Below are 72,089 nucleotides of genomic sequence, written 5' to 3' on the forward strand. Positions count from 1 at the left end.
TTATATGATAAAAATTTGAGAGAGAAAGAGGGATGGTGTGGTGGATTCATGCTCTAATGAGTTGGGGCATGGTGATCTAATTTTAGACATGATCTGATCATGTTTTGATGAGAGAAGAAGAAGAAAAGAAGGTCTTCTCTTAAGGTTTCTTTTAGAACCCTTCTTCTCCATAAATCATAAGATTTTTCTATGAGAAAAATCAGATATCATAAGATCTAAAAATTTAAAAAATATCTAGAGAAGAAGGTCTTCTCATGTCCTAGCATAGAGATATTCTCAGGACATCAATCGTTGATGTACTGAAAGAGAAGATCTATCTTTTCTTAGGACCCTTTTCTTTTACATATTATTTTTGATTTTAGGAAGGTCAAAAGGTTTGACTTCTCCCTTGTTCCTCCTCATATTCTTCATCTCTTAGAATGTCTAAGAGATCCGAAGAATATTTTTTATATTAACCATCCAGAGGGATCTGCAAGAAGCTAGCACTTCGAGTGGATCTTCATTCGACGAACCTCTGATTTTATTGCAGCCTTATGTGGATCACCTGTAGAGGTCGGACGCATGTGCAGCTCTAAAGGCAACAAAGAAAATCAACTGTGGAGTTCTCAATCCATATGAAGGTAAGAGTTCTGATCTCTTCTCTTATCTAAATGTGATCTAGGTTTTAGATCTAAAACTGTTTGAGATCTAGGGTATTGATTTGATCAATACCAAAGCTTTTATTTTCTGATTTATAAATGCAATATGACATGTTATAGGTCCTAATTGTAAGGTTTAGTAATCTGATTACATGTATTTGTATATTAAATTATTTAATTTACATATTTTGTTGTGTTATATTTCAAAATTATTTTAAAATTCATGCATGAAACCCTGCACTCTCTCCAACAGACAACTCCTACTTGACCTCAAGTCGACTTTCTCAAAAAAAGCAAAGAAATATTTCTATAGAATAATCTTAAAGCCAACTCCTATTTCTTTCAAGCTCACTCATACTTTACTCGAGTCGATCCTTACTTGATCTCGAGTTAACTCAACTGTAGTTGACAGCTATAATGGCTAATTTTATAAAAAATTTAAGTTTTTTTTAAATAATTTCTAATGGCTAGTTTTTAGTCCCTAATAGCTAGAAATGACTAGTTTTGACTTTTTTAAAAGATTTAAAAGCTTCCAAACAAAATCAAGAGCCAAGAGAAAAAAAACAAAAAGAGAAAAACTAAGTGAGAATCCAAGAACATTCATTGAGCATTCAAGAGAACTAAAAGCATCCAACCACTCAAAAAGCTTGAAGCATTCAAAGAGCCCTTTAGAGCATTGATTGTAAAGCTTTTGTAACTCGTTCTTCAAAGAGCTTCATCAATTTTTGTTTGCTCTTTTAGGAGCTTTTATTATGTTTATAATTATATGTTTTGTTCTTTGTTGTAAATAAGTTTCAATAGAAATTGAAACTTGAAGAAAGATCTATCCAAGTCTAAAATTGGATTGAATTTATTGTGCAAGCCTAGGATTGGCTTGAGGGTATAGTTTTGATTGATTTTTATGGAGAAAATTAACTGGATTAAGATTGTGAGCCTGAAAAATAATCTTATTATAATCTGTATAGAGATTATAGTAAAATTCTTAAAAGTGCCCTAGAGAATGGATGTAGATGCTAGGTTTGGCACTGAATCATTATAAATTTTTAGTATTTTTATATGATTTCTCATTTCATTATATTATTTTTTATTTACTTAATTATTTAGGTATTTATGATTTAGTATTTTCTCACCACTTTTCATATAGTCTAAAATTATGCATAGTAAATTTAAATTTTTAAAAAATTCAATTCACTCCCCTTTTGGGTTGTCTCTTTGGGTAACACATAATGATGAATTTTATTTTAGGACTAACAAGGATTCTTAGAGGATATGATGCTATTTGGATGATTGTAGACTAGCTGACTAAATCAACTTATTTTTTATCTATCAAAATCAGATGCTCTTCAAAAAAAATAGTCAAGTTGTATATAGATAAAATTTTAAGACTTCATGATACTCTAGTATCTATTGTATCTGATAGGGATACAAAATTTGTTTATCAATTTTGGAAGAGTTTGCATCAAGCCATGAAGACTAAGTTAGAGTTCAATATATCCCTTCACCCTCAAATAGATGGTCAATTTGAAAGAAAAATGCAAATCTTAGAAGATATATTGAGAACATGTGTGTTAGATTTGAAGGGATCTTAAGATGAATATTTATCACTAGTGAAATTTGCATATAATAACAGCTATTAGGCTAGCATTCGGATGGCTCTCTTCATGCTTTGTAGGGAAAAAGTAGGACCCCCTATATGTTGGGATGATGTCAACGAGAGAAGGCTATTAAGATCAGATATTGTTCAACAAATAGTGGATAAGATCCAACTCATTGGAAGTAACTCCATTCAGCTCAAAGTCAACAAAAAAGCTATATTGATAATAGGAGAAGAGAACTTCCAAGTGAGAGATCATGTGTTCCTCGAGGTGTCTCCCATTAAGGGCATCATGAGATTTGGAGTTCAAGGTAAGGTAAGCCCTAAATATGTGGGATCCTTTGAGATCTTAGAGAAATTTGGAGTGGTGGCTTATCATCTTGCTTTACCACCCTCTCTTACTAGAGTTTATAGTATTTTTCATGTATCCATGTTGAGGAAACATGTATCTGATTTTAGCCATGTGGTAGAGTTTGGACCGCTTTAACTTAGAGAAGATTTGTTTTATGAGAAGTGATCAATAAGAGTTGTCGATAGAAAAGATCAAATTTTGAGGTGATGCATCATTCGTCATGTGAAGGTCCAATAGAGCAACTATACATAATGAGAAGCAACTTTAAAACTTGAGGATGAAATGCGAGTCTGGTACCCTTAACTATTTCTTGACTTGGGTATGTCAATTTTAAGAACTAAATTTTTTGAGGAGAGCATGTGAAACCTAGTGCAACTAGGCCTACTCTAGGCTGAAGTCGGCAATGGCAAGGCTTGCCGACTTCAGCTTAAAATCCACCCCCCCCCCCAACAAAAAAAAAGTTTAGAATAGGGGAATCGTGGTCCTCCATTCCGATCTCTCGTTGTGGGAGATAAAGCCCTTAGGTGGCCAATGTAGGCGTCGTGGACTAGTGGAATGGCCAGCAGCTATTAGAGGCCGTTGCATCCGATGAACAACTAGCATTAGGCCGGTCTTATCCCTCCAAACTCTTTTCTATTTAAACCCCGCCCATCCTTTGGCTAAATCCACCATCAACACCTCTCCACCTCCCTGTCCTTTTTTCCTCACCTCCAATAGCCATCGAGTCACTGCAATCAAGTCGTCATCGCCCGAAAATAGGGCTGAAACTGGACTCGGGCCCGTCTAACTTTGGGTCGGGCTTAGGGCTAGGCTCAAAATAGTTTAGACCTCATTTAGGCTTATTATAGAGTCCATTTATATTTCGGACCATACTCGAGTATACGTTTGGCCCGACTTGGATCCGAGCATGAAGTCCAGCCCGATAGGAGTTGGGCCTAGGCATGAAGTCTAGCCTGATTAGGAGCCAAATGATATGGCAAATAACATGCCATGTTACCCCTTGTATTTCACCAATTCCTGATTGGCTGCTATCCACCGTGCATATGCTCTGAGATTTGCCCTGATCCACGTGGACCTGGTGCACTCCTTTTCTTGTGAGTCATGACTCTTCGAGAAGTTTCTCCCTCTAGGCCTCCTCCTCTGCGACTTTTCGTGTGGCGATAGCCTCTAATGGGACTACCAGAGGCAAAAGCTCTCCTACTCCTCGAATGTCTTCCTCTCCCAGTCTCCCTCTTCACGATCTCAGCCTCCTCCTGCTCCCTTTTGCTTCTCTAGCTCTAGATCATTGGACTGTGCCTCCTCCTCGCGCTCTTGGATCACCTTCCCTTTCTCCTTCCTCATCGTGCCACAGCAGTTATCGGCTTCCCCCATTGGCTCTGATGGTGCTCCACCACCAATCAGGTCTTCCATCAGGGATGGAACAATCTGGGACCTAATTGGCCTGAGCAAAGACTCGATGGTGGCCGGTGGCGATTGTCATCATCGTTGAATATCCAGTAGGCCTTAGCGATGTCGTCCATCAAAGAGGAGCACCAAAGCAGGAGCAGTGGCTGGGGATTGGGGCGATAGGGATTAAGATGGTCAGAATGGGCTAGGCTTACCGACTTAGAGGTATTTTTTTTTATATTTTTAAGAGAGGGAAGAAGCTGGTGTGGGCTATGTGGCTGAAAATTGGGCTGGCCCAATTGGGTTCGGATCGGACTCGAGCCTGAGTTTTTCAAAAATTTTTGAACTTAAGCTCGGCCTACAGCTTGAAATATTTTTTCGGACTGGGCTTGGATAGGGGCATGGCCTGGTCTGGCCTGTTCTGGCCCACTTCTAGCCTTACCCAAAAATCTCTCCTCTTCCTCCCCAATATCCTGTCTATCTTCTCTAATCTGAGAGCTTTTGGGTGTTTTTACTATCGAAATTCTTTACCACCAGCAGCAACTTGTTGCCATCGCTACCTTCGATAAGCTCTCCTCTCTCCCTTCCCTTCTTTTCTTTTGGCTTGGGCACCACTGCCATGGTAGCAAGGGGTAATGCCCCTTTTTCCTTCTCTCGGATCCCCTGGTCACGATCAGATTGCCACCTCTAGCTGTCAATACGTCAGTCAAGCCACAATCACCAGCCATCACGGACCTCACTCCTCCTTCTCCCTTTTACCCTCCTTCAGTGATATCCTTGGTTTGGCTTGGGAAGAGAGGAAGAAAGAAAAGAGAGAAAGAAAGAGAAGAGAGAGAAAAAGAGAGAGGAGAGAGAAAGAGAGGGGAATAAAAATAGAGACAAGGAAGGGAGAGGAAAAAGAGAGAGAAAGGAAGAAAGAAAGAGAGAAAAAAAGAGAGGAATAAAGAAAAGAAAAAAGAGAGAGGAGGGAAAGGAGTTCAACATCTCAATGAACCCATCTCATGAATTGGATCTCAATCTAATTAAGTTTAGATCAAGCTGAACCATATAGATATAACTTATAAACCGACCCAAACCTTGATCTAGACCAGGGTCAGACTGAGAACCTCTTTTCTATTTATCTTAATCTACCTCAATTAAAGACTAATAAAACTTGTTAATTGCTTGTATTAGAGCCTTCATCACTGAAAGAGCACCAGATCTAGAGATCGGGTTGTGAAGATCATAAATTTCCAATCCAATCAAATATAAGTTTCATTTATCTCTGAAATTCTATTTAATATATTTCATGTATTTCTAAATTAGAAATTATATAAAAATTATTGAAATATTTAGAAAATTGAAAGTTTGAAAAAGTATGCATAAAATGAAATTCAAAATTATAGATCAAGCACATTATTATCCTGATATGTTCGTAAATTTTAAATATGATGGTTCCTCTGTGTCGCATGGTTTTATGCTTGCATGCGTTTTTGAATGAAACAATATTCCCTTATTTATTGAAAAATATTATGGAAATGAGTATGTTGGTTATGAGAAAACTCTTTGATTAAACTATGATCTAGGCCTAGCCTACGAGACTAATCATTAGCCATACAATTAGAAACTAGTTTCTTCTAGGCCTAGCTAGTCAGGACTGATTGTTGACAAAATTAGTCTTTCTAGGCCTTGTCAGTTAAGACTGATCGCTAGCACACACTGATGCATCGCATATTTTTTTCAGGACTAATCTCTTTATCCTATCATAGGATTAATTGTGGTCATGTGAATTAAAGCTAGTTTTCTTCTGAGTCTAATTAGTAAGGTTGATCACTGGTGCACATTGATGGATCACATATTTCGTATTCTAGAACTGGTCTCTTCTGAGCCTAGTTATGAGGTTGATCATGGTCATAGTCACTAAAGACTGAGAGAAGACTTGATGTTTGATTATTACACATGGAATATTTTGAAAAAGTCATTTATATTGCCATATGCATCTTATTTTTGTTAAATTATCATATTTGAAAAAAGTTAATTTATGCATGATCCTTTAAAAATATTAGTAACTTATTGAGCCTGTAATGCTCATTCCTTTTTTTCTTATTTTTTTAGATCCAAGAGATCATATAAGGACTAGGAACATAGTAGTGAGAAGCAGAAAACCTTAAAGGATATTTGCTTAATTTTTTTTTGAATAAATATTGATCTTGATTTATGTTAATTAACCTTATGAGTCATTAATGAACTATTTTTATTTAAATTAATAAAATTAAAAATTTGCTTTTATTATCACTTCCTAAGTATGGTTTGATATAATATATTTGAATGTGAAGGTAGGCTGTGCATGTCTTAAGGGGTTAAACCCTGGAATGTATAGCTACCTGTCACATGTCTGGCTTAGGCCATCGGATCAGGGCATGACACTAGGAAAGAGTAGGAATTGGGGGCATGTTTGATTGGAGAGTTTTAGATTTTGAAATGGGAATGAGAATGACTAATTTTCATTCCAATCGTTTGGTTGGGAAGAGTTTTATTATAATTCTATGGGAATTAAAAGTGCCCCAATCTTTCAAAATCTAATCTCTACTCTCTCTTAGGGTTCAAATTTCATTCCAATTCCAATCACAAATCAAATACATTAAGAGATATGGTCATTCCAATTTCAATTCCAATCCATTTTGATTCTGATTCTAGTTGCAAACTATATGTTACCTAGGTTTTGGGAAAATTAGGGTATTTTCATTTCCTCTTGAATAAGGAATGGGATTTCTTCTAACCAAATGGTTTATTGATTTACATTTTTATTTTAGAGTCTAACTCTCTCGAATCAAATATGCCCATTTGAATAAGAGAATGTAAGAGTGGTGGTTGCAAACAATGATCAATATTTAAGATCATTTATTGTGGAGAAGCTCACAATCTTTGCAGATAAGAAGAAATTATTGGTTAAAATACTTCTATCATGTATATCTTGCATCATCTAACAATAAATCAGCACACCATCCAGAAAAGTTAAATTTTTTTCCTTCAAAATAATAAAAATTATCAGCTGGCGAATCATAATTAACTATGAAATTATTTTCATTTAAAATTTTTCATTAAGGTTTTTAGATAACGTTGCATCTTTTTCTAACAATTGGTGAAACACTAATTTGTTATTGGATGATGTAAGATATATACGGTAGAATCATCCAACCAATAATTTTTGATAGAGAAGATTGAGTCCATATGTTAATATCCGATTGTCATGTGGATGGGTCTTTAGACAAATATCCTGTAGAATGTGTAAGATTTAAACACTTCTAACTGTGGTGGGTTCCAGCCCTTGCGTTCCCCACCGACCACGAGCGGAGCGTGTTTCTGGGTGCTAAAGAATGGGTGCATTTTCACGTGGAGGGCATTATTTTCCTCCTCCATAAAAGGGCACGGCGGTTGACAAAGCGGTCCATCCCACTCCAGCGTCGCTTGAAGTTGAAGCCTCTCCTCGGACTGCGAAGACTGCTCCATTGAAGGCCACTACGTGTTTTCTCGCACTCCTCAGGGATCTCGCCATGGCTCCCAACCCGAGCTCCCGCTGCGACTCTCCGTCCCTCAAGATCGCCCTCGCCATCGCCCTCCTCCGCTATAAGAATCTTCACCGAATCCCTTCCTCCGATTCCGATGCCCAGCGCTGGAAGCGAAAGGTACGCTTCTTCCCTCCTCCTCCTCCTCCTTTCCCCAGAAGAAAGCGATTCCAAACCCTAATCCCTGGTCTCTCCAGGCCAAGGACCGGAAGCGAGAGATCCTGAGGCTCAGAGAGGAGCTCAAGCAGATCGAAGGTCCCTTCTCGTTTTCCTCCTCATCTATATGGGATTAGTTAATTTATTCACCTGCTGGTTAATTCTTGGATGTTTTAGATGGAATGCGGTGCGATGCTGAGCCCCCGATAGTTTCTTGCCGGTGCCATTTCTTTGATGGCTTTGGTGAGCCCGGAGGAGATGCGGTAAGTGGCGCCGGTGAGCACTGGATCGATGAGGTACTGAGAAGAAGATTCCTAAGATTGGGTATGGTGTTTCTTGTGAATTTTTTTCACATTATATCTTCCTTCCCTCAATTTTGCTTTTGGAATTTGAGTCAAAAATTTTGTTCCGGGATTTTCAGTTCGCTGGAAGGAGAAAAGGAAAAGGGTGGATGGTTCTATCCCAAGAAGACATCTTTTAGGTAGGTTGTTATCTGCTGACTCTTCTCTTGGAGGTAGTGATAGAGGCTTATAGTGAAGCTCATATTATTTGCTAATGTCTTGTGCTTTTTCTCTTTTGTTTTGTAGGTATTATGTGATTAGCATATCGTTTTCCTCTGTGAACCTGTTATGCGTAATGATTTTTGGAAGCATTTTGATGAATCGAGAACTTTATGCTTGTTAACTTCAATCTCTATGCTTTGGATTGGAACTTATGAGTTCTTAATATTTATTCCAGCTGTCTTATTTAGGGGAAAAGCCATTTCTTTTCTTGTTCCAGGAAGTACTACTTTCAAGTCAAGCTCTTTGTTGTTTGGAAAGGATCAGAAATAGTCGTATTCCAGGCATCCATCTGGTCATGATTTGTTGTCAAGATGCCTGGAACAGTGGTAGGAAATGCAGCTCTATGATGTATGGTTGTTGGATACCATGGGTAAGAAATACTTAAATAGAAGGTGAATAATTTGATTTAGGTGAGAAGATGAGAGATGGAAAAGGAGTAGGATGGTTTAGCAACGTTGTGAACTGTACAATCCTAGAGTTTTGGGATATGCTGTAAATCACTGGCAAATTATATTTGCAATATCTTGTATAGCGATGTGATAGGAGTGTCCACATTTAACCTGAATATTATGTTGATACCAACTCCAATGTACTATCTGAGTTGTATCACTCCAACAGATACAAGAGATCCTGTGAATATGATGGCCAGGCATCCAATCAACTTCTTAGCATGAAGTGTCAAAAATTCTTCTTCTAACTTCCATAGGGATTTCCTCAGGTGAAATTCTCCCGCATAGAGTCGTTTTTACAAAATTTAGTTTCTGTCACAGTCAGGGTCACCTTTTGCTTTGGTTGCACATGATCATGCACTTTTAATTGTTACTCTTTAATTTCAATCTTTCTTGATGATGGCTTGTGAAGTCTTTCAACTTTATTCCTCTTCACCTTAACACCCTCACTTCCACTGCAACCATCTTATGTGCATGGTTGCATGCACCTCCTTATATTGTTGGAATTTTAGCTCAGAAAATATTTCCAGTCTTTTCACATTTAGGCATGTAGAGATTAACTGTATAATTGATATTCTGGACATGTTCATTTGCCTATAGTTTTGTAAGACAAGTTGCAAAGAATAGCTTCTGTTGTGTCTGTTGGCTGTCAATCTTCCCTATAATATGTCTTCATTATTAATCCTACGAAATCGAATTCTGTATGTTATGCTGTGGCGCAATTGGTCTTCCTTTTCTGACAGACACATGGACAACCCAAAGAATGCCTTGATGTGGTCTGATAAAGTCGCATTAGATAGTTTAGGTTCACAGTTGTCCTTCCTCCATCTGATTATGAAGAACCATGTTCACTCCTTCCTTTTAATCCAACTAGATATTTCATCCAAATAGGACTGCAGGCTGTCAAGAAGACTATGGCCTATATCGTAAGTTATTTGTTGGTTAAGTTGGCATGCATGGTCTAAAATCCATGAGAAAATGGCAAAGAAAGATGCACATTTGTGATACTGTAATATTCTTTTGCTATGCAACTGTTTTTTTACTGAATACCATCTAAATTGAATAAATGAATTTGGTAATGGAACTTGATGAACTTTGTTTTCTCATTTTTGCATGTACATAAATGCATATATGCATGTGTTCATGGACATATATATCATAAAGGCCATTCCATAGTTTCTAAATTAACTAGTACTATGACTCCTATCACCATATAAGGTGTGTTCACTTTGATTTCTATACGAAAAGTTGTTTTGTTGAATTGAAACTGTTTAGAGTTATAATGCAACATTTGTCGACAGATTCAGATATGATTATTGTTTGTTTACTTTTCTAGAACCAGATATGTTAACCCAACTTAGTTGCTACAATTTTTTCCTGTTAGCCACTTTTGAATTTGTAATCTTTCAGTCGTAACAATTTGTTCCTTCCAAGATTATCTTTTCTTCATTTATTGGACCCAAAAACTTCACCTTTTAACATGTTTATCTGGTTAACTGATAGAGTTTAATAATGAAGATGAGATGGAGCGCCTTGGTACATCAATTGATTTCCTGGTGGAGCTTTCGGACACTCATTTATCAAAAGTAAACAACTTGTTACACAAATATTTTTCTCAGTTAGAGAAGCATTTTTCATTTCTTGTTTCATTTTTAAGCTAAGTGTCTCATTTTTTACAAAGGAGAAGATGGACTCTTCTTTTGCTACATTCTCTCATCAAGCTATAGATTTAATTCTAGGTATGGAAACCTCAGGGGTCTTTTCTTCTGACATTATGCATTTTGGAATCAGTTATCTAGCTCTTTAAGACAAGTTGTTTGCCATGAATTTTCCATAGAGGATGGTAATGTTTTCGTATATTCTTACTGCCACTCTTTCTTATAGATGTATTTTGCATGGGTTCCAATGCTACTTGCAATTGTTCAAGTCATTTATGCACCATAAAACTTGAAAGCTTTATTTGTTTTATAACTTTCAAAAAAAGTGATTAATGACTAACACATATATCTTCTTCTTCTTGTCGATGTTACTCATGTCTGATTTGTGTCCATATTTGTTTGGAGAAAATGTGGACATGCATATTAGTTATTAATTGATATCCATATTGATATCTGGAGTCATCATTAATATCCATATTGATATCTGTATCCCTGAAACGGAAGTGGATTTTAATGCATCATCACCCATATCGTAGCCAATGCATTTTCATCCATGACTCCAAATAAGAAAAAGATTTCTCTATTGGTTCTTCACATTTTAGATGACTTTCTCTTGAAGTTTTCTTGATTTTTTGGTTCCTTAAACTATCTCTTCTTAAATCTTCTCAATTGATATATCTTTGTACATCCTTGAACCTACCAGCACTGTTAACTTCTTGTTGAAACAAGGTTTTCTGATCTTAGTGGAATTGGATTTTTATTCTTTAGTTTTGGCCCAATGAATGTTCAGTTGGTCTCATTATCTTTGCCACATTCAGTTACTCAAATAATCTCCCTGCAGTGACACACTTGACCCAATTTAGACCTAATCTTTAACAATTCTCTTGTACAACCCAATGATAATATGTGAATGAATTTTCCATCGACCCATTTCAGCTTCACTGGATTTTACTTGGATACATAACTTTGTTGACCATATTTCTACCCAAGCATATACACTGATGCAGGCATCAAGTCATGCCTGCTGCCAGTAAGACTGGGTAAACAGAGAACTTGTTTCATTACTTTTTTCTAAATCAGACATCTGATATCAATGTGTAGCTACAGCCGTATAGGTTGCTTGGATTTAACAACCTGATAAATGGAGAACTCATTGCATAACTTTTTCTCGGATTTGATAAGCTGTTTATCATAATTTCCAATTTCAGCTAGCTCACACATGGCTTACATCTTCTTTATGGTACTCCTAGATCCATTCAGACAGTTTTTCATAGTTGCTATGCAAATTTTGGTTTACTTCCTTCTTAACATTTCCTTGTTTTGTGCGAACTGGAAGATATTATGTAAGTTGCAAAGTTGTGGGATCATATTAACTTGTTTCCATATTCTCAAATTTATTTAAGCACCTTTTTTTTCTGCTCCACTTCTATGGCAAATCCTTTCTTTCACAACTCAAGTCTAATAGGACTATTTCATGTCATCCTTTAACTTATCCTGCACTAGAAATTATGCAACAGAGAAATCTCAACATTTTAACTTAGCCTTTATTTTGTTGCCATGGCAGTTTTTTTATGGAATGTCCATATGAACATGCAGTATGAGTCTTTGTAATCATTTTTGCTGCTTCTGGTTTCTGTTCTATCATTCCCAACTACAGGTTTGATGTGACTTGTAATTGCTCAATTTCTTGTTTGTTGAAGCTTCATTGAAGAATTTGCTATCATCACAAGAGGAAAATGAGGTAGCTGAAGATCTTGTCAATGGATTGATTATGCGTTTGACAAGAAGAATGTGTGCCATCCCCAAAAATAATGGTAATTTTTTAGCTGCTAATACGTGGTTGTGATCTGTATTTTTGTTGAGTTTGGTAATTTTGAGATGTATGTAATTGTTATTCTCAGATTTTCTGGCTTTAACATTGGTTGGTAATATATCAGTGCAGTACTTATTAATGAACTATACGGCTTTAGCACATGCACAGAACTCTTGTGTTTCTCATCATAATTGACATATTTATTGATTGTTTACACTACTGAAAATTTATGCTGATCTTGTTGTCTAATTCTAATTGATTAATTTAGTGGTGTGGTGACATCATAGTTACCTGGATGTGGAGAGGGTGTGAGAGAAGAAAAGCAGGAATCCAAAACAATTATAATTAGAAAGGACCAGGAAACAGGTTCAGGATTGAGATTTCCAAAATGAGGAATCCAACCTATGTAGAACTTCTGGCTTTTTTAGGGTTGTGGCTTTAACTGTCAAATATAACATCTCGTTTGTTGTCCTTAATTGCCAAATAAAGAAATCAAACACTGGCTATAATTTCTTAATTCTTAAACAACTGAATACTTGTCAATAGGCCTAGTGGGTAGGGAGAGAGGAGGGAGGAAGGGGGACAGGGTAGAGAGTTTGGCTGGAGAAAAATGTTTTTCTTGATAGTTGTTGGTAAGTATTAACATGCATATATTTCATTTGATATAGTGTTTAATCAGTTTTGTGACTGAATATTAGTTTGAGCAGATATCCATCTTTTGCTAAGTAGCTTAGTATGATGAGTTTTACGTTACCATATTTTGTGAATTAATCAATAATTGGAGAATAACTCCTGACTCTAGTCCTTTGTCTGATTCATATGGTGCCCAAGACTATCTAATCATGGAACATTTTCCCATTCAACTTGGAGGTGGTGCATATATCTACTGATTCAACTTAGACTCTTTCTCTTCATTTGTTATAGTTATAAAAAGTGATTAAACACCAGTGTTGCATGGACACGGAGATGAGAGCGGATTTAGATGCATATCCAAGTGTCTGATTCAGTAAAAGAGAAAAAGGGAGACACAAATACATAAGATCATGGAGTGCTAAACCGCTCTGATCCGAATGGTTCGGAATGTGCCAAACCATACCGGTAGTTAACCGATGTAATTTGGACATTCGATTCAGAATGTCAGTGAACACAGAGCAAGAGAGAAGGAAAGAGAGGAAGAGAGAGAGAGAAGGAGAGGAAAGAAGATGGAAAGGCTAGTGGTGGCCCACTGATGCCGTCGGAGGGTTGCTGAGGCCGTCGGGGCTCCATAGTCCTCTGCGAGAGAGATTAAAGAGAGAGAGCGGAGGGAGAGAAAAGGAGGGAGGGAAAGGTGGTGGAGAGGCTATCGGGTGGCCGTTATGACCGCTAGACAACGGAAATCATCCCATGGATGCCGTGGGTTTGAAACAGTGGTGGGTCATCCTTGTTTCATTGTGTTTTTTTAATATGATTTACAGTGAGGCCAGCATTGGATTTGAACCCGTGAGATGCCCATTGCCAGTTTTACCATGAATCGCGTTAAAAAAAATGCAATGAAACCGCTGGATTCCCCCTATTTGACAGCCATGGTGGGCAGCTAACGGCTCTCCAGCAACCTCCCCACTGCCTTCCCTTCCCTTCGTTTCTTTCCCTCCTCTATCTCTCTCTCTAATCTCTCTCGGAGAGGACCGTAGAGTCCCGAAGGCCCTCTGGTGGCCACCGAAGGCGTCTCCACTGGCCTCCCTCCCTCTCCCCCCCTCTCTCTTTTCCTCTCCAATTCTCCCTTGTTTCTGTGTCGGTTCAGCCCAGTACAGGAACTGACTCATACTGCCGGCCGGTTGGCATGTGGTCCAATTCCAAGTCGGCGAACCTTGCATAAGGTAAATAAAATTTTAACATATTTATACTTTAACATTGTTTCTTTGAACATTAGGAAGATATTTTTTTGTTAAGATCCTTCAATATACATGTTTCTCAATTAAACTTCCCAATTAACTGAAGGATATAAGAAGAATAATAGTGTAAAGTTGTTTTCAATCCTTGCAGCCTTGATCAATCTGTAAAAAAAGTACAAATATTTACTCCTAACATCAAAATAGAGAATCAGTCTTATTGTTGGAAGAATTCAAAACTCTTCCAATATTCAAAAGTGGCTAATAAAAAACTTCATAAGGATCCCATTATCTGATTTGTATCTAACTTAGATATGCATCTGACATGGATTTTTGGAGCTGGATGCAAGTGTCCAATCTGACATGTATTTTTGGAGCTGGATGCGAGTGTCCAAGTAACAAGGTTAAACATGAAGGTGAGAAAGATGTAAGGAGGCTGCATAGGCATATGTTCAGCCCCACACTGGTTGTGTGTTGGGGAGATCTTGGGTGGTTAAGCAAGGCAAACGACCTTAAATAAAAATTTCTAGCTAGCTTTTGTAGGTGAGGTCTTAGATCATTGCCAATGGTATTATAGTGGATTCAACCCATGGCCCATGTGTGGCAAGAATACTATAGCATTTAGGTATGAAAATGGATTGGATACAAATTGAATATCATTATATCTATATCCTTATCCATTTTTATTTGACAAATATGGATACAGATATGGATATTAATTAGATGTTAAAATTCATATCCATAGTTGTTTTAGACATATAGATACGAATTAGATATTTTGATAATATAGATAAGACAATAGATATAAATCAGATAATTTTATGAAACCACCAAATCGAAACTAAAATTGAATGGAAGATAAATTAAGTTCAAATCATGATACTATGATCACTGATTTTCCTTTAAAGTTCAGGAGAGCGGGATAAGACTAGACAAGATTGCAAAGAAAATCAGATATCCGAATACGGATTAGGTAATTACCCATCCATATCCGTATCCCTATTTCTTTTACAGATATGGTATGGATAAGGATAGAGTCGGTTATCTATTGGATTCTTTCCTAGCATGTGTTTGGTCCCACATTAGCTGTCATTGGGATATCTATGGGTACTTAAGCAGGGTCAAGGACCCCAAATAAAAAAATTCTAGCTAGCTTTTTTGGATGAGGTACTGGGTCATTTCAGAGGACGTGGTCTATCTCTTTGTTTTTTTAAGAAAAGTCTTATAAATATTAGAATGGAGATGTTTAGAAAGAATATGTGGTCACCCAATCATATGGGACATGGCATTTTATAGGAATAAATATTGGAAAACAGATCACTTGTGGATTATATGATAAAAATTTTGAGCTTCAGTATAGATATTTATTTCCATGACATTTACTATTATCACATTTCAAGATAGCTGTTAATGTACGTATCTTAAAATCTGTACTTAAACTGCAAAACCATGATTTACATCTCTTCTTCTTCGCTGCTTCCTTTTCTATATATTTAATTTATTTCGCTTCTTATATTAGGTTGCATTAAATTTGTGAACTTGTTTGAGCATCAATAGTGTACTTTGTCTCTTCTTCATAACAAGAATATTACAAGACCAGTTTAACTTTTATGTAGGTGTCAATACATTTTGTTTCAGTCATCAATTTTACAGTGGACTTTTATGTAAAGAAAAAAAAAAAAAGAAAAACTTCCGATAGATATAGCTATTGGCTCAATGCCACTTTCATCTTCTATTAATTACTGGAGCTCATCCTTGTGTTTGGTCCCACATTAGCTGTCACTGGGGGGCGTTTGGTAGCATGTAATCCTTTTAGGATTACATGTAATTTTGCAACAAGTAATCAAATTATATTGTCTGTTTCACCACTGTCACAGGTAGGGTTTTTCGTACCATGTTGAACCGACCGGTACATCCTGTATCGTACCGGACCGGCAAGGAACCGGCACGGTTCGGCCGGTAAATTTGGTACACCGATGGTACCGAGAGGGAAAGAGAGGAAAGTGAGAAAGAGAGAGAGGAGGAGGAGGGAGGCGGGAGCCGTTGGAGGCCGGTGGTGGCCCGCTGCGGTCGTCGGAGGCCTTTTGAGCCCTATATTGCCCGATAGGGCTTTCAAGAGAGTGAGAAAGAGAGAGAGAGAGCACTCGGGGGGGGGGGCGACCTACCGGACGGACGTCGCCTCCATCGCGAGGCCCTTGGTGGCCGGTGAGCCCACGCCGACGGGCTTGAGGGTGGTCGAGCAGGAGGAGGACCTCCGCGGCTCTGCCAGTCCGCCTCCTTTGAAACAAAACAGGGCCCGTGGGTCTTTTTTTTTTGATTTAAAGACGTAAAGTTAGTAACCCAATTGCTGACTTCACAATTTTTTTAAAAAAAAAAAATTAGTGAAGTCGGCAACTGGTTGTCGATTTCACCTGTTTACGGATTTTTTAAAGAAACCCGTGAAACAGGGGCTGATGCCCCTGTTTCACGCCTGCGGCGCTGCCTGCACAGACTGCGCCGTCGGGCGGCCACGGTGGCTAGTCGAACACTGTCCGGCGGCCCCTCCCCCTCCCCCTCCCCCTCCCTCCTTTTCTTTCTTCCTCCCTCTCTCTCTATTTCTCTCTCTTTTTCTTCTTCCGATTCGGCTCCTGTTTTCTTCATCGGTTTGGCATGGTACGAAGCCATATCGAACCGTACCTTCGGCCGATCGATACAGTCGATGGTATCGGTTCAGCAAACTTTAGTCATAGGTAAGCATTACCTCAAAAAGAGGTAATCTGATTGCCTAGAGAGAGGTGGCTATGTGATTACATGTAATCTTGCAATCCTGCAATCTTGTAACAAGATAACTTCAAGACCAAAATACCCCCGTCAAAATAAATTAAAATCTATATTAAATAAATTATGGATAGTCCCAGTTGATGAAAATAAAAAGAAAACATAATGGGTGGTTCTAGGTGGTGATGTCATCGAAAATGGTTGATCCCGAAATTAAGTTGTCTTTTTAGAAAATAGACAATAATCAATAAACAAGGATGGTGGTACTTTGAAAAAATTAGCTTATATTCTATGTAATCTAAATTGTATGCCAAACATTGCAATGTAGGATTTTCTATTATTTTACAACAACATTACTGCACATACCAAACACTGCAATGTAGGATCCCCTGTTATTTTAGTAGGTAATCACATTCCCTTTGCAATCACATTACCATAGTAACATTACCTATGTAATACACCAAACACCTCCTGGGAATATCTTCGGGTACTCGAGCAGGACCAAGGACCCCAAATAACAAACTCTGGCTAGCCTTTTTGGATGAGGTACTTGGTCATTTCAGAGGATGTGGTCTATCTCTTTGTTTCTCTAAGAAAGTTCTTATAAATATCAGAATGGAAATGTTTAGAAAGAATACGTGGTCACCCAACCATATAGGACATGGCATTGGTGGAAAACAGCACACTGTGGATTATATGATAAAAGCTTTTATCTTCAGTATAGATATTTATTTCCATGGCATTTACTATTCTCACATTGCAAGATATCTGTTGATGTACTTATCTCAAAACATGTTCTTAAACAGCAAAAACTTGATTTGCATCTCTTCCTCTTCACTGCTTCCTTCTTTTCCTATATTTAACTTTTTTTGATTCTTATTTTAGGTTGCTTTAAATCTATGAACTTGTTTAAGCATCAACATAGTCTACATTGTCTTTTTCCATAACAAGCAATATAAAAATTCCAATTTGTGTTTTATGTAGGTGTCAATACATTTTGTTTCAGTCATCAATTTTCCAATGAACTTTTACATTAAAGAAAAAAAGAAGAAAAGCTTCCAGCAAATTTAGCTATTGGCTCAATGCCACTTTCATTTTCTTTGAATCAGTGGAACTCATCCTTGTGTAAGTTTGATGGTGGTGAATATCTTAGTATCCTCATTATGCCATCATGGCACAGGGCAATATGAGGAATGCCTCTGTATGATGTAAATTCTTTTGGTACTCCATAGGCTTGCATAATGATTATAGTTATATATAGTTGTCTTATTTGCTGACTTGTTTACTTTTGGCATTTATTTTGTCTTCATCAAATCTTCTCATTTTAAATATCAGGATCAACAGATTCTCATTCGGATTCTCAGTTCTATGTTCAGCACTTAATCCGCAGGCTAGGAAATGAGCCATTTATTGGTCAACGTATAATCCTTGCAGTTTCTCAAGAGATTTCAGTTGTGGCAGAAAGTTTACTTCTCATGGATCCATTTGATGATTCTTTCCCTTCTATCCATGACACCATGTTTATGATGTGAGTATTCCTGCAGGCGTCGCATGCATAGTCTATTTCATTAGAAAACAAGTGAAAAGTTATGCTTCAGTAGATTTTCCTTGTTTTATCTTTATTATGATAGCTCAATGAGATGCTAACCATATAATGCTTATGCAATCTCTCTGCAGAAATTTTCATTATATGTGCAGAAGGTAGATTTCCAATACTGTAATCATTGACTCTTATTAAATAATTGGCCAAAGATGTATGTGAAAAGAAAAAGAAAAATAACAAATTGTGTTTATCATTCATGGTGCATTTGTTTTACTTATTGGTTGAATAGCTTAACAGCTAGCCTTTTTGTTAGAAATCATTGAAACAGAGAAATTATGAGACCTTTTTGATATCTTATCATATGTTCTCTTGGTTAACTTTCTCAGAAAAGTCTGGGCATTCAAACCATTATACTTAAATTCCATGCCAAGTGAAGGTCGGCACACATATTACTTTCCCATCTAATCCATAAATAGAAACTGGAAAATAATATGCTATATTTGGTGCATGGAGTGGAGGCATGTTACACAATCATCTCTCAATCCTTCTTTGGTTGATTTTTGAAGAAAAATAAAAGGAGAGTGGTATCAATTTGGAGTTGCTCCCTCCCTTGCCTTCCATTTATATTAGTGAAATGGCTTTAGTGTTGTGATCTTCTCTCTTTTCGTACCAAAAATGTGGTAACAACCTTTTATTAATTACTGCCCTCCTGATGCCGAAGTAGAATAGAAGAAGAAGGGGTAGAAGATAGAAGGCAGAACAAAGATAAGAGAAGAAATTAGGGACGAACAACCAGAGAAGCTAGGCAGGAAATTCTGTAAATTAATTCAATTATCAATCAATCAAAAAACCAATATTGTCTTACAAGCCTGTATTTACAGGCTGACAACCCCATAGTTGGTAAGTAGTAAAATTAAGCAACATGTCTTAACAAAATAAGGAAATACCCAAAATAAATATAGAATCCTGTAAATAAGGAAAACCAAATCAAATCAAATCAGCAAATTAAGAAAATCCTAATCAAATCAAGATTTCAAATCAAATCAATAAATTAAGGATATCCTACTCAAATCAGGATTTGCGCACACGCCCAGTGTAAACGTGTAAAAGTGGTTAAGGATTTCCATCATTTCTCTCCGACTGAAAAGAACTCGACTTTGGCAAGTTATGATACTGGTATGACTCCAAAAGGTCAGGGTCGAGATGACGAAACTCATCCTCAGTAATCCAAGTAGCATTAGAGATAGGACGTCCCTTCCAGTGCACTAGATAGCACTGGAATCCATCATGTGTCGAACCAACAATCTCATCCTCAATGACACTCAATTTGCTCTCGGGTTAACTGATGAACTGGCTGAACCTTAGGGATAGGCGCAAAAGAAGTTCGACCTCCACCTATAGAAATACCTATAGACACTTTGGGAGGTTTGAAAATACCTCAATAAGGAAACAAATTCTCCACATTGAAAACAGATTTAATAGTTATATCAGAAGGTAAATCAAGCAAATAAGCATTAGGTCTCACTTTACGAATGATACGAAAAGTTCCAAAGGCTTTAGCATGCAATTTCTTGAAAAAATGTTTAGGGTAGCGGTCAAGACATACACGCACCATTACATAATCACTCTTACTAAAATCCTGTTTTCTGTGGCGAACATTAGTTGCAAGTTTATAAGTCTCATTACTCAACGCAATCTTACACCTAGTTTTAGCATGAAGATCTCGAATATGGTGAGCAAGGGACTTTATAGATTCAAAAGGACAAATCATGAGGTAAGGACACAAGGTCAAAGGGCTGGCGAGGGACTAAACCATGAACAATCTGAAAAAAAGACTTACCAATGGACCTATTAATGGAGTTGTTATAGACAAACTTAGTAGTAGGTAACAAGTTTTAGATTTCTAATTTTTCTTCCACGAGGCATCTAAGCAAATCTCCTCGACTACGATTAACAACCTTAGTCTATTCATCAGTCTGGGATGGAATGCAGATGAAAACTTTGGAGTTGTCCCAAACAACTTCCAAAAATAGCAACAAACTTGACATCCCTATGAGATGCTATAGAAGAAAGCAAGCCATGTAGTCGAACAATCTCGTAAAAGAACAACTTAGCCACATATGAGACGTTAGTTGTTTTCGCACAAGGTATGAAATGGGCCATCTTAGAAAATCTATCTACAACAATTAAGATAGAATCATGACCTCTAACAGTCCTAGACAATTCGAGAATAAAGTCCATGCTAAGATCTTGTCAAGGTGTGGTGGAACAGGCAATAGTATGTACAAACTAGTGTTTCTTTTTTTAGTCTTAGCTAATTGACAAGTGCGACATTGGGATACAATCCTAGCAACATCTTTCTTTAAAGAGGATTAATAAAATCAATCCTTTAATATGGCTATAGTCTTATCACGTCCAAAATGATCAGCGAGGCCACCAGCATGCAACTCCCAAACAATAAAATCTCTAAGCAAAGTACGAGGAATGCATAGGCTAAAACCCTTAAACAAGTAATCATCTCTGATGAGAAAATCGATATGGTCATGACGATTACCGTCCATGATCCTCCGATATATAAGTCCAAAATCAAGACAAGTGGTGTACTCATCTTTTAATCTCTCAAATCCTACCACCTAAGCACTCATAGTATGCAAGAGATGTACCACTCAACTAAGGGGCATCAGATGGCTTGTTCTCAACCCCTGAATGATGGTTAAGAACAAATGTATACTTCTGGAAAAACTCAATCCATTGGGCATGTCTGGTACTCAACTTTTTCTATGAGTTCAGGTACTTGAGTGCATGATGGTCGAAGTATAACATAAATTTTTGGGATAACAAATAGTACCGTCAGTGCCCCAAGGATTGCACGACAGTGTAAAACTCCTTGTCATAGGTGGAATACCTCTGCTTAGCTTCATTGAGTTTTCATTGAAATATGCGACTGGATGTCCATCTTGACTTAAAACACCTCCAATACCTAATCCAAATGCATTATATACAACCTTAAAGAGTTTAGAAAAATCAAAATGTCTCAAAATGGGTGCCCTTAGTCATCTTTTGCTTGATCTCCCTAAAGGTTGTGCATGCAGCATCAGTCCATTTGAACTCTCCTTCATGTTATCAGTGATGGGAGCCATAATGGTACTTCAATTCTTAATGAATTGCCTATAAAAGGTGGTCAATCCATAAAAACTATGAATCTTAGGAAGTCTTTGGTTCGGGCCACTCTCTAATAGCTCTCACTTTCTTGGGGTCAGCTAAAATACCGTGCCGTGATGATGAATCTAAAAAAGAGAACCTGAGTTTGTATGAAAGAGCATTTCTTGATATTGACATATAACTTTTCTGCTCTCAATGTCAAGAAAACTTGACGAATGTGACTCAAATGCTCTTTTTGGATCTTACCATAGGCAAGGATGTCATCAAAGTATACTACCAAGAACTTGCTCATGAATGGCTTTAAAACTTGAGTCATAACTCTCATGAAAGTGCCAGGAGCATTATATAATCTCAAGGATATGACTAACCACTCATACAATTCATCTTGAGTTTTGAAGATAGTCTTCCACTCGTGTGTTGATCTAATCCGGATTTGGTGGTATCCCTAGTGCAGATCAATTTTGGCGAACCATTTGGCCTGGACCAAAAAGTCTAGCATGTCTTCCAACCTAGGGATGGGAAACCTATACTTGATGGTGATCTTGTTGATGGTGCAGCTATCAATACACATTCGTCAAGAGCCATCCTTTTTTGAAGTCAATAGAGCAGGAACAGTGTAGGGGCTAAGACTAGGCTGAATAAAGTCTTTCTCCAAAAGTCATCAACTTGTTGATTAATCTCTATCATTTCTTTGGGATTTATCCTATAATAAGGCAAATTGGGCAATCAAGATACTGAGATTAGATCAATGGCATACTGTATGTCTCATAGGTGGTAGCTCACTAGGAAGCTCCTCAGGTGTCACGTCTTCAAATTCATGCAACAACTAGTTGACCTCTGGGGGAGGGCCAACTCGTGATTGAGACGGTCTTTGTGAAACCTCTTTGGCTACCAAAGCTAAAACAATGCTTGACTTTGTCCTTTTTTTCAAATTCCCTACTAGTCAGAAGATGGAGGCATTTTTTTCTAACTTGTTGAGGAGAAGAACTCGAAGCATTTGCATTAGAAGAAGAACTCAAAGCATGCGAAGAGGTACTGGGTGTCGGAGTCTTATGTGCCATCTTCTTATCCATCTCAGAGGGTTTGGCGGGCTGAAGCTGTATAGTTTTACCTTTAAACCTCAACACATAAGTGTTGTCTCGTCAATAACGAGTGACATTTAGATCATATAATCAAGATCAATCTAACAAGACATAGGACACATCTATAAGAAGGACGTCACATCAGATTTTTTTCAAGTAATCATCCATCTATAGAACTAAATATTGCTCAGTAATTGGCAAGGAAGTCTTGTCAACCCATTCCATTCTGAATGGATAAGGATGTGTTCAGGCTACACCTTCAGCTTTCCAAGAGCTGACTTTGAAACCACATTCATGGAACTCCCTCCATCAATGATAACCTTGCACACTGATCCTCATATTTCACAGAAGTGTGAAAAATGCAAGTGCATTTCTATTCATCGGTGCTGATTGAGATAGACAAAATACACCTCACGTCCCCATAAAATTTGTCATCATTGCTTTGTCCTTTCTCATTATCATCCTCGTACGTACTCAGAGACATGCTCCTCAACCTCAAAATCCTGGATGTCATCCTCAGTTGGTAGATTTTCAGTGTCATAATCTAATGTTAGAGTATGATGAGGATATCGGGTTGTGATATGACTCTTACCATGACAGTTATGGCACTCAATGTCAGAGATATTGTGACAGGGGTTGGTAACACTAGCATCTCTATCCTGATATGTTGAGGTCCTCTGAGCAAGACTATTACTTCTCCTAGAAACAACAGGACCAAAGAAAGTACTGTTAGTGACTCTAGATTGAGATGACTCTTCGGCTTGAGAAGTTGTGCACCTTTGAGTGGACATCTTGCGAAACTTCTCAATCTCTAAGGCCTTATGATAGGCCTCCTCAAGAAAATCAGGTAAATAGAGACTAACCTTTCTTTTAATTTCTAGCCTCAATCCAATGATAAATTGAGTGATCAATACCGATGGTTGCTTATCGATATCGCATCTAATGAGCAGCTCCTCAAACTTAAACAAGTATTCAGTCACATTAGAAGATATTTATCTAAGGATGAGCATTTGTTTCACCGATTGAGCCCTATAATACGTGAGGATGCACTTATCTCTCAATCTCTTATTCATTTCAACTCACGAGTCTGTAGGATCTTATCCTAGACACACTATGTTCATCTGCATTCCATGCCATTACCACTTAGTAGGGCCAACGAGCTTCATTTTGGCAAAGTGAGCTCACTGACTATCGATCATATCATACCATTTAAAGAAAACCTCTATGTCTGCTAACCAGTCTAAGATAAGAAGGTATTGGGATTTAGTTTGCCATCAAAATTAAGGGCCTCAACTTTTACCCTCTTAGTAATATAACTTAAATTATCAGGATAATATCCCTACTGGTTGTGGTGGTATCGAGGAGGGGAGTGCCTTTGCGGTCTCTCATGATTTCCATCCTGGTGCCTAGCATGGGAATGTCAAGACTTGGGGCAGACTCCTAGGTCATCCTCTAGATGAGAATCCTCCTTTTCTGTGTCCTAACTCGGGCGAGAGTCCTTTATGATAAGTAACTTGAGGGGGATTTGCAGTAGGGGCAAATCTCCTTCCAATGTGTGGTGCTTTAAACAATAGGAGTCCTAACATTGTGCAATGGAGGAATGGGAGTAGGTAGCAAGCTTGGGTTAGCAAGGGGCAAATCTCCTTCCAATGTGTGGTGCTCTAAGCAATAGGAGTCCTAATATTGTGCAATGGAGGAATGGGAGTAGGTAGCAAGCTTGGGTTAGCATCTGAAGTCTCTATGGGGTTATGCCTATTACTTGTGCTATCAACATGCTCAACATTCGAAACAACTAGAGAGTTACCCTCAAAGTGATGTTTATCTAAAGCAACTTATAATTGGGAAAATTGTTTAATCATTTCATCTGGAAATTGGTCCATGGATGTTTGGAATGTATCAACTTTATGTTCAAGGGTGTCGACCTACTTATCCAATGCATCCTGGGTGTCAGAGAGGTCTCGAATGGTCATAGCGATTTTAATCTCAATAATTTATGGTTTTAGAAGTTTGGGTAAAAAGATGATGCTGGTTTTGGGCTCAAATTGCAGCGAGCAATGATCCTCCAACTCCTATGTTGTTCTTGCAAAAAAATCACAAAATTAATGACTGCAATTATGTGAAGTGATGTGCGAGAAGAAATAATAATAATTAAATTTTTTTTAATGCAAGCAAATAGAATAAAGAAATTCTAAAAATATAAGTGGATATTGTGTAAGCAAGCAGGATTTTGAATAAAAGGAAAGGCAAATAGGCTTTAGTGGTTTACTTGGACCCTTTGCAATTTGCTAGTTTATTGATTAATATGGAATTAGTCACATATTTCAAGTATGGAGAAAGCGTACCTTGTGTCGGAGTTTCCAAGGACCTAAAGTGCATACTTACTTGAAAGAGATTGATGAAGCTGCATAATTTCTAGAATGGACAGCAAATAGATTCTCTGTTTTTTTTGACCGGGTCAAATTCGGATCTGGAGTCCTAAAGTGAGTTGGATTCACATCTAGTTGCGGGTACAGATTTGGACTTGAGTTCAGGTCAACCAAATTATAAGCTGACTCAATTGAGGGTTCATGGCTACTCGAGTGGTTCGAAGGTTAGAGGAGCAGCGGCAGCAGCAGTAGAGAGGGAAGAGAAAGTGGGCCTTCTGGGTGCGGCAAAGATTGAAGAATGGCGATGATGATGATAAATCGATGATCAATGATGGAGGCTTAGATTCTGAAAATCTTGCGAAATTGATGATGGCGATGGTGAGGGCTATCGATGATTTTGGTGGCGGTAAGGATTCTAGAGTTTTGTGGCAGCGATGGTGGCGAGTTGTTTATGTGATGCAAACAACGATTGTGGATTGCAGTTTTGCTTTGATACCAATTGATGCCGAACTAGAACAGAAGAAAAAGAGACAGATGGCAGAACAAAGGTAAGAGAAGAAATTAGGGATGAACAATCAGAGAAGTTAAGCAGGAAATTTTGTGAATTAATTCAATTCAATTAATCGAAAATCAGTGATGTCTTACAAGCCTGTATTTGTAGGCTTACAACTTTATAGTTGGTAAGTAGCAAAATTAAGCAACACGTCTTAGTAAAATAAGAAAATATCCAAAATAAATATAGAATCCTATAAATAAGAAAAATCAAATCAAATTAGCCAATTAAGAAAATTCTAATCAAATCAGGATTTCAAATCAAATCAACCAATTAAGAAAATCCTACTCAAATCAGGATTTGCGCCCACGCCTAGTGTTAACGCATAAAGGTGGCTTAGGATTTCCATCACCTCCCCACACTAGGGATGTGAAGATTGTTTTAATTCGTTGGAGCCACCTTGAACCATACTTGCAAAGGAAACAAGATGAGAAAGAAAGCAAAATGTGAAACTAAAGTATATAAGAAAGAAAATAAAGAAAAAGAGAGATAAGGGCAAACTCTTGTATTTTAAAATGGTTGACCTGAAGCTTTCCACTAGAAAAATAAAGAGATGAAAGGGGAAGAATTTGAGCATATCTCACCACCAAGGTTCGCCGTACAATTACCATCCTATTACAATGTTGGTATGCAGTTCAGTATAATACAAGATGGCATATTGAGTGTCAGTATAGTACGAGACACTGTATCGATATGAGACCGGTACAGTATAGTATGGGGTGCACCAAACCGGTTCATCCCGATACATCGTTCCATGCTCGCCATTATGACTTGTTGTATAAAAATAATTGGGTTATGCATCTTTGCCTATCCATGTAATAAAATATCAAAACGAGAGAGTAAATGAGAATCTTCACCTCTCAGATTTGTAGATCAATTTGAAATCTCCATGCATGTGGATTAACAAGCTCTCACATTTATAAAATGGAGAAAGAGCTAAATAATTAGTGAAAGAACATTTGAAGTAAGGTTTCATAAGCTACCATGGTACTACATGACACCCATGTGGTAGGGGGGTGCCTAGGTATGGGAGACGGGGAAGGAGGAGAGGCAAGGAGGAAACGGCAAGTGCAGGAGAAGGACTACAAGGAAAAGAGAAGGCATGTTTTGGAAGGATGAGGGTGAGGGAAGGAGACTAAGAAAGAGGAGGTATAGCAATGAGGAAAAGAAAAGAATGGGGAGAAAAATAGTCGTACGTTATTGTTGCCAGTTTTTGCTAAAGCTTAGCTACCATTCCACCAAGTTTCATCCTTCATCCATTGCCAATCGTCAAGGTTTTCTCCATTGCTCTCTTGGTTGTGGTTTGTTTCCTCATATCTCATTTAGGGATAGAAGATGAAGGTTTGAAGGCAAAATTATTATCAAAGTTCACTTCCTCACCCCATTCAAACCAAATTAGGACTATCTAACCCATATTTTTTACTCACCTATTGTACTGTGTAAGTAACAAATACAAGCTTCCAAGGCTTGTGCAAATGCTCAGGCAATTACAATGTAGCCTAGACATATGTTGGAGCTGGCCAAGCCTTATGTGGGGCAACCAAGAATCCTGCATGCCAAGGGGTGGCAATGATTCAAGACAGATTGGTCGATGTTTCCTAATAAAGTCATTTAGACTAAGCTGAATGTCGCACAAACCTAACTCAACCTACTAGTGAGCTAGACCTAGCAAACCCAAACTCAAGGGCAAAGCATAGGTTATGTTAGGGGGAACTGTCATGACTTGTATGGAAATGCACCATGAGACCTTGTAAAGCACTTTGTAGGCTCTTCCCTTTTGGTGATCTTTGGTGATTAGAGAAGCTAAAGAGACATGGAGAGTGGATGATGATGGAAATGAGATACATTGAGGGGTAAAAGTCTAGAGCTGGTTATCTGGTTGAGGAGATGTTGTAATAAACATGGCCTTTTTGCATGAGAAGAATCATGGATTGATTGCTACAATTGTCATTTAAAGATTCCTTTTTGTTGTTATGCACCTCAATAGATGTAGTAGGTTTTGATATGTGCACTTCTCTTGTTTCTATTGTTTTGAGGGAGGGGGAGTTTGAACTAGAAAGATGAGGGCATGCATATAAATGGGTGGATGACTGGGAAGGGGGAGAAATAAACGATGGAGATGTAAAGAGTGGATATGCATCCTATACTTTAGGAATTTGTCCTAACGGCAAAAGTAATACTAGAAATAATTTAGGTTATTTATATTTTTTTAATAAAAAGATTATTTAAAAATAGGAATGCATTGGGACGTGGATAAGGAACCGATGAAAGTGAGACTAACTTTGCCACTTTGGGAGGGTGAGATTGGAGAGTAAGACTGCAGAGGGGATTATGGCAACCAATTTGGACAAGGAGAAGCTTGTTTGGTGACCCATGCTTGTGGGAAGATGGGGCAAACTTTTGGATGAATAAGGGGATTGAGAGATTCGAGGTCTTCTCTAGCAAGACTATACATACATGCATACATAGATGAATACATACATACATTTATATGTTTGTGTGTTGGAGGGGGAGAATTGCTATGGCCCCTCTTTCTAACATGTAGTTTTGCCACTATTTGAACCAACTAGCAAGTTAGGCAAGTTGACTCTTGAACCAGCTAACAAGTTAGGTTAGTTGACCTAGACTTTACCTAAATGATAGGAGATAAAAAGGGGAAAAGGAAGATAGGAGAATAGAGAGGGAGGGAGAAGGGGTATTAGAGACCGGGCATCATCGGCAGTAAGGTGAGCTAGCAATGGAGCAGTCCTAGGATTGAGCAATTGATCATATGGGATGTGATGGATGCTAGAGGGCATAAGTTGAGAAGAGATGAGGCCTCCAAGGGGCTTGGTGATGGTTGGGTGAGGAGAAAAGGGGGAGGAGAAGCAAGAGGAGAAGAACAAATGAGCGGGGAGGGGAGGAGAGGTGGAAGAAGGGTGGGGAGACTAGCTATTAGAATCCAGGTTTGTATTTAGGATTCGGGTTGGATTTAGAATTCTATTAATGTGATGTTAATATCCATAAAATATGTTCTGTTGTTAAGCTATCATAAGGCAATAGGTTAGAATCCTATACCTCAGACTCTATTTATCTTGCCAACTAGTTACATGTGGTGCATTTATATCTCATCCATGGATCAGATTGTTTGAGTTAGGTTAAGTAACGAGGCTTTGTTACTTGGACGCTCGCATCTAGCTGCAAAAATCCATGTTGGACATGTATCCAAATCTGATATGTATCGAACACTGGGATGGTGTTACTTGTACACTTGCATCCAAATCCAAAAATTTGTCCAATACATATATAAGTCAGGTATATATCAGATACTTGGATACTCGTGAAGTGTTTCAGTAGCCACTTTAAAGATTAGAAGAGTTGAACTCTTCTAATGGGAGCTGAAGGTTTCCAACAATGAGTTGGTTCCTCTAATTTGATATTAGAAGTGAGTAGATGTTCTTTTTCAAGATTCGTTAAGGCTGTAGGTATTGAAATTTGAAACAACTTTACAAATTATTATTTTGCTAATATCCTTGAGTAAATTAGAAAGTTTGAATGAGAAACATGTATATTGAAAGATCTTAACAAACAATATCTTTTTAATATTTTTAATATTTAAAGAGATTAAAGATATAAATATATAAAAAATCTATATGTTATCTCTACATATCCCTATGTCTGTCTTTTTCTCTCTTGCCAAGTCAGGTAGTTGGATATGTGTCCAAATCTGATTCCCATATCTGAATCCATGCAACACTGCACTTGGACACTGATGAAGTTGTTTGGTAGCCACTTTTTAAGATTAGGGGAGACTTGAACTCTTTCAATAGTGACATTGATTCTTTGTTTTGACCTTAAGAGTGAGTGATTGTTCCTTTCATAGAGATTGAAATAACTTTAAAAACTATTATTTTTCTTATATCCTAAAGTTAATTGGAAAATTTGAATGAGAAATATGTATATTGAAAGATCTTAAACAATATCTATTTAATGGTTTAAATAATATTTAAAAGTATAAATATGTAACTTAGTTAAAATTACATTTTATCCCATGTATTCCATATCTCCCTTTTTCCCTCTGGCCGAGTCACACATTTGGATACACATCCAAATCTAATTCTTGTATTCGTGTCCATGCAACACTGTGAATAGGTCCAAGTCCATATTATGACTCCTGTGTACATTTATTTGGCCATGTAGACTGCTTTTCAAAAATATGTTTGAAATGTTCACTGGTTAGGATCCACAAAGAGAAAGTTGTATGAAAGCTTTTGTTACCCAAGATGATCTTTAGAAAAGAATGCATAGAACTGTCAAGAGAAGGCAAAAACTATTTTTCCATCCTTCTCCATCTTTCTTCTTCTTTGTCATCATAACTCTATCTCCCTATTTCATGTCTTTTGCTCTTCCTCTTTACTTCTCAAACATATTTTGAGGGGAGGTGTTTCAGAGATCATCATTTTTCCCCTTTGTGTATGGCTAAAAGGAAGTCTCTTTATTTTTTTTATCATTTACACCAAGTTCCTTTTTTAATTAAGAAATCAAAAGAAGGGGGCAATGATGTTTCCAACTTCATTGTCTCTTTTTTTCTATTTTTAGCTAAGGTTCATTGAACCGATACTAAAGGACATGGTGGCCAGTGACTTGTGCGGCACAACATAGGTTCCTACTGTGCCATTCTAGGGCATACTAACATAGGGAGAGCCGATGAGAGAGGGTGAGAGGGAGAGGGAGGGAGGGAGGAATGGAGGAAGCCGGAGGATTAAGGAAGAGAGAGAGAGAGAGATAGGGAGGGGGAGGGGGAGGGTGAGGGAAACCCTATCCCCAGCCCGAGTGAAAGAGAGAGAGGGAGGGATTTATCGGACCTTTGAATGCAGGTGCCGAGGATTGTGGACCATCGTGAGTGGTTGGGAGGGTGTCTGCAAGCCAAGAGGGCTCTCGAATATCTCAAGCCCTGAAGAGGGGGGGGGGGGTGGAATCACAAGCAGGCCATCTCAAATTAATAGTCCAAAACATCCCAATTCTTGACTAGTACAGTCGATTTGCCCCAAACTAGCGAATTTGGTATGGTTTGGTGAACCTTAAACTAAACAAAAATAGAGATAAATTAGAGTTATGCTTTTTAACTTCAGCTCTTCTTTTTATCAAATTTTATATGAGAGAAATGCTCCATCTCAATTTTTCTTTCCCTTCCAATCTGTTTAGAGAAAAGGTTGAAGTTCTTTTCACTTCCTTTATAAAATAAAAGTAGTCTATAAACTTTCCTCTTCTTTCCATATATTTCTTTAACACAAATGACAGTATGGACATTGTATTAGTTCTTTTGTTTTAATTAAATTTTCAGTTTACTCTTGTCATTTTGTTTACTATATGTTTGCATTTGTCTGTATGTGTGCTCTATTACTATAGTGTTTAATTGTGTGTGATGTATGATTACATGCATCATGCAATTAAAGCGGAAAATTAGTGTATATCTACACTAATTTGCTGAATATGGGTTAATTTCAACACTACTCAAAAAATCACAGGACAATTGATATTTGTTGAATTTTGGAGGGGAAACAAAAAGTCCATGCCAAGAAAGGTCTACCAAATGGGACCTCTCCTTGGTGCTTGTGCTGGAGAAATTTTGCAAGTTAACACACAAATTTGAGACTTCACTGTTGTTCTCAAAAGAAGGTGCCTTTATGCATCATTATAGCATTTTCTGTTAAATTAGTGAAACTGCATTTTCTCTAATCAAGCGATCTGTTGGCTAGCAAATAATTTTAGATTTTTTGACAATCAGTAAGACAAAAAGGAAACAAGTCAATTGGTATAAAGCATGGCCCTGAAAATAACTTTATCTACTTTAGATGTCATTTGCATTGTCATATTGCTTTTGGAAAGTGTCTGTGTGTTTGTATTATTTTAAACTCGTGCTGCTTGAACCACGGTCCGCTGATCAACATGACGACTATGGCCTGTGCTAATCTGGCAGAGGCCACAGCTCACTTAGTCTTTGCATAGTAGCTGATGCTCAACTTTGTGAATTCTAGATGATTGTATAATATAAAAAGGTTATCAACCGATGCAATTTTTTTTTAAAAAAAAAAAGCTAAAACAAACAACTGATTATAATCATGACATGTTTTACGGTATTTGATCATTATCAACTGATGCACAAAATTTTTTAATATTTTTAATGCACTAGCATAATTTCAATTATCATTAAACATCTCTTATTTTTTATACTTTCAAATATAATGTTGGTCATATGTTTCTTTTGGTGGGAACAGGATTCAAGTTATGGAGTTCCTGATATTGGATTATATGAAAAACTGGTTGAGTGATGAATATTTTGATACAAGTTAGTACCTTCTTTTCAACCTTGGTTGACTGTTCCTTTTGATGTTGTTTGAGCTCCAGATACGTCTACTATCAACTTGTTAGTTGGTTAACGGAAAAACTCACAGAATTTGTAAATGCTGATGTTATTATGAGAATTCACATTCTTTATCATAAATATTTGTATTGCGCTCTCATTATGTTTCCCCTATACATTGCAATCTTTCATGTTGCAAAGTCCATCTAATGTGTATGAATTTAACTGCTTTCTGTTATGTCCATTAGGCTATCAATTTAAAGCTTAGGGAAAATGGATTCTTTTTGACGGTTCTTACTTAAAATATAAGTGAGTTGCAAAATGGAGATGAAACTTGTAGTGAGGACCACCAAGCTCATCGGAACATATTATTATTATTACTATTAAAAAACTGTGGAAGGCTTTTCATTTTGTATACATGACTGTTGAGACTTAAGTCACTCCATATGTAACTGAAATTAGATTTAACCTGCTTCTAGGCCAATACTTTATCACCCTGCAAGCTTTGGGATGATTGTAGTAGCAAGGATGTCCTAAAAGAACATGTGGTACAAAACTGGATGTTGATATATATATATATATGCAAATATTCTTAGTATTTTTCAAAGTTGCTGACATAAAGTTAAAAATGCAGTTAGCATGCTTGCTGAGTCCTGTCCATTCCATCAATAGTTTGATAAAAGATAAAAATAAAGTCAAGACCTCTTGAAGTTATACAAAGTAGTAGTCTTTGGGTCATCAAGTAGGGTTTTAACTTTTGAGAGCACAGGTCCCAAGAGACATTGGCTTCATGCATTTATAGTCATTCAATCTGAAGTTTGTGAAGATCCAAACATGTTGACAGAAGTACACCAGACTTTTAAATGGAGGATAATTGTATGTTCCAATTAAAGTTTAAAACTTGTGGAGAACTTTTGGTTCTTTTAATCAATAGCCTCTCTAATGAGATCTCAAAGTTAGAAGAGTTCTTCATAGATAGAGAACTACTATAGCATCTCTCTAGGAACAGTTAATGCGTACTAGGTTATACTAAAGTTATGTATGTCAATCTCAGTCGCGCTATGAAGCAGTAAGTGGTAACACTCTGCCTGCGTCATATAATATGTGGATTTGAGACTGTTTGCTTGATATGGCCCTACCCTGTCTTGAGTGGTCAGATATTAATTTGTGTGGACCCCATTGCCATGTCTGTGTAACATCTGATACCCTTCAGTCCACAATACCTTTCAATCAAGTAAATACTCTCTTTTTTTCGCTTTGAAATTCATGTAGTTTTGTCCATTTAAAGTGCGTTAAAAAAAGTACACAATCATTTTCCTTAAATGATTAGGATATGAAATTGTTCATTAAATAAACATGTTCCAATTGGAAAATATGAGTATTCCCTATTACTTAGGTCGGAAAAACTAATCACAATAACTTGATAAACCTTCCTCATACCATTAGATTATATATATGTTTTTTTGTTCATGGTTCATAGATCTAAATGCGTTGCTAACAATCACTAGTTTTCGCTTATATACTCCGCTATATCATTTGCATTGTTTGCAAAGTCTCAACCGAGAAAACTATTTTTCTAAAATATCTCCAAAGTCTGAACTTCAATCTATGCATGCCTAGAGGGCCTACTTTTTCTTTGTTCTCCATAATCTAATCTCCTGTCAAGTAAAAGTAATTCTTACTTAATTTTATCAAGTACAAATGCTCCTCTAAAAGAACATCTCATATAACATTCATATTGATGTTTTCTGAAACTCTGCATCCAGTTTCTTATTGTTGCAAGTGAAATCAAAATATATCTATCACCTTTATGGCATATACTGGAAGCATCAGCTTTCCGTATTCTTCAAGTTTGCTTGTGCTTGCCAGCTACTGAAAATTCTAGATCGAGAGCACTACAATACTGTTAAGAAAGAATCTTATGCTATAATTGGTAATGTTAGTACTTTTGAGGTCATTATTGCTTCGCGTAGGATCATGAGGTCGGTTTCTGCCAACTTCTAGGATAGCATCTTCTTTCTTTCTGACATTATTCAATTAATATATTGCATCTACTTTAGGTCAGCATCTGTTTCATGATCGATTTATCTCTTTTAATTTGTTCTATAGGTGTGGTCATCTCTTTTTTAAGTTTCCATATGGTAATCGAAGCTCTAAGTAATTAATGCAACTGAGAAAGCATTTCGTTTATGTTCCTATGGAATTTACTTGTTTGCTACTTGCATTCACTTAAGAATATGTTTAGGTGTCTGACTTGGTTGGAATTAAATTATCATCAGTTCTACCAGGTTCTATGTTGCATAGTTAATGTACCTTGCATGGCATCATTTCGAAAGTAAGATTTATATGCTGTCATGCAGAGCTTTTTGAAGAATGGGTGAGATCTGTTCTTCTAGCACGCAAGAACTTGGAACTCTTGGAATGCAGGAATGGGCTATATATGCTGTACGCAGAACGAATCATTGGGGAATTAGCAAAGCAGGTGGGCCCACTTGCATGTCAAGGGAAGCTTGAGTTAGGCATTCTTTCGAACCTTTTCTGCTGATGGTCTTTCATTGTTGCCTGTTCATTCTTTCAAGTTCAGTCACTATTTTTTTATATAAAAAATATTCGCATTCATCAGTACGATGGAATCGAATGATCTTATCTGATGGCAATAGGCTATTCGCATTCACTAATGGAGTTTCCTTTTCAACAAATTTATTCTTTAGTACAAGATGCTTTTACAAATTTATATAACATGATAAAAGCCTCATATGTGTCATCATATGAATTTATTTATGACATCCGAATATGATTGCTGTTCTGCTTCTATGTCAAACTTAAGACAAAAGTTGCTGGTCAAGAGCTTTCCTCACCAATACTCATGTCATTTCCTTGCCTAAATTCTTCTATTCAACTCTTGTAGCTGTCAAAGCATCCTATGGTGAAGATTTTTTTCTCTTCAGCCTATTTCTCCTTGTCCATGTCATTTCTGATGACGGAGTTAAAAAATTATGTGCATTCGGTGCTTGCGTGAAGGGTTCATTTTAAAATGGCTCTTGGTGATCATGTGGCTTGTTAGCTGACTGGTGGTTGCCGACTGTTGGATTAGGACACTGTTGACACAAGCTGTAGTCTCACATGCACAAAGGCATCATTCAGCTTCATTTCTTAGTTCCTCGGGGGAAAAAAAATTTCTTAGCTCCTAAAGTGTAGTCAACCGAACTGTCTGAATTAAGCATTGCCCTTGACTGGTATTGTGGACAATCTCAGTATTAGAGGGGAAGAACTTCTGATAGACCCTATGTATTAGTTATTCTGAATGAAACTAGACCAACCAGTTTTGAACTGGTTTCTGTCGCCATTGTCAACCCATATGCCATAATCTGTCTAAAAGAGTAGCTGCATCTTGTTTTGGTTCTGGAACTGCTATGCTGAAAGTCTACACTTCCATATTCCTGAAGTTCTTGTTCTCCTGCATTTAGAGTTTGTGTTGTGTTAGTTCGAAAGGAAGGAAATAGACCATGCAATATACTTCAGCATTAGAGGATGGAAGAATGGTCTATAGTATTTTGCGATTTCATAAAATGCAATATCATTGTTCACATGCTTGGTTTTCAACCAATGCGTTTTCTTGTGTGTTTTTATGGTTGCTAGGTTTTTTGCGTTTGAAGAGATACGTCACTTCATGCAGGTGCATCTAGATGGTATAGCATTAAACCTCTATATATTCTCGGATTTATTTCAACTAAGATGCTCTCGATTTTAATATGAGCTTGTACGTGGCGTCTGGCATTCCAAGTGGTAAAGAATTCCTGGTCCCCAAAGCATTCTTAGTTGTTCCCCAAGCGTGCAAAAAGAGAGCTCCTCTCGTGCTTTTTTGGTAGCTGTGGTCTCTTTTCAGTTCGCCCTATTGACAAAGGATGCCGGTTTCAATTCATTTTGCTTTTCCTTTCAATGGAAACAATTGATTGTTCCGACCACGCATACCAGATCACGCGCACTTGGTTTTATTTTAGAACACCTAAAACACAACATATTTATTTGCACCACAGAGGTCATGTGGGCCTAGAATCCTGGCCCCTCCAGCTATGAGAAAAGCAAAGGTGGCAATCGTCTTCGCAGCCATCTGCTTATAGCTTTCTGCCCAGAAAGCCTATAAATCCCCTGGCTTCTAAAATCTTTTCAGAACAAAAGTGCTAGCTGGTCAGTTTCGCAGATGAAGACTGGTCATCTCCCATATCTTCTCCTCATCCTTTTCCTCAAACCAATTTGGAGTGGGGCTAATGAAAGCACCAGTAGTGAGATTGCTGGAGTTCACCAATCACCGGAACTCTCACTGGGCCAACATCTTCAAGGTTAGGATCCTAAACTAATATGATTTTAGTTGCCACAGTGACCTGGTTTGTTCATGAAGCAGTTCACTGAAAACTTCCTTTTGACGCATCCTCCAATAGTTTACAAGTTCTGAAAGAAATCATCTCTTCTTCGAGGTTTTCCTAGGCCTAAATGCCACCGTAAAGCTGAATGACAGTGAAAGCATGAAAGGAGAGAGCAAGGACTTGGATCCTATGCATAGGGTGATTCACCCGAAGAAAGGTGGTGCCGCAGGCAAAGGTGGTGGCAGAAGTGTTGGTGGCGGCGGTGCACAAGCTGCCCGTGAGCCAGGCTTGCGACGTAATGATGCACCTTCTATCCTATGGTTTGGTGTTTCCTTCACACAAATCATCTTTCATGAGCTTCTTGTTTCTGTTCTATTTTTCTGAGTTGGGACTTGAGAGAGAGTTTGCATGTGTACCATCTAGAGTGAGTATGGTTCTCAAATTATTGGCGTGGTATTGTTAAGAAATAAAATTATTGTTTGAAGTCATCAGATCTCTTGCACCTGGCATGGTGCCTTTGATTTTCAGGCAAGAATCTTCGGGGCTTTCTTTAACACGAGGCAACTGGTTAATTCATAAGTTATTAAAATTTCGAGCTTAGATCACTGAAAACTCCTCCATGAGTTTCTAATATGAACAATGTTAGCATATTAAGCAAACTGTGGGAGGAGCTCCATTCCATCTTCTACTATGAATAGCCCACAACTGTTTGTCAGGACCATTATCGAGCTTGGAGGGTCAAAGGGAATGGATCTTTCACATACACTAGGGAAAAAATGAATATAAAACAATGCTATTAATCAGTTCATATCTGTTACCAAAAAAAAAAAAAAACAGTTCATATCAAGTGATTGAGAGCTAACGCTTTTTCATCGGAGCCAACTAAAGATCTTGACTGTTAGTCTATTCCTATAGGAATTCAATCCAAAAAAAAAAAAAAAAGTAAGAGAGAAATTTAATGAGATCAACAATATCATGGATGGAAATCGCATGAAGTTAAATATCTCGTACGTCAACCTGGCGGTGCATTCTCCCATTCTAAAGCTGGCATTAGTTTGATTGTTACAGCTTATATAATCAAGACACAGTTAGCACAGCACAAACTCTTGCCATCATGTTTAGCTGAAGGAGTCTCAAAAGCTTATTCAGAAGGTGATGTAAACATTGTCGCATATTTTTTTCTAAGATTAAGGTATGGGGAGATTCCCTCCACCAATTTATTAAAAGACATTAAATGATGTAAGGCTTGCAATCTGCATATAGTTGCAGTGTTACAGGATCACAAGGAATTTGCCTAAGTTGTTGAGCTGCAAATCAGGGCTAGCAACATCCTTTACTGAACACAAGTGGCCACAAGAACTGAATAACCTGATAGCTCTCATCAGATAGATACGCATGATGATTGCTTTTCAGGTGATACACTGCCATTTCATTCTTTCAACACCTGCCAACAAACTGCAAGGATTACCTGGTCCCAAGCTTTTCTCTAATTCTTCTTCACCTATTCTTTCTCCACTTGATCTACAGTGACAGCCACGTCGAGGGCCTCCCCTTATTGATGGTCCAAATATTCTTCACAAACGAATAGTGGATAAAGAGGTGATTGTTCTAGGTCTCAACTTTCATCTGCAAGTTTTCTCCTGGTACACAGACGTCTCCACTTTGGCACATACACCATTGCGGTTGTGGAAGCCTCTTTTCATGGGTATTAGCAAATAAAAGTAACCGGTGCACCTAAAGCTAACAATAATTATGTTTACACCTTTGCAAGATGGTCTTATGTCATCTAAGTTATGCAGGTTGGCATCACCAATCCATTCCATAACTTAATGCTAGTGATTTGGTGAATACAAATCTAAATTGTATGAAACCCTAATTTTTGGTTAGTGCTATCGACCTGGATTCAAGCCCCTGCCCTCACCTGACTTATGGTCGAGAGGGGAGGTTCACGAAAAGGAATATTTGGGATGGTACTTTATTCCACATTCTTTATCATCTTTTTTTTCAGTGAAAAAAAAGAGAGGATCCTTTAAGAAATGAAAACCAAATGGCATTTAAAATGGGCTGTAGTGTTCCTTCCACAAGAAGAAGAAGGAGAAGAAGAAGAAGAAGAAGAAGAAGAAGAGGAGCTTTACCCTTTTTGGTTGGTCAGCTATATTATATATTTCATGTATAAATATATCCACAAATTTTGTTACGCTCTAAATCCGAGACATAACACGGTCGTGCTATCGAAGTATGGAGCCCATAAAAACATGAAGCCAATCAATCATAATTAATTAAAATCTATCAAAAATAAATTATAATAAAAGATTCAATTTCATTATTTATCAAGTAAATAAATCAATATTGATTCAGAATATTCAAATCCAAAATTAAATATCAAATCTATGTCTCAAATTCATCAATAGTTCATTACAAGTCTATAATCATCCTATAAGCTAAAATTCAGCTGTAAAATCTTCAAACCCGTTAATACAGACCCTCAAGCCTAAATCAATATGTTGAAAATTGTGTTCCAAAATCAATCATCAGCCTATTAACGGTTGAGCTTATCATTATAATTGTATATGAATTATTGAATTAATAAATATTATTTAATTTTATCATCACTCTGTGTATATTTTATTTAAACTTTTATTTTGTGATGAAGTCCTTAGGACTATTTGAATCGATATAGGAGGATATATCGTTTAGTGTTTAAACCCTAGTTCACAACCAAATGATATACTATTATTAGAATGATAGCTATATCAAATATAGGCCATTGTGTGCCATGTGCATTAGTTGTCATCTTAACCAAGGAGTGTGAAGACACTGGTATGGCATGCGAGTGAGACGTAGGAGTACATCTCACTGAACATGACCAGCTGCTGAGCACTCTACTGTCTAGAGTAGCTCGTGAAGGATATATGTATAAGTGTTTTTCCAATCTGAGGTCACCACGGTGACTTGTAAATAACTCACTGTGTTTTGGTGCCAGACATCTAAATTTTTAATTCAGTAATAAAAAATTTTGGATACAGTTAAGTACCTGCGAAGTCAGTGTGTGAGTCAAGATAGAATTGACCTCTCTGAATAAGTAGGAGTTAATGTATCAGTGTGTTTTCAATTTAATAAAACCTCGGTCGGGATAATCCATGAGATGAATTTGAAAAATTGAAATATAAAATGGATGACCTTATCAAGATTGATAGTTAAACTCTAGGTCACCTTGAGCATTTGGATCAAAAGGATGAATTATACGGTAATCATAAGCCAATAGGTTCTTGAATATTGGCTTATGAATAGGTCACTTTGCAATCTTTCGACCTATCCGGATGTCGAGTACCATTGCTAGATGGTCACTTTGATTGGTATAGAAAGATTGTTCCTGTACTACTGACTTAGATTCGAACCTATGGGATCACACTCAAAAAAAATTTCTGACTGATCATGTGGCTGATTGACGATTAAAAATCATTCTAGGGTGAAACAGTGAATTCGATTGATGATTAACCCTATGCAAAGATTGTAATAAATTAATTCACTAACTGTTAATGAATTGTAAGATGATTGATTAGTGATTAGATTGTTAATTAGCTCAATTTAATTGAATATTAAGGTTTGGATCAAATTTAATTGAATTGGATTTAATTTGGTTTGACCTGATTAGGTTATAAGATGACCTAATCACTAAGGGTGTTTGATTCCTGATTTGATTGAAACTTGAGCTTGATTAATTTTAAATTTAATTAAGATTTAATCGAGGCTATTTGCTATCTAATTAGATTGGGTTCATGGTCTAATTGGATCTAACCTAATTTGATTGGGTCAAGAGCCTAATTAGATAAGAATTCGAATTCGAATTGGACAACCCTTGAGCCACCCTTCTCTGCACCATTTCTTTCTTCCCATGAGAAAAGGTTTTTTGCATGGATTTTCTCTCACCCAAAAGATGTTTAACGCCCACTTCTGATCCCTTTTAGATTAGGATTTGGTTGGTTTAAGTTTTGAGTTCAAAAGGTTTGAATTTGGATTTAAACCTAGAGTCCAAAACAAGTTGGACTTTTCCCTTACCGCTGACCACCTCTTCTCATGCACATGAGTTTTGCATGAATTTTCTTTTGCACCATTCTAATAGTTGTCACCCACTCTCTGAGTTTCTAAGATGAGGATAAAATTTAGTTCAAAGTTCAATTCAAATTTGATTTGAATTAGTGATAAGGATAAACCAACGTTTGAACTTGGACCAAACTACCTGATTATTATTCTTATCTTTCATGGGATGCCACCTTAAGAAGGCTTGTTCTTGTGCACCCCATCAAATGAGATTTTTGGCATGAGGAACATCAAAGAAGGGGTGTGAAAAATTTGAGAGGGGGCAGGCATTCATGCATGAGAAATCGAGGAAGAACTCTTCCTTTTGGGTGTGAGGTCTAGGGTGGGTTCTAGGGTTTCTGATTGCTCTAGTTTTATGTGAGAAAATCAGAAGAGAGTCTTATTTTCTTTCTTCCACACAATCTCCTCCTCGATAAGCTCTGTTTTTTGATCTGGGGGTGTTTGGGTGATCCAAAGGAAGGAGTCTTCATCAGCCATTCAGAGTCTTCTACGCGAGCTAGCACTTTCGAGAAGGATGATCTGTTCGGAGCTTCGAGTGGACTGCTTGTAGAGATCAAACGATCTATGCGGCTACTCGATATCAGAAAAGATCTTGTACCATATTCATCAGCAAGGGTGATCATCGATCCACGATAAGATAATGAGTTCTGAACTCATCTGATTAGATCTAACGGTTAGATTTGATTAAGGGCATCGATATGATCGATGCAGTATTTTCTTTTATATCAGATTTTTTTTTGTATGAATATTTTATGTCATAGATCCTTAGAAAGATAGTTTAGATCAGATCTAAAGTATGTATAGGAGATAAAATTATTTAATATATTTTTTTTGCTATAAAAATTTTAAAAATGCATGCTTTGAACTATCCATTTTTTCTTCAATTGATATCAAAGCCAGGTTGCTCTTGACATGAATATTTTGCATATAATCTGATTTTAATTATTTAAATTAGATCTAAATAATTAATTTTAAATTTGAGTACTGTAGTAATCGAATTGGATAGATTTTCATAGCCGTCCGATGATAGGAGAAAGTAGGATTTTGTGACCATCTCCTCCCATTTGATGGGGTTCTCCTATGGCGTATAGAGTGCTGCGCAGTCTTTTTTATAAAGATGAACAATGAAAAGAATTGAAAAATTTTTATTTTAGATCTAATATAATGTATGTTAGATCTAAAATTAAAGTTATTTGATTGTATGGTAGTTTGTGAAAATATTTTACAAAACTTGAAACTATTTTCAAACATCGAATGCCAACCCATGTTAGCCCAAAATTTAATTGCAAATTAAGTGATCTAGATTTGAGAATCAAAGATCTAAGGCATAAATTTTATAAATCATGGGTTTATGGGTTAGCTCGAGTCAAGTCCATTTAATTGGGTTAGATCTAAGATTAAAAATCATTGATAATGGACTATGTTAGTAATTGATCAAATCTAATTAATAGTTAATTCTGATTGGGTCAATTCTTCTTTTGATTAATTCTTAATAGTTGTAGTTGGTCAAGTCCATATCTTTGATTAGACTAAGATGGATCTTGATCGTAGCTCCGTGGTCGAATCCAAATCTATAAGTTGATCAAATTGAAACTGACTAATCAGTTGGTGTCTAAGGTAAGTATGGTAGTTTTAATCGGTGGTCATTAATTAGAAGCTACTTGTATAGATTAAGTCTATATGAAATTAAGGACATATCCCTCCCACCGATCTCACTTATCTGGTCAATGTGGTGAATCATATTTTAATTAGATCACTTAATGATTGGAGTTGACCCATGCTAACTAAAAAATTAGTATGACTAATTTAAGTGCCCCTAGTTCAACTTATCTAAAGTTCTCTTCATGACTTGATGAAGTCAGTGGGAGGATTTATGACTAGTTGGCTGGATCAGTTTATATCTAGTCTTCTTTAATCTGACTTGGTGAAGTCAGTGGGAGGATTAAAATTAACTGATCAAGTCTTTTCTAATCTTTCATTCCATCTAATTAAATATTCTAAAATTATTAGGTCTTTAAAAATATAAATTTATGGTGATAACTAGATCATAGCCTCCCATTAAGTTAGATGATAATGGGTCTAATAGTTTAGATGATCATTGGAGGTACTACATGTCTGGTGCTCATTTGACTGTCAGAATTATCATTCATAATATATTAATTTAGTTGTGTCTTTCTGATGATGGTCAGGTTGGTCGAGCCACACTCGGACCTGATTATTTATTTATCAGATGTACTAAATTCTGATATATTAATAGTTGGACCTAACCAAAACTTTCAGTGGAGGTGCCACACGCCTACTGAAGAGGTGTCTGGGGCAAAACTAAATATTAGAAATTATTTGATGAAACAATTGATTAAGAACCTATCCATAAGTGCATGGGGGTTGGCCGAGCCATACTCGGACCCATGTGCAGCCTATGAGGATTTTGGTACCCACTAAAGAATTAGCGTAATTCCTTGAATTAGAGGTAGAGGCTACCAATTCGAATAAAATAGTAAGAGAACCTTTAAACTAAAATTCATGTCTTTAGGCTTAATCAATTCATATACTAATTAGCTTTTGATTTTTTTTTGCAATTATGGCTACCATTTTGTCGCTCCGATCACTATTAGATAGTGATAAATTAATGGGACTCAATTTCAATAGTTGGTATTGAAAATTGAAAATAGTCCTGGAGCATGAACGAATCTTATAGTGCTGACAGATCCAATATCCGAGGAGCCAGCTTCGAACGTCCATAGTACGGTTCGAGATATTTATCAAAAGTGGCTCAATAACCGAACTATGGTTCGTTGCATTATGCTGGCAGCAATGAATAATGAGTTCAGCCATAGATTCAAGAATACTCAACCTCAGAACATGTTATAAATATTGAACGAGTTCTTTGGCACACCCGACGACATTGAGAGGCATAAGACAAATTGTGCTATCTTCAATGCTCAAATGAGAGAAGGAGCATTAGTCACTGATCATGTACTGTATATGATCGAAATGATTGAGTGCTTGAGCAAGCTCGACTTTTTCTACATGAGCAGCTGGAGAAAGATGCTATTCTGAACTCTCTATCTAAATCCTATCTCTCCTTCTTTAGTCATTATTGAATGACAAAACCTGCAGTCAACTACCATGATTTGCTGAGGTTGCTGCAGAACTTTGAAAAGGATCACCAGCTCCATAAGGAGTAAGTAAATATGGTGGGAGAGTCTTCTTCTAGATGTCGATCCTTTAAAAAAGAGAAGAAGAATAAGAAGAATAAGAAAAAGATGCAAAGTGCTGGGGCACCTAAGTCCAGTCTGATCAAGAAATCCAAATCCGACCAGAGTTAGATGGAATGCTTCTACTGTAAGAAGCAAGGACACTGGAAGAAAAACTATCCTCAATACATTGCCTCTCTGAATCTGAACAGGTCGAGAAAGAAGCAAGCTATTACTGGATAAGGTAATTATATGATAATACCTTATAATTTTTCAATTTGTGATTATACTATCTGGGTATTAGATACTGAAAGTTCTTTTAATATTTACAATTCGTTGCAGGATCTGTAGGTCGGTAGGAGATTTAAAGAAGATGAAAGATTCCTAAATGTTGGAGATAGAAGATCAGTTTTAGTTCTAGTGTTAGGGATTATTAAGCTTATATTCAAGTCCAATGTAATTATTCTTAGTGAATGTCACTTTTGTCCTTCTTTTTTATTGAATATTATTTTTATAGGCCTTTTGATCATGTATGATTATAAAATTTTAATAAAAAGAAAGATTTTTAATATCATTATGAATGGTGTTAATGTGATGAATGGACAGCTGAATAATAGAATTTACATATTATCACAATCTGTTAGTGTAACGTACATATCTGACAAACATCCTAGAATTGATGATGTCACCGACATCTATCTTTGGCACTGTAGGTTAGATCACATTAACAAGAATAGAATAAATAGGTTGACTCAAGAGAAAATCCTCAAAGTCAGTGATTGTAAATCACTTCCAACCTGTGAGTTCTGTTTACTTAGAAAAATGATCAAGTCACTTTTTACTGAAAAAACGAGCGAACCAGTAAAGTTCTAGATCAGATACATACTGATGTATGTGGACCCATGAACATGAGTGTTAGAGATGGATATTATTATTTCATTATATTTACAGATGATCTATCGAGGTTTGGGCATGTCTATTTAATGACACATAAGTCAGAATCATTTGAAATATTCAAACGATTCCGTAATGAAGTAGAGAAATAAATCAAGAAGAGTATTAAAATATTTTAATCTGACCAAGGAGGTGAATACCTCTCTAGTGAGTTTCTGACATACTTAGAAGAGAATGAAATTCTCTCACAGTGGATTCCTTATGAAATACCACCGTATAATGGTGTGTCGGAAAGGAGAGATCGAATCCTGTTAGACATGGTTCGGTCCATGATGGACTTTACAAGTCTATCGATCTTCTTTTAGGGATATGCACTCGAGTTGGCTTGTTATATTCTAAATAAAGTTTCAAGTAAGTCCGTAAGTAAAAAATTATATGAGATGTAGACATGATGTAAGCCAGTACTCTCTCACCTTAGGATTTGAGGGTCTTCGGCTTATGTCAAATGTTTGAAAATTGACAAGCTTGGACCTAGGTCTCATAAATGTCTATTTGTAGGGTATTCGAAAGAGACTAAGAGATCTTACCTCTATCTTGTTGATGAACAGAAGGTGTTTGTCAGTAATAGGACAGTCTTTTTAGAAAAGAAATTCCTTGGAGAAGGAACTAATACCTCAAAGATTAAACTTAATGAAGTTCGTTTGATAGAAGAATTGATACAATCTAGTAAACTCATAGAGATGGATTTGATTAGATCAAATCTGAAACCTATTGTAGAGACATGTTTAAGGAGATACAGTAGAGTACTATGTCCGTCGGATAGATACTATGGTTTCTTGATCCGAAATAGTAATCCAGTTGAACTCGATGAAAATAATGAAAATTCGATCACCTACATGGATGCGATGCAGAGGTCTGACTCTAATAAATGGCTAGAGACATGAAATCTGAAATGGAGTCCATGAAGGTCAATGATGTATGGACATTAGTTAACTCACCTGAAGGGATAAAATTCATAGGGTGTAAGTGGATCTTCAAAAGGAAGAGGGGTGCAAACAGAAAGGTGAAGACCTATAAAGTCTGTCTGGTTGCCAAGGGTTACCATCAGTGTTATGGTGTTGACTATGATGAGACGTTTTCTCCTGTGGCAATGCTCAAGTCCGTTCAGATTATACTTACAATAGCAGTATATCTGGACTATGAAATCTGACAAATAGATATGAAAACAGCCTTCCTAAATGGAGAGCTAGAAGAATAGGTGTATATGATACAACCTGAAGGTTTCATATCCACAGATGAGTCTAAGGTGTGCAAGCTTCAGAGGTCTATTTATGGACTTAAGCATGCATCATGGAGTTGGAACATGCATTTTGATAAAATGATCAGAATGTTTCACTTCATTAAGAATGGAGAAGAACCCTGCACATATAAATGAGTTAATAACTTTATGATAGTATTTCTTATTTTGTATGTAAATGATATTCTCTTAATTGAGAATGACATCCATGCATTACAAGGAATAAAGGTTTGGTTGTCATCACAGTTCTCCATGAAGGACTTGGGAGAAGCATCCTACATCCTTAGAATGAAGATCTATAGAGATAGATCTAAAAAGTTACTTAAATTATTTCAGTCCACATACATTGATACTGTTTGTAAAGGTTCAGCATGGAGAATTTCAAGAAAGGCTATCTTTTGATAGGTCAAAAAAATTCTCTCTCAAAGAGTGATTGTCTGACAACTATTTAAGAGAGAGAGTATATGAGTAAAATTCTATATGCTTCGATAGTAGAATCTATTATATATGCCATGATATATACGAGATCGGATGTGACATACTCATTAGGGGTAGTGAGCATATATCAATCCGATCTTGATGAGAACCACTGAAAGGTCGTAAAGACCATCCTTAAGTATTTGAGAAATACTAAGGATCAGTGGCTCATCATAGAGAAACTGACTTAAAACTTATAGGATCTACAGACTCCAATTTTCAGTCGGATTATGATGATAGTAAGAGCGTGTTGGGATATATTTAGACCTTGAATGGTGGAGCAGTATGCTGGAAGAGTTTCAAGTGGCATACCATGGCCGACTCTACATGTGAGATGGAATATATCACGGCATCCGATGTTGTGAAGGAAGCTGTGTGGTTACGAAAGTTTATTAGCGAGCTCAGAGTGGCATCCTCGCTCGATGGCTTTATTTTGTTGTACTGTGACAGCACTGACGCTATTGCTCAAGCAAAGGAACCGAAGCCACATCAGCAGACCAAGCATATTCTTGGCCGCTACCACCTAATCTGGGAGATCATGGATCGAGATGACATCGAGCTTCAGAAGATCGACGGAAAGAAGAACCTGACTGACCTATTTACTAAAGTCCTCAGTGTCAAAGAATTCGAAGATTATAAATCAAAGATGGGTATACGATACTGTACCGACTGGCTTTAGTCTAAGTGAGAGTTGTTGAAAATTGTATCTCAAAGTTAATTGTCAGTCTGTTGATAGTTGAGCTTATCATAATAATTATATATGAATTATTAAATTAATAAATATTATTTAATTTTTTCATCACTTTGTGTATATCTTATTTGAACTCCTATTTTATGATGAAGTTCTTAAAACTATTTGAATTGATATAGGAGGATATATCATTTAGTCCTTAAATCCTAGTTCATGACTAAATGATATACTATTATTAGGACGATAGCTATATCAAGTATAGGTCATTGTGTGCCATGTGCATTGGTTTTTCTCTTAACCAAGGAGTGTGGAGATACTGGCATAGCATGCGAGTAAGACGTGGAGTACATCTCACTGAACGTGACCAACTGTTGAGTACTGCTGTCTAGAGTAGCTCGCGAAGGATATGGGTATAAGTGTCCCTCTGATCTGAGATCACTATTGTGACTTGCAAGTAACTCACTGTGCTTTGACACCAGACTATCTAAATTTTTAATTTAGTGATGAAAGGTTTTTGAGAATAGTTAAGTACTTACGAAGTTAGTGTGTGAGTCAAGATGGAATTGATCCCTCTGAATAAATAGGAGTTAATATATCAATGTATTTTTAATTTAGTAAAATCTCGATCGAGGTAATCCATGAGATAAATTTAAAAAATTAAAATACAATATGGATGATCTTATCAGGGTTGACAGTTAAATCCTAAATCACCTTAAGCATTTGGGTCAAAGGGATGAATTATACGGTAACCATATGCCAATAGATTCTTGAATGTTGCTTTGCAATCTTTCAACCTATCCGAACGTCAGATATCATTACTAGATGGTCATTTTGATTCATATAGAAAAATTATTTCTATACTATCGACTTAAGTTCGAACCTTTGGGATCACACTCAAAAAAAATTTTTAACTGATCATATGGCTAATTGACGATTAAGAATCATTCTAGGATAAAACAGTCAATTCGATTGATGATTAACCATGTGCAAAGGTTACAATAAATTAATTTGCTAACTGTTGATGAATTGTAGGATGATTGATTAGTGATTAGATTGCTAATTATCTCAATTTGATTAAGCATTAAGGTTTGGATCAAATCTAATTGAATTGGATTCAATTTGGTTTGACCCGTTTAGGTTACAAGATGACCTAATCGCTAAGGGTGTTCGATTCCTAATTTGATCAGAACTTGAGCTTGATTAATTTTTAATTTAATTAAAATTTAATCAAGGCTATTTGCTAACTAATTAGATTAGGTTCAATAGTCTAATTGGGTCTAACCTAATTTAATTGGATCAAGAGCCTAATTGGATAAGAATTCAAATTTGAATTCAAATTGGACAACCTTTGTGCCGCTCTTCTTTACACCATTTCTTTCTTCACATGAGAAAAAGTTTTTTGGGTGGATTTTCACTCATCCAAAAGATATTTAATGCCTACTTCTGATCTCTTTTAGATTAGGATTTGGTTGGTTTAAGTTTTGAGTTCAAAAGGTTTGAATTCGGATTTAAACCTAGAGTCCAAAACAAGTTGGACTCTTCCCTTACCACCGACCACCTCTTCTCACACACAAAAGAGTTTTGCATGATTTTTTTGCACCATTTTGATGGTTGTTGCCCACTCTTTGGGTTTCTAAGATGAAGATAAAGTTTGGTTCAAAGTTCAATTCAACTTTGATTTGAATTGGTGATAAGGATCAACCAATGTTTGAACTTGAACCAAACTACCTAATCATTATCCTTATCTTTCATAGGATGCCACCTTAAGAAGGCTTGTTCTTGTGCACCCTATCAGATGAGATTTTTGGTGTGAGGAACATCAAAGAAAGGGTGTGAAAAATCTGAGAGGGGGCGGGCATCCGTGCGTGAGAAACCAAGGAAGAACTTTTCTTCTTGGGCGTGAGGTCTAGGGTTGGTTCTAGGGTTTCTGATTGCTCTAATTTTATGTGAGAAAATCATAAGAGAGTCCTATTTTCTTTCTTCCATACCACCTTCTCCTCGATAAGCTCTATCTTCTAATCTGGAGGTGTCCAGGTGATCCAAAGGAAGGAGTTTTCATCAGCCATTCAGAGCCTTCTACACAAGCTAGCACTCTCGAGAAGGACGATCTGTTCGGAGCTTCGAGTGGACTACCTGTAGAGGCCGGACGATCTGTGTGGCTGCTCAACTTTAGGAAGGATCTCATACTACATTCATCAGCAGTGGTGATCATCGACCCATGATAAGGTAATGAGTTCTAAACTCATTTGATTAGATCTAACGGCTAGATCTAATTCAGGGCATCGATATGATCGGTGCAGTATTTTTTTTTATGTCAGTTTTTTTATGAGAATATTTTATGTCATAGATCCTTAGAAAGGTAGTTTAGATTAGATCTAAAGCATGTGTAGGAGATTAAATTATTTCATCTACTATTTTTGCTATAAAAATTTTAAAAGTGTATGCTTTGAACCATCCATTTTTCCTTCAATCCTTCTTTCCTAATCTTATTTGTCTGGACAGAAAAAGAAAAAAAAAGATATGAGCTACTCCAGCTCAATGAGTAAACCTTATACTCTCTTATCCGGATCAAACATAAGTTTATACATGCATTAATAAATCATTTAGAAAAGATGATTATCATTGAAATATCAAATTTTCATAATAGCAATACATCATAAATCAATGATGCTCTTATATATGCATAAATCATACAATTTACATAAACATAGTTTTCAATGCATAGCATAAATAAATTCATAAATCATATTAACTTCATATATAAAGTCATAAATTATTTGTCATTCTTTTCATATGATGATTCTTAATAATTCTCTTAAACTAAATGCTAAGATCACTATTATACCCGTGATAAGATCATAATCATATACCAACTACTATTACCCATTGTTAGGATTGTATACTACCTACTATTATCCATTGGCAAAGTCGTATACTAACTACTATTATCCATTGGTAGGATTGTATGTCAAATACTATTATCCACTGGTAGAATCATATATCAATTACTATTATCCACTGACAGAGTCGTATATAGCTATCTGAGAGCTTTTTTTCATGTTCCTTAAAATAAGCATTCTTAAATCATATTTCATCAAGTCATATTTTTTTAGATTTTATATAAATAAAATACTAGATAATTTCATAAAATTCATGATCTAAAAAAAATTTGAACAGTAAAATAATTGTAAAATCATTCTTTTCGTAACAAGGCATACATTTCATAAATATGGAGTTCATATTTCATAAAAAAATATTCATATTAAAATATTCATAAATCACTATTTTATCATGAATCATGAATTTCACAATGCATATACTTGATCTTTATTTTATGAAAATATAAAATAATTTTTTTCATGATAAAATAATCAATAATTTTAAAAGTAAGTAAAAAGTGTCGAGCTTACTTACTTTTTTCATCCCAGTCCTTTAAATTTTGATAGATGAATTTATCAAACCTATTTAATAGATTAAAAGCATCATTAATTTTTATTTATTAATTCAATCATAAAGAAAGAAGCTTGTAGATCGGGTGGTCAGTTCGACAAGCAGTCTGGATGTTGGGATAATTCAAGATCTTTTAGATGAGGGTCAAATCTAGGTGACTCAATCAAAAAATTATGAGGCATGGATTGGAATCAAGGTCAAAATCAATCATATGGTAAATCAATAGAGATTTCAAGGGCATTTGACATGATCAGGGTGGGGTTCGACATCTTGCATGGATATTAAAGCAGTTACGAACTTCTTTGGGTACTTCATTTCAAGTTCATATGAGGGCCATGAATCAGACAGAGAGAGAATAAAGAAAGAAAATCCTAGTGAGAGAAGGAGAGAGAGAAGAAAGAGAAAATCTTTTTTCTCTATTTTTTCTCTATTTTTTCCTTTTTTTTTTCTTTTCTTCTTCTTCTTCTTCTTCTTTCTTTTCCTGGCTAAACAAAGGAGAGACACGATGGGGGGGCCCTGGTGCTCTGGCGAGATGTGGCTGCATGATCAACGGTCCGACAACAGGCAATGGGGTGTGGCCAATAGTGACCAGTAGTGGGTGGCTGGCGGTGAGGGCCAAACGACAGCCAAATCAAGGAGAAAAGTAAAAAATAGGGGACTTCTTCATGGTGGATTTTTGATGAAGTCGACGGCCAATGATGAGGTCTGGGGCCATGGGGAGAAAGGGAAAAAGGAGAGGAAGAAGAGTCAGAGCTTATCTCAAGCTGTCCGTTGAAGTTTTCGGTGATGATTCAAGGCGGACACTGTGAGGGTATTGTGATCTCAATGGAAGAAAAGAGAGAGAAATCAGAGGAGGATCGGTGCTCTTTGCAGTTGGTTTTTGGAGGGATGGAGGAGAGAGCTAGATTTATAGGATGGAGGGGAGGCCGAATCCTTCCTGAATTTGATGTTCTCTCCGATGTGTTCATGAGGAAGAAGACTTCCAGTGTGAGTCTTCAACATTTCTTTTTTTTCTATTTTTTTTCTTTCTTTCTTTCTTTTTTTGGTTTTCCTTTTTATGCTCTAGGATTCGTGCAAGGGGTGGGGGTTTTAGAGCTAGGTATCACATTCTACCCTTCTTAAAAAAAGTTTCGTCCTTGAAACTTAGTGTTTCTTAATTCTTTTACAATTAAAGATGCTTAGTCTTCAGTTAGTACTCTACCATACTTCCGCTGTGCTACTCTGATCTAAACTAACTCTGTTATACTCGTCTCTTGTCTAATCCTACAAATCATAAATCTAAGCTTAAGTTCTATCTATGATGAAACATATTGTCAGACTTTAAGTTCTATCCATGATCAATCCTATTGCTCTGATACTATAAAATATCATACTCCAAATTCAAAATATAACACGACCATGCTACCAAGAGATGGGGCCCACGATATATGAAGTCAATCAATCATAATCAGCTAAAATCTATCAAAAATAAGTTATAATAAAAGATTCAATTTTATTATTCATCAAGTAAATAAATCAATATTGGTTCAGAGCATTCAAATCCAAAATTAGATATCAAACCTACATCTCAAAATTCATCAATAGTTCATTACAAGTCTATAATCATCCTATATAAGTTAAAATTCAGCTGCAAAATCTCCAAGCTCGCTAACGTAGACCCTCAAACCTGGATCATCCTTCCTTCCTAACCTTATTTGTCTGGATAGAAAAAGAAAGAAAAAAAATATGAGTTATACTAACTCAGTAAGTAAATCTGACATTGTCTTATTCGGATCAAGCATAAGTTTATGCATACATCAACAAATTATTTAGAGAAGATGATTATCATTGAAATATAAAATTTTTATAATAACAATACATCATAAATCAATGATGCTCTTGTATATGCATAAATTATATAGTTTACATAAACATAATTTTCAATGCATAGCATAAACAAATTCATAAATCATGTTAACTTTGTATATAAAGTTATAAATTATTTATCATTCTTTTCATATCATGATTCTTAATAATTCTCTCAGACTAAATACTAAGGTCACTATTATACCCGTGACAGGGCCACAATCATGCACCAACTACTATTACCTGTTGGTAGGGTCGTATACCAACTACTATTATCCATTGGCAGGATCATATACTAACTACTATTATCCATTGGTAGGATCGTATGTCAATTATTATTATTCACTAGCAGGATTATATGTCAATTACTATTATCCATTGGTAGGATTGTATATAGCTATCTGAGAGCTTTTTTTATATTCTTTAAAATAAGTATTTTTAGATCATATTTCATCAAGTCACATTTTCTTAGATCATGTATAAATAAGATACTAGATAATTTTATAAAATTTATGATTTAAAAATAATTTTTAATAATAAAATAATCATGAAATCATTCATTTCATAACAAGGCATACATTTCAGAAATATGGAGTTTATATTTCATAAAAAATTATTCATATTAAAATATTCATAAATCACTATTTTACTATGAATCATGAATTTCACAATGTATATACTTGATCCTTATTTTATGAAAATATAGAATAATTCTTTTCATGATAAAATAGTAAATAATTTCAAAAGTAAGAAGTGTCGGGATTACTTACCTTTTTTATTCTAACCTTTTAAACTTTGATAGATCAATTTATCAAACCTATTTAACAGATTAAAAGCAACATTAATTTCTATGTATTAATTCAATCATAAAGAAAGAAGACTGTAGATCGGGTGGTCAGTTCGACAGGCAGTCTGGATACTGGGATAATTCAGGATCTTTTAGATGAGGGTCAAATCTAGGTGACTCATTCAAAAAATTATGAGGCATGGATTGGAATTAAGGCCAAGTTCAATCATGTGATTAATCAATAAGAATTTCAAGGATATTTGACATGACCAGGGTGGGGTCCGACTGTTGGGAATAGTGTCCCAAAATCAATCGTCAGCCTGTTGACGGTTGTGCTCATTTTTGTATTTGTACATGAATTATGAATTAATAAAAATTATTTTGATATTTTTCATCACAAAATATTTCATCTTCTAATGAACTCCTATGTTGTGGTGAAGTCCTTAGGACTATTTAGACTCGACAAAGGAGGATTTATCGTTTAGTCCTTAAATCTGTTCGCGACCAAATGATACCTTGTTACCAAGGACGACAACGTTTATCAAGCATAGGTCATTGTGTGCCATATAGGTTGGTTGTCCTCTTAACCAATGAGTGTGAAGACACTAGTATGGCATACAGGTGAGATGTAAGGGTACATCTGCACTTAACGTGACCAACTCCGGAGCTATTTCTGCTATCAAGATTTGCTCCGATGGAATATGGGTATAAATATCCCTCCGACCTAAGACCGCCATGGTGATTTGCAAGTAACTCACTACACTTAGGCACTAGACTACCTGAATTTTTAATTCAGTGACGAAAGGCTGCTGGGTGTAGTCAAGTACTTGACTTATCGGTGCGTGTGTCAAGATGGGATTGACCACTCCAGTTTAGGAGCTGTGTACAGTCGTGTTTCAATTTAGCAAAACTTTGGCCAGGGTAGTTTTTGTGAGGAGTCACAGGACTGTTTGAGTTGAGCACGATTCGGATGATCTGATCAGAGTTGACAGTTTAACCCTGAGTTGTCCTAAACACAGGGGTCAAAAGGATGAATTATACAGTAACCATATTCATGTAGGTTCTGAGTGTTGCGATTGCAACTCTTCGACCTATCCAGATATCGGGTACCATTGCTAGATGGTCACTTCGATTAGTACAGGAATTGGTTCCTGTGCTACCGGCTTAGGTTCGAACCTGCGGGGTCACACACATTAGAAGTTCCTATCTGATCTGATGACTGATGTAGAATCCTATATGTTTGGGACTTAGTGATCGAGAATCAGGATTCTCTGATCATGAGTTCCACACATTATGGGTACCGGGGTCAAGAGTCCCACTAGTTGGGACTTTTCGATCAGGGTTACATATCGATGAATTCTGATGCCCGATTGCCCATCGGATTTGGACTCAGTATTTATGAGAGATTTAATTAACGATTTATCGCTAATTAACTCAATTTGATTGAGTAATTATTTTTGGATCAAGTCCAATTGAATTGGATTCAGTTGGGTTTGACCCGATTAGGTTAAGAGTTGACCTAATCGTCGAGATGATTTGGTCCCTGATTTGATCAAGGGTTGGGCTTAGTCAATTTCTGATTTGATTAGGATTTTTTTGAGCCTAATTAAGCCTAATTAAGTTAAGTTTAAATTAGTCTTATTGGACCTAACTTATTTGGTTCAATTAGGTTGGTTTAAATAATGAAACCACCTTGATCCAATCTCCATGCACCACCTCACTTCCATTGCACCCATTTGAATTCATGAGAAGGAACTTCTCATGAATTTTTTTCTCACACCAAGCCCTCTTCATGCCCCACTTTAATGTGCCAAATGAATGGATAAGGATGATTGGTTGGCCATTCAAATTCAAAATAAAGTTTGAATTTGAATTGGCAATCAATCTTTGCACCTTATCCCTTTTTTTACACCCCATTTATTACATGAGAAAAGGTTTCTCATGAAATCACTCCATGCATAATTTAAGCCACGTCTCACGCCTTTAGTGGATAAGGGATGAGTTGGTGTCCATTTGAATTCAAAATTTGATTTGAATTCAAATGTGCAATTAATCATCTTTATCCTTTCTTTTGGATAAGACGTTTGACGTTGTTATAAAAGGAGGAGAAGAGTGGGGCATGCAAGGATGAAGATTTTTGGAGAAAAATTTTGGGGTGTGAGGAAGTCTTGTGCGTGAGAAGAAAGTCCATATCCTTCCAAGAGAAAAAGAAAGAAAAGAAAGAAAAGTGGGTGCAAGGTTTTCAGTGAGTTCCCTAGAGTTTTAGCCTGGGGTTCGGGAAGTGAGAAAGTGAGCTACGAGTGTCGTGAGCCCACAAAATCTCAGAGAGATCTTCAACATCCTCTCAAACATGTCTGTTGATAATCCAGAGCATCCAAAGAGTCGACAGACATCGATCGAAGAAGTTCGATCAGCATCGGCCGTCAAAAGGGCTCTACAACAAGCTAGCACTCGTGAGGAGTCGATCAGATCGAAAGCTTCGTGTGGACAATCCGCAGAGGCCAGACATGCTGTGTGGCTGCATCGTGATAATCAGACTCTCCCGACGGTGATCAGATTGCGGTGATCTACTACCCGCGCAAAGGTATTATATTCTGAATATATTACAATAAAGTGTTTACTGTTCGAATTTGAATTTCAAATTTAAATGAATGCATGCTATATATCATATTTAGATCCTAGTGTAGGATAAATTTATGTTAATTAATTAGATTAATTAATAATTTTTACTGTAAAATCATAATTTTGAAAAAATTTTAAAATTATCATTTTACCCCTGCACTGAATTTTCGCCACAAATGGTATCAGAGCGGGTTCTTAGATATGATATATATATTTGCATGTATAGATTAAGTTGTAATCTAAAAGTTTAAATTTAAAATTTAAAATTCAAAATTTGAATTTTGAAAGTTGTTCGAAATTTAAAATGTAAAATTTAAAATTCAAAATTTAAAATTTAAATTTTAAAATTTGAAATTCGAAATTCAAAATTCAAAAATTTGAAATTCAAAATTTAAAATTTAAAATCTAAAATTTGGTTGAAATTTCAAATTTGAAATTCAAAATTTAAAATTCAAAATTTAAAATTTGAAATTCAAATATTTGAAATTTGAAATTTGTTTAAAATTTGAAATTTAAAATTTGAAATTTGAAATTTAAAATTTAAAATTTAAATTTTAAAATTGGTATATTTAGATATACTTGATCCAAATAGCAAGTAATCGAATTGGGTTGGTTGCCATGGCCGTCCGATCATAGGAGAAAAGTAGGGTTTAAAGGCCCTCTCCTCCCATTCGATGGGGTCTCCTATGGCGGTAGGGGTGCCGCTGTAATTATATCCCATGCAGATGAAGCAGCGAAAGGAATTAATTATAAAGGTTCAATTGTGAAATTTATCATGAATGTGTTAGATTAGATCTAAAGGAATATTCATAATTTATTTTGATTGAGTTATTTTCTGTTATGTAATTAGCAATAGGATTGCTATTTATGAAATGTGCTGATCTATTTGTGCAATGAGTCAACATATTTGGTGAACAGAAAATAAAATCTTTCAAATTTAAAAATTATTTTCGAAATGCCAAACCCTGACCCATCATCCCAAATACTTAATTAAAAGAATTAAGTGTTGTCTAGTAGGTCTAGAATTGTGAATTAAGATCTAAGACAATTGCATAAACTTGTGGGTCAATGGGTTAGATGGATTAGGTCCATAATTGGGTTAGACCTAAGGTTAGCTTAAAGAAATAGACTAAATTAGAGTAATTGGTCAAATCTAATCAAAAATTGAATTAGATTAGGTCAAGAATACTCTAGACTCAACTCCAATAGTTGTAGTTGAATGGATCCATGTCTTTAACTAGACCAAGATGGACTTAATTCATGGCTACGCGGTGGAACCCTATCTACTAAGTTGATCAAATTAAAACTAATGAACCGGTTGGTGTCTAAGGTAAGTTTGGCAGTTTGACCAGTGGTTTTTAAGTGGGAGCTACTCGCAGTGATTTGATCTCTGACGAGTTAATGACTTATCCCCACCACTGATCTCACTTACCTGGCCAACCTGGTGAATTAGGTTTTGATTAGATCACTTGATGATTAGGGCTCACCCATGTCATTAGGTAAATCAGTTTGACTGATTTAGGTGCTCCTAATGCCAGCTTTAATTAAATCCTTTTTAATCTGACTTGGTAAAGTCAGTGGGAGGATTGAAATTGACTGGATATTTTCTTCTCATATATCCTTTAATAAAATCCTCAAAAATTATTAGGTCCCTAAAAATGATTAAGTTATATTGATAACTAAGTCATAGCCTCCCATTAAGTGAGTGATAATGAGTCCATTAGTTTAATAATCATTGGAGGCCCAAAGGCCTGGTGCTTATTGACTAACGGAATTATCATTCATAATATGATAATTTGGTTTGGATCTTTCTGATGGTGGTCAGGTTGGTCAGCCAAAGTTGGGCCTGATCATTTATTGGTCTGATTCACCAAATCAAATCATGTTAATGGTTGGACCTAACCAGATCTTTTCAGTGGAGGCCAAAGCCTACTGATTAGGTTCTGGGGCAAAATCAATTACTAGAAGTTGTTTAGAGAAACAACTGGTTATGAACCTACCCATAGATGCACATGAGTTGACCAACCAAAGTTGGGCTCATGTGTAGTCTGTGTGGATTCTAGTACCCACTAAGGAATTAAAGTAATTCCTCGAATTGGAAGTTGAGGCTACCAGTTCATAAAAATACTGAGAGAAACTTTAGACTAAAGTCCAAATCTTTAGTATTTATAATTTATGTACTAATAGAGGTCTGGTTTTTCTTTATGCAGCTATGGCCACTACCCTGTCCCTCCGGTCATTATTAGTAATGACAAGCTCATGGGACCTAATTTTGATAGCTGGTATCGAAAATTAAAAATCGTCCTTGAGCATGAGTGGATCCTTTATGTAGTAACAGATCCGGCACCTGAGGAGCCAGCCCCGAACATTAGAGGAACGGTCCGAGACACTTATCAGAAGTGGCTCAATGACCGCACCACCGTTCGGTGCATTATGCTGGCGACAATGAATGATGAGTTCAGCCGCAGGTTCGAGAACGCCCAGCCACAGGAGATGCTTCAAATATTGAACGACTCCTTTGGCACGCCTGACGACGTTGAAAGGCACAAAACTGGTTGTGCCATTTTCAATGCTCAGATGAGGGATGGAGCCTCAGTCACTGATCATGTACTGTACATGATCAAAATGATTGAGCGCCTAAGTAAACTGGGCTTTCTCCTGCACGTGCAGCTCGATAAGGATGCGATCCTTAATTTATTGCCCAAGTCCTTCCTCCCCTTCCTTACTCATTTTCGGATGACAAAGCCTGCAGTGAACTACCATGGCTTGTTGGGGTTGCTGCAGAACTTTGAGAAGGATCACCAGCTCCATAAAGAGTCGGTGAATATTGTGGGAGGGTCTTCTTCTGGTCGTCGACCCTTTAAGAAAGGGAAGAAGAAGAACAAGAAGAAGAAGAATAAGAAGGTGCAGCTGCATGCTGAGACGTCTGCACAGGGTCAGACCAAGAAGCGCAAGCCCGACCAGAGCCAGGCGGAGTGCTTCTTTTGCAAGAAGCAGGGGCACTGGAAGAGGAATTGTCCTCTATACATTGCCTCCCTGGACCTGAACAGGCCGAAGAAGAAGCAAGATACTTATATGATAACACCTTGCAACTTTTTCATTTGTGATACTACTGCCTAGGTATTGGATACCGAAAGCCCTTATTATATTTGCAATTCGATGCAGGGTCTGCAGGTCAGTAGGAGATTTGATGAAGGCGATAGATTCCTGAATGTTGGAGATGGAAATAAAGTTTCAGTTCTAGCATTAGGAATCATGAACCTTGTAATCAATTCTTGAAATATAATTCTGAGTGAATGTCACTATTGTCCAAGCTTTTTATTAAATATTATTTCTGTAGGCCTTTTGGCCATGAACGATTATCAATTTTTAATAAAAAAAAATATTTGCAATATCATTTTGAATGGTATTACAATATTTGTTGGATAACTTAATAATGAAATTTGCTTTCTATCACAACCTGTTAATGTGGTTCAAACCTCCGGTAAACGCCCTAGAATAGATAATGTGTCAGAAGTCTACCTTTGGCACTGTAGGCTAGGTCATATCAATAAGAACAGGATAAACAGATTGGCTCAAGAAAGAATTCTTGAAGTAGGTGATTGTGAATCACTTCCAACCTATGAGTCCTGTCTTCTTGGTAAAATGACCAAATCACCTTTTACTGAAAAAGGTGAGCGAGCCAGTGAACTCTTGGGTTTGATACATTCTGATGTATGTGGACCTATGAGCTCAAGTGCAAGAGGTGGATATTTCTACTTCATAATCTTCACAGATGACTTATCGAGATATGGGTATGTCTATTTAATGAAGCATAAATCGGAGTCATTTAAAATGTTCAAACTATTCTGAAATGAGGTAGAAAAACAAACTGGGAAGTGTATTGAAACTCTTCGATCTGATCGAGGAGGTGAATATCTTTTCAATGATTTTCTGACATATCTTGGGAAGAATGGGATTCTCTCTCAGTGGACTCCTCCTGGAACACCACAACATAATGGTGTATCTGAAAGGAGGAATCGGACCTTGTTGGACATGGTTCGATCCATATGGGGTTTGCTGGTCTGTCGATCTCCCTCTGGAGATATGCGCTCGAATCAGCTTGTTACCTTCTAAATAGAGTTCTGAGTAAGTCTGTAACCAAAATGCCATATGAGATATAGATAGGACGTAAGTCAGTACTCTCGCACCTTAGGATTTGGGGATGTCCGGCTTATGTTAAACGTTTAATTACGGACAAGCTTGGACCTAGGTCTGACAAGTGTAATTTTATAGGGTACCCAAAAGAGACCAAAGGGTATTACTTCTACCTAGCTGATGAGCAAAAAGTGTTTGTCAATCTTAAGGCAATCTTTTTGAAAAAGAAGTTTCTTGGTGAAGGAACTGTTGCCTCTAAGGTCGAACTTGATGAAGTTCGGCAGATGGAAAAATCGACACAAGTTGCTGAACCTGAATCGGATTTGGTTAGATCAGATCCGGAGCCCATTGTTCAAGCACCCTTAAGGCGATCTGGTAGAGTACCACGTCAACCGGACAGATACTATGGTTTCTTGGTTCGGGACGGCGATCCTATCGAACTTGATAAAAATGATGAGGATCCGATCACCTACATGGATGTAATGCAGAGACCTGACTTTTAGAAATGGCTAGAGGCCATGAAATCCGAAATAGAGTCCATGAAGGTCAACGATGTGTGGACATTGGTTGACCCACCCGAAGGAGTAAAACCCATAGGGTGTAAATGGGTCTTCAAGAGGAAGAGAGGCGCAGACGGAAAGGTGGAAACCTATAAAGTCCATCTGGTTGCCAAGGGATATTGTCAACGTTATGGTATAGACTATGATGAGATGTTTTCTCCTGTGGCAATGCTCAAATCCATTCGAATTATGCTTGCGATAGCTGTCCATCTAGACTATGAAATCTGGCAGATGGATGTGAAGACAGCTTTCCTAAATGGATAGCTGGATGAAGAGGTGTATATAATACAACCTGAAGGATTCACATCCACAGATGAGTCTAAGGTGTGCAGGCTACAGAGGTCTATTTATGGACTTAAGCAGGCATCACAGAGTTGGAATATACGTTTTGATAAGACGATCAAGACGTATGGCTTCGTTAAGAATGGAGAAGAGCCCTACATTTATAAGTGGGCTAAGGGTCCAGTAGTAGTATTTCTTGTATTGTATATGGATGATATTCTTTTAATCAGGAATGATGTCCCTGCATTCAGAGAATAAAGATTTGGCTGTCGTCACAGTTCTCCATGAAGGATCTGGGAGAAGCTTCCTACATCCTAGGGATGAGGATCTATAGGGATAGATCTAAAAGGTTGCTTGGTTTATCTTAGTCCACGTACATTGATACTATGCTGAAGAGGTTCAGCATGGAGAATTTTAAGAAAGGCTATCTTCCGATAGGCCATGGAATTTCTCTCTCGAAGAGAAATTATTCGACAACACCTAAAGAGAGAGAGCGTATGGGTAGGATTCCATATGCTTCGGCAGTGGGATCTATCATGTACGCCATGACATGTACATGACCAGATGTGACATACTCACTAGGGGTAGTGAGTAGATACCAATCTGATCCAGGAGAGAATCACTGGAAGGTTGTTAAAACCATCCTGAAGTATTTGAGAAATACTAAGGACCAGTGGCTTGTTTATGGTGAATCAGACTTGAGACTTATAGGGTTTACAGACTCTAGTTTTCAGTCTGATCACGATGACAGCAAAAGTGTGTCAGGATTTATTTTTACCCTAAATGGTGGGGCTATCTGTTGGAAAAGTTTCAAGCAGCACATAGTGGCTGATTCAATTTGTGAGGCGGAGTATGTCGCTGCATCAGATGCTGCCAAGGAAGCGGTGTGACTGAGAAAATTCATCACTGAGCTCGAAGTAGCACCCTCCCTTGTTGGTCCAGTTCTGCTCTACTGTGACAGCTCTGGAGCCATTGCTCAGGCGAAGGAACTAAAGGCACACCAGCGGACGAAGCATATTCTGCGCCGCTACCATCTCATCCGAAAAATTATGGATCGAGGTGACGTCGATCTTCAGAAGATCGACGGGAAGGAGAACCTGGCTGACCCATTCACTAAAGCCATTGCGGTGAAGGACTTTGACAACTACAAGTCGAAGATGGGTATTAGATACTGCATCGATTGGCTTTAGGCCAAGTGGGAGATTGTTGGGAATAGTGTCCCAAAGCCAATCATCAGCCTGTTGACGGTTGTGCTCATTTTTATATTTGTACATGAATTATGAATTAATAAAAATTATTTTGGTATTTTTCATCATAAAATATTTCATCTTCTAATGAACTCCTATGTTGTGGTGAAGTCCTTAAGACTATTTAGACTCGACAAAGGAGGATTTGTCGTTTAGTCCTTAAATCTGTTCGCGATCAAATGATACGTTGTTACCAAGGACGACAACATTTATCAAGCATAGGTCGTTGTGTGCCATATAGGTTGGTTGTCCTCTTAACCAATGAGTGTGGAGATACTGGTATGACATACAGGTGAGATGTAAGGGTACATCTGCACTGAACGTGACCAACTCCGGAACTATTTTTGCTGTCAAGATTTGCTCCGATGGAATATGGGTATAAATATCCCTCCGACCTGAGACCGCCATGGTGACTTGCAAGCAACTCACTGCACTTAGGCACTGGAGTACCTAAATTTTTAATTCAGTGACGAAAGGCTGCTAGGTGTAGTCAAGTACTTGACTTGTCAGTGCGTGTGTCAAGATGGGATTGACCACTCCAGTTTAGGGGCTGTGTACAGTCGTATTTTAATTTAGCAAAATCTTGGCCAGGATAGTCCTTGTGAGGAGTCACAGGACTGTTTGAGTTGAGCACGATTCGGATGATCTGATCAGGGTTGACAGTTTAACCCTGAGTCATCCTAAACACAGGGGTCAAAAGGATGAATTATACAGTAACCATATTCATGTAGGTTCTGAGTGTTGCGATTATGACTCTTCGACCTATCCGGATGTCGGGTACCATTGCTAGATGGTCACTTCGATTAGTACAAGAATTGGTTCCTGTGCTACCGGCTTAGGTTCGAACCTGCGGGGTCACACATATTAGAAGTTCCTATCTGATCTGATGGCTGATGTAGAATTCTACATGTTTGGGACTTAGTGATCGAGAATCAGAATTCTCTGATTATGAGTTCCACACATTATGGGTACCGGGGTCAAGAGTCCCACTGTTTGGGATTTTTCGATCAGGGTTACATATCGATGAATTCTGATGTCCGATTGCCCATCGAATTTGGACTTAGTATTTATGAGAGGTTTAATTAGTGATTTGATCGCTAATTAACTCAATTTGATTGAGTAATTATTTTTGGATCAAGTCTAATTGAATTGGATTCAGTTGGGTTTGACCCGATTAGGTTAAGAGTTGACTTAATCGTCGAGATGGTTTGGTCCCTGATTTGATTAGGAGTTGGGCTTAGTCAATTCCTGATTTGATTAAGATTTTATTGAGCCTAATTAAGCCTAATTAAGTTGGGTTTAAATTAGTCTAATTGGACCTAACTTATTTGGTTTAATTAGGTTGGTTTAAATAATGAAACCACCTTGACCCAATCTCCATGCGCCACCTCACTTCCATTGCACCCATTTGAATTCATTAGAAGGAACTTCTCATGAATTTTTTTCTCATGCCAAGCCCTCTCCACGTCCCACTTTAATGTGCCAAATGAATAGATAAGGATGATTGGTTGGCCATTCAAATTCAAAATAAAGTTTGAATTTGAATGGGCAATCAATCTTTGCACCTTATCCCTTTTTTTATGCCCCATTTATTACATGAGAAAAGGTTTCTCATGAAATCACTCCATGCATAATTTAAGCCATACCTCACACCTTTAGTGGATAAGGGATGAGTTGGTGTCCATTTGAATTCAAATGTGCAATTACTCATCTTTATCCTTTTTTTTGGATAAGACGTTTGACGTTATTATAAAAGGAGGAGAAGAGTGGGGCGTGCAAGGATGAAGATTTTTGGAGAAAAATTTTGGGGCGTGAGGAAGTCTTGTGCGTGAGAAGGAAGTCCATATCCTTCCAAGAGAAAAAGAAAGAAAAGAAAGAAAAGTGGGTGCAAGGTTTCCAGTGAGTTCCCTAGAGTTTAGCCTGGGGTTCGGAAAGTGAGAAAGTGAGCTACGAGTGTCGTGAGCCCACAAAATCTCAAAGAGATCTTCAACATCCTCTCAAGCATGTCTGTTGATGATCCGGAGCGTCCTAAGAATCGACAGACATCGATCGAAGGAGTTCGATCAGCATCGACCGTCAAAAGGGCTCTACAATGAGCTAGCACTCGTGAGGAGTCGATCAGACCGGGAGCTTCGTGTGGACGATCCGCAGAGGCCAGACACGTTGTGTGGCTGCATCGCGATGATCAGACTCTTCCGACGGTGATCAGATTGCGGCGATCTACTACCCACACAAAGGTATTGTGTTCTGAACACATTACAGTAAAGTGTTTACTGTTCGAATTTGAATTTTAAATTTAAATGAATGCATGCTATATATCATATTTAGATCCTAATGTAGGATAAATTTATGTTAATTAATTAGATTAATTAATAATTTTTACTGTAAAATTATGATTTTGAAAAAGTTTTAAAATTATCATTTTACCCCTGCACTGAATTTTTGCCACACCGACATCTTATATGGATATTAAAGCAGTTATGGGCTTCTTTGGGTACATCTCAAGTTCATACGAGGGTTCGTGAATTAGATGGAGAGAGAATAGAGGGAGAAAAATTTTAAAAAGAGAAGGAGAGAGAAAATCTTTTTTCTCTTTTTTTTCGTTTTCTTTTCTTCTTCTTCTTTCTTTTCTTTTCTTCTTTCTTTTCTTGGCCAAACAAAAAAGGGACACGAGGGGGGGGGCTGGTGTTACGCCCCAAATCCAGGACATAACACGGCCATTCTACCGAGGGATGGAGCCCACGATAATACAAAGCCAACCCATCATAATCATCTAAAATTCATCAAATAAAAAGATTCAATTTCATTATTCATCAAATAATTGAACCAATATTGGTTCAGAGCATCTAAATCCAAAAGCAAGTACCAACCCGAATCTCAACATTCATAAATAACTACAAATCTGTGATTATAAAATAAACTAAGCTTTTGCTACCAAATTTTCAAGCTTGCTATGCAGATCTTCAAGTCTGGATTCCTTTTGCCGATCCTAACCTTATTCCTCTGTTCAAATAAAAAGAAAATAAAAAGAATATGAGCTACACTAGCCCAGTAAGTAGAACTTGCACTTCCTTATCGGATCAAGCATAAGTTTTTCATGATAATGCAATATTTAAAAAATAACAGATAATACAAAATAAAGTATTTTATAGAGCATATAACAAAACAAGTTATAAACTCATCATGCATGCATAAATCATGTATATTTTACAATCATGAATTGTAAATCATTTTCATCATATATTCATGTCATGTTTCAAAATATTGCTCACAAATATTTATACTAAGGTCACTATTATACCCGTGAACGGGCCATGTTTCTTAATCGACAGAGTTCTTAATTCATGTGCCAACTTTATACCCACTGGCAGGGCCATGTTTCGTGTGGATGCTAGCTCCAGATGTCGACCTTCCCAAAGGGATTCATTCATAGCCATCTGAGAGCTTTTGAAATCTTTATATCTTTTTTTTAAAATATACATATACATAGATGGAAAGAAACAATAAAATTTATGCTTCATAATCATGCTATTTTCATAAAATGCATTCATGAAATCAATGCTCATAATAAAACATGATTTTTGACTTCACATATGCTGATCCTTAATTTATGAAAAATATGATTTCATCAATAACAATTCTTTGTATAGAAACATGATCGTTTAAAAATAAATAAGGAGCATAAGATCTACTCACCTCATTCATCTTCGATCTTCAGATTTTGTTAGAAGAATCAGCTAATCCTATTTAAAATATCAAATCATTATCAAATTCTATTCCATAAATATAACAAGATTAAATCATAAGGAAAGAGGACTGTTGTCTGGATGTGTCGGACTATCCAGATACCAAGATAATTCAGGGTCTCTGATCTGAGAGTCAGATTTAAGTGACTTGATCAAGAAATTGTGAAGCACAGATTAGATCAAAATCAATCAATAGAGTTCATTAATAATGAATTTGAAAGATCCTTGATATGATCAAATGAGGTTGACATACAGCATGGATATCAAAGCAACTTCGGATCATCTTGTTAGAGTCAATATGAGCCCCTAAAAGATGAAGGCATGACTCGGTACAGGATTCATAGACCTTTTTAGAGAGAAAAAGTCGATCATGAAAGAGAAAGTAGAGAGAGAAAGTGGAGAGAGAATCTTCGTATCTTTCAAAAGTGGCAATCATGGTTGATATCATCAGAGGTTATATCAAAATGACTTAATATAGATTAACCATGATCGATGTTATCAATTTCGAATAAGGATCAGATCGGAATCTAATCTACTGTATAAATTTTGGAGTAGTCTCAGATCATCATATTTTTATCTCAAGTTTATCCTAGGGTCTGTGATGCAATCAGAGAGAGAGAATAACCCTAAAGAGATAAAATCCATAAAAAGAGATAAAAGATTTAAAGAGAGAAAATGGTGAGAATTTAGAGAGAGAAATTGGAGAGAGAAGTAAAGAGAGGAGAGAGGAAAGGGAGAGAAAATTCTCTTCTTTTTTTTTTCTTTTTCTTTTCCTTTTCTTTTTAGAGAGAGAAAATAGAGAGAGAAATTTTAGAGAGAGAAAGAGAGAGAAGAGAGGGAAAGAGGGAGAAAGAGGGGAGAGAGGAGAGAGAAAATCCTCTCTCTTCTTTCTTTTTTTTTCTTCTTTTCTTTTTCTTTTCCTTTTCTTTTTCTTTTTCTTTTTCTTTTCCTTTTTTTTTTTCTTTTTCTTTTTCCCGTGGCCTTCTTTGGCCGAAATAGGAGACCTAGAGATCCCCTTGCCTTTGATCGACCGATCACGATCGTACCTCATTCGACGGTGGCCGACGGCAAGGGGCGATCCTCCCGAGCTTGGAGAGGCCAGAGCCAGCGATCGGCGGTGACCGTCGGTGCCTTAAAAATCAGGAAAAGGGAGAGGCCGAATAGAGTTGTCTTCTCTAACAAAATCTGATGACTTCCTATCGCCGGCAGTCATGCCCACAGGCACAAAAAAAAAGAGAGAGAAGAAAGGAAGAGAAAGAAGGTCTTATCTCAGCCTCCGATGACCCCACCGGCGAGAAATCGCGGCGAGCACGAGTCGAGGGGTCGCGGCTTCAATCGAAAAAATCAGAGAGGAACTCCGACGATCGTTGGTGATTGTTATGTCCTCTCTTAGAGAAGAGGAGGGTGATTCTTATAGGGCTCATCCTAGGGTCCTTTAATGGCCCTAGGACCCTGATTCCGATCGGGATCGGGGAAGGAGAAGACTCCGATCAAGAGTCTTCTTCCCCCTCTTCTTTTTTTTTTTCTGGGTGGGCTCAATGGGCTTTAGGCCCAACGGGCCAGGTTATCACACTCTACCCTCCTTAAAAAAAAATTTCGTCCTCGAAATTTTACATACCTTCATTTTTAAATAAGTGTGGATATCTCATCTTCATATCATCTTCAAGCTCCCATGTAGCCTCTCTCTCTTCATGATTACTTTAATGAATCTTCACATACGGAATGATGCACTGTCTTAGAACTTGCTCTTTTCGATCAATAATTTGGAAAAAAAATTCTTCATAGGTTAAATCTTCTTGAACTTGTAATGGCTCATACTTTATCACATTATTTGGATCAGGTACAAACTTTCTCAGTAGTGAAACATGAAAGATATTGTGTACTTTAGATAAATCTGGTGGTAAAGTTAGTTCGTAAGCAACATCTCCTACTCGACTGAAAATTTCAAAAAGTCCAATATACCGCGGACTCAGCTTGCCATGTCTCCCAAACCTCATGATACTTTTTGTAGGTGATACTTTTAGAAAATTATGATCACTGACCTAAAATTTCAATTCTCTTCTTTTTCTATTTGGCCAACTCTTCTGTCTATCCTGTGCTGCCTTGAGTCTTTTCTTGATCAGATAGATTTTCTCTCTAGCATCTTTTTATTATCAGTAAAATCCTTCCTTATTTACAACTAATGTATTTCATAATATCTTTTGATTTAAAGGATTAATATTTCTAATCAATTCAAACCATCACGCTTTTGCTGCGCACTCTGATCTCAACTTACCAAATTATCTAAGTCTATCAAAAATAAAAATATCTTTGTATATTAAATCAATCAAAGATAGATCCAACTTTCAAATTTTATATAAAATTTAGGGTAAAATTTAAGGTTTCCTTGTCATTACTATCTCTTAGGCATAGCACATCAAAATTAAATCTTTATCCACCTTCTATATTTGAACTTATTACATAAGCTTCACTACTCCTCAAGAATCTAATATGTCTAGAATTAATTTGAGTTAACCTTCGATTTACCTTACAATCATTTAGACAACTTTCAAACCAACCTTTTTTTGCAAAGAAATTAACATCAAAATCAGCAAAGTTATCATGCCCTTTATCCATATAGATTTAGCATTCCAATGTCATCGAATATACCCAACATAATATATCAATACCTCCCACTTCATTCTAGGGTCAACACTTCTCGTACTCAGGTCAACCTTGCTAATTAAAATCTAAGATATAACTCATCAATTCTATTATAGACATTATATGTCATTTATGTATAAATTTCATCATAATACCTATTGATCTGAAATCAAATTATTGAATCCTTTCTTTTATATCTATCATGTTCCTCATGATCTTAGCCTCAAGTTCAAATATCACTAAAGTCACAATCTTGAATAATGATAACCTTAAGCTCAAATACCACTTAAGTCATATTCTCTAATGATCATAACCTAAACTTTATATCATTCTATCACATCCTTAATAATCATAATCTTAAGCTCTAATATTATCTATTATACTTCACTCGGTCACATCCTATTGATCATATATAAATTTTGATATCATTTTATAATCTTAATGATCTTAAACCTAAGCTCTGATATTAGTCTATCATATCCTAATCATTTATATCATAATCCCCAATGATCATAACCTAAGCTCTGATACCATAAAATATCACGTCCCAAATCTGGGACATAACACGGCCATGCTACCAAGGGATGGAGCCCACAATAACACGAAGCCAACCCATCATAATCATCTAAAATCCATCAAATAAAAAGATTCAATTCCATTATTCATCAAATAATTGAACCAATATTGGTTCAGAGCATCTAAATCCAAAAGCAAGTACCAACCCGAATCTCAACATTCATAAATAACTATAAATCTGTGATTATAAAATAAACTAAGCTTCTGCTACCAAATTTTCAAGCTTGCTATGCAGATCTTCAAGCCTGGATTCCTTTTGCCGATCCTAACCTTATTCCTCTATTCAAACAAAAAGAAAACAAAAATATGAGCTACACTAGCCCAGTAATTAGAACTTGCGCTTCTTTATCGGATCAAGCATAAGTTTTTCATGATAATGCAATATTTAAAAAATAACAGGTAATACAAAATAAATTATTTCATAGAGCATATAACAAAATAAGTTATAAACTTATCATGCATGCATAAATCATGTATATTTCATAATCATGAATCGTAAATCATTTTCATCATGTATTCATGTTATATTTCAAAATATTGCTCACAGATATTCATGCTAAGGTCACTATTATACCCGTGACAGGGCCATATTTCTTAATCGACAGAGTTCTTAATTCATGTGCCAACTTTATACCCGCTGGCATGGCCATATTTCAGGTAGATGCTAGCTCCGGATGTCGATCTTTCCGAAGGGATTCATTCATAGCCATCTGAGAGCTTTTAAAATCTTTATATCTTTTTCTTAAAATATACATATACATAGATGGAAAGAAACAATAAAATTCATACTTCATAATCATGCTATTTCCATAAAATATATTCATAAAATCAATGCTCATAATAAAACATGATTTTTAACTTCACATATGCTGATCCTTAATTTATGAAAAATATGATTTCATCAATAACAATTCTTTGTATAGAAACATGATCGTTTAAAAATAAATAAGGAGCATAAGATCTACTCACCTCGTTCATCTTAGATCTTCAGACTTCGTTAGAAGAATCAGCTAATCCTATTTAAAATATCAAATCATTATCAAATTCTATTCCATAAATATAACAAGATTAAATCATAAGGAAAGAGGACTGTTGTCCGGATGTGTCGGACCACCAAATACCAGGACAATTCAAGGTCTCTGATCTGAGAGTCAGATTTAAGTGACTTGATCAAAAAATTGTGAAGCACAGATTAGATCAAGATCAATCAATAGAGTTCATTAATAATGAATTTGAAAGATTCTTGATATGATCAAATGAGGTTGACATACAGCACGGATATCAAAACAACTTTGGATCATCTTGTTAGAGTCAATATGAGCCCCTAAAAGATGAAGGCATGACTCGGTACAGGATTCATAGACCTTCTTAGAGAGAGAAAGTCGATCATGAAAGAAAAAGTAGATAGAGAAAGTGGAGAGAGAATCTTCGTATCCTTCAAAAGTGGCAATCATGGTTGATATCATCAGAGGTTATATCAGGATGACTTAATATAGATTAACCATGATCGATGTTATCAATTTCGAATAAGGATCAGATCGGGATCCAATCTACTGCACGAATTTCAAAGCAGTCTCAGATCATCATATTTTCATCTCAAGTTTATCCTAGGATCTGTGATGCAATCAGAGAGAGAATGACCCTAGAGAGATAAAATTCATAAAAAGAGATAAAAGGTTTAGAGAGAGAAAATAGAGAGAATTTAGAGAGAGAAACTGGAGAGAGAAGTAAAGAGAGGAGAGAGGAAAGGGAGAGAAAATTCTCTTCTTTTTTTTTCTTTTTCTTTTCTTTTTAGAGGGAGAAAATAGAGAGAGAAATTTTAGAGAGAGAAAGAGAGAGAAAGAGGGAGAAAGAGGAGAGAGAAAATCCTCTCTCTTCTTTCTTTTTTTTTTTTCTTCTTTTCTTTTTCTTTTCTTTTTCTTTTCCTTTTTCTTTTTTCTTTTCCTTTTTCTTTTTTTTTTCTTTTTCTTTTTCCCGTGGCCTTCTTTGGCCGAAACAGGGGACCTAGAGGTCCCCTTGCCTTTGACCGGTCGATCACGATCGTACCTCATCCGATGGTGGCCGACGGCAAGGGGCGATCTTCCCGAGCTTGGAGAGGCCAGAGCTGGCGGTCGGCGGTGTCCGTCGGTGCCTTAAAAACCAGGAAAAGGGAGAGGCCGAACAGAGTTGTCTTCTCTGACAAAATCCGGTGACTTTCTGTCGCCAGCAGTCATGCCCACAGGCACAGAAAAGAAGGGAGAGAAGAGAGGAAGAGAAATAAGGTCTTACCTCAGCCTCCGATGACCCCACCGGCGAGAAATCACGACGAGCACTAGTCGAGGGGCCGTGGCTTCAATCGAAAAAATCGAAGAGGAACTCCGACGATCATCGGTGATTGTTATGTCCTCTCTTAGAGGAGAGGAGGGGCGTTCTTATAGGGCTCATCCTAGGGTCCTTTAATGGCCCTAGGACTCTGATTCCGATCGGGATCGGGGAAGGAGAAGACTCCGATTGGGAGTCTTCTTCCCCATCTTCTTTTTTTTCCTGGGTGGGCTCAGTGGGCTTTAGGCCCAACGGGCTGGGTTATCACACCTGGTGTTTCGGTGAGGTGTGGTGGTACGATCGGAGGTTCGACAATGTGCGGTGGGGTGCGGCCGATAGTGGCCAGTAGTGGGTGGCTGGTGGCGAGGGCTGAACGGCGGCCAAATCAAGGGGAAAAAAAATCAAAAATAGGAGACTTCATGGCAGATTTTCGGTGAAGTCGGCGGCCAACGGTGAGGTCTGGGGCCATGGGGAGAAAGGGAAGAGGGAGAGGAAGAAGAGTCAGAGCTTACCTCAAGCTGTCCGTTGAGGTTTCCGATGACAATTCAAGGCGGATACAGTGAGGGTACCACGATCTCAATGGAAGAAAAGAGAGAGAAATCAGAGGAGGATCAGTGCTCTTTGCAGTTGGTTTTTGGAGGAGGGAAGGGGGAGAAAGATTTATAGGGTGGAGGGGAGGCCGAATCCTTTCTGGATTCGACTTTTTCTCTGATGTATTCGTGAGGAAGAAGAGTCCCAGCGGGAGTCTTCAATGTTTTTTTTTCTATTTTGTTTCTTTCTTTCTTTCTTTCTTTCTTTTGATTTTCCTTTTTATGCCCTAGGATTCGTGCAAGGGGTGGGGGTTTTAGAGATGGGTATCACAAGTCTAATTATAAATTTTTAAGTGTTGAGGAAAAGCAACAAAGATAGAATCCTACAAAGTAACTTGTATTGGCAACATAGGTTGCCATCCAATCAGCTATACTATTCGCCTTCCTGCGTATACGCACCACATCAAAAAAAAGTCTAGAGAGGCTATCATCTACCAACAGTCCTGGAATAGAG

The 72,089-nt window shown here is 36.9% G+C and overlaps 1 protein-coding gene across 8 annotated transcripts; it reads left to right on the plus strand.

Moving 5' to 3' along the window:
• The first annotated feature begins 7,386 nt into the window (after window positions 1-7,386).
• On the plus strand, window positions 7,387-36,680 carry LOC105032008 (protein MULTIPOLAR SPINDLE 1). Of its 8 annotated transcripts, none has more exons than XM_010906323.3 (12): window positions 7,387-7,635; window positions 7,713-7,770; window positions 7,849-7,995; window positions 8,093-8,152; window positions 10,187-10,269; window positions 10,365-10,422; window positions 12,042-12,155; window positions 18,115-18,307; window positions 31,743-31,813; window positions 34,189-34,310; window positions 36,000-36,168; window positions 36,314-36,680. In XM_010906323.3, exons 1-12 carry the CDS (start codon window positions 7,504-7,506, stop codon window positions 36,574-36,576), a joined length of 1,470 nt encoding a protein of 489 aa, XP_010904625.1. In that variant the 5' UTR covers window positions 7,387-7,503; the 3' UTR covers window positions 36,577-36,680. The 8 variants fall into 8 exon arrangements, with proteins under 8 accessions (XP_010904625.1, XP_029116701.1, XP_073112577.1 ...); XM_029260868.2 differs by having other exon boundaries at window positions 10,368-10,422; XM_073256476.1 differs by having other exon boundaries at window positions 36,304-36,532.
• The last annotated feature ends 35,409 nt before the right edge of the window (window positions 36,681-72,089 follow it).

This window comes from Elaeis guineensis, chromosome 1 (genome assembly GCF_000442705.2).
Source record: "Elaeis guineensis isolate ETL-2024a chromosome 1, EG11, whole genome shotgun sequence".
NCBI lineage: Eukaryota > Viridiplantae > Streptophyta > Magnoliopsida > Arecales > Arecaceae > Elaeis > Elaeis guineensis.

Bases quoted from the DNA above. Each gene is read 5' to 3' on its own strand.
- LOC105032008 (XM_010906323.3), top strand. From the start codon at position 7,504: ATGGCTCCCAACCCGAGCTCCCGCTGCGACTCTCCGTCCCTCAAGATC. The intron at 8,153-10,186 runs GTAGGTTGTTAT...GTTAACTGATAG, and splicing joins CCCAAGAAGACATCTTTTAG to AGTTTAATAATGAAGATGAG. The intron at 34,311-35,999 runs GTGGGCCCACTT...AAATCTTTTCAG, and splicing joins TTGGGGAATTAGCAAAGCAG to AACAAAAGTGCTAGCTGGTC.